General features: G+C 36.7%; 2 protein-coding genes across 3 annotated transcripts; both read right to left on the bottom strand.

Moving 5' to 3' along the window:
• Window positions 1–3,823: 3,823 nt before the first annotated feature.
• On the bottom strand, window positions 3,824–33,735 carry LOC145980679 (general odorant-binding protein 56h-like). Of its 2 annotated transcripts, XM_083113736.1 has the most exons (8): window positions 33,495–33,735; window positions 20,628–20,694; window positions 18,285–18,337; window positions 16,960–16,995; window positions 12,796–12,916; window positions 10,875–10,933; window positions 5,486–5,502; window positions 3,824–3,945 (listed from the first exon to the last, which is right to left on the bottom strand). In XM_083113736.1, the coding sequence occupies exons 1-7, from the start codon at window positions 33,576–33,578 to the stop codon at window positions 5,488–5,490; spliced, it is 435 nt and encodes a 144-aa protein (XP_082969862.1). In that variant the 5' UTR covers window positions 33,579–33,735; the 3' UTR covers window positions 3,824–3,945; window positions 5,486–5,487. The 2 variants fall into 2 exon arrangements, with proteins under 2 accessions (XP_082969862.1, XP_082969863.1); XM_083113737.1 differs by lacking the exon at window positions 5,486–5,502.
• Window positions 33,736–35,176: 1,441 nt separating this feature from the next.
• Window positions 35,177–54,630, bottom strand: LOC145981101 (uncharacterized). The gene is made up of 8 exons (XM_083114239.1): window positions 54,491–54,630; window positions 44,942–45,011; window positions 44,484–44,536; window positions 42,546–42,581; window positions 41,412–41,532; window positions 39,422–39,480; window positions 38,435–38,457; window positions 35,177–35,296 (listed from the first exon to the last, which is right to left on the bottom strand). The coding sequence occupies exons 1-7, from the start codon at window positions 54,569–54,571 to the stop codon at window positions 38,437–38,439; spliced, it is 441 nt and encodes a 146-aa protein (XP_082970365.1). The 5' UTR covers window positions 54,572–54,630; the 3' UTR covers window positions 35,177–35,296; window positions 38,435–38,436.
• Between the last annotated feature and the right edge of the window lie 17,459 nt (window positions 54,631–72,089).

The following is a 72,089-nucleotide window of genomic DNA, read 5'->3' on the forward strand; positions in this document are numbered from 1 at the left end:
GTCTGAAGAAGACCTTGCTAGAAGGTTGAAACGTTAAGTTAAGTTTATGTTTTAAAAGAAAGTAAATTTCTGCCTTGGTCAGCATATTGAGTTTTTTTATCATGGAACAAGGATCAATGGTGTTACACGTGTGGCGTTTTAAAATGTCCAGAAAAGTTGAAAGTTTCGTGTGACCGTGAAGCTCTTCCTCATTTCAGTCGCATTGTTCGTGATGTCTTAAATGAGAGGTTCCAAATGACTGGCCTCCTCGAAGCCCAGACCTAACACCACTAGACTTTTTCATCCAGGAACATCCAGCACCTTAAAGAGAGGGTCGCTGCAGCAATTGCAACTGTAACTCTGGACACGATTCAGAAGACTTGGCAGGAGATTGAATACCGTCTAAACATCACCAGAGCTACAAATGGCGCCCATGTCGAAGTGTACTAAGGTAAGTCTAAAACTTTGAACTTTTTTGAACAATTTAAGACTACACGTGTATATCCATTAAATACTTATTTTATGATAACAGCTTAAAATCCCATCAATCATTCCACTGTCTATTTACACGCATTCGAAGAGGAAATACGTCAACCAGACACAATGACGTCACTCAGGATATTAGCGTTCTGCCTTTCTACAGCGTTCTATGTAATGACTATGTAATTATAATATTGTTACTTCTTTTTTTTATTCAGTATATTTCAAAAAGCTATTTTTACAGTCACTGGAGGGCCAAGAAATGGTCAGCACATCCAATACGATAATTGTTTTCGTGATTTTCTTAACCGTCTACCTAATGGTTCATCCCTTATTTTGGTGGTGTATTACTGTACGAAGGCGACCATATGACAAACCAGTCTAGATGGGTGGATAAAGTTGCTGATGCCAGAATCTTCCTCTTTTGTTGTTGTCACCACTCGTTTGTCTATCATAAAAGCAATCATCAGAGTTTTGTTGCATTTCCGAAATCATCCAAACAGCTTCAGCACCTAATTCCTTCCCAGCTCAATTTTCACCGAATGCTGTTCCTATTAAATTCCTTTCCACCCCTCTCGCAAAGTTAAAATGACGCTTTTCGCTCTGTAGTCCACGCTTGTATACGGAAGTGCTCTTTCACAAATATAGCGGGTTGACAAAGCCTATACTCTATCCCGGGAATCTCTGGAGCAAGGTTGCACATTGCGGTAGAGAAGGGGAGAAAACGATTGGACGGAGAGAAGCAGTACACGCCAAGGTCCGTAAACCGCTAGTTTCCCCCGCTCTTGAAGGCCTGGTCATAACTCGCCTTTTTTCCAGCCCCCATGTTTACAGCCCCGGTAGGGTCTCTGTGACGTCATCAGAATTAGACTTCGAGTGTAAGAGCATCGCAACACAACTTACACAGAATACATGAATGTGATGGTGCATATAAAAAATATAAGTAAGCAAAATCACAAATTTACCCACGGTTACTGCTGGAAAGAATTGGAAAAAGAGCAGCACTGGATCCATTGTTTTTGCTTCATGGTATTTGTCCTTTTAATTTTTGGATCCTGCGGTTCAAATATAGAATTCGAAAAAAATAATTTTCTTCCTTGACAAAACACGAAGTACTTTCTGTTGGTTTGTATTTACGATTTTTTTTTCTAACAGACGAATGATGAGACTAATCAACATTTTGGTTCTCGATCTGACAGACACACTCAGAACATTTTTCCTAGCAATCTTGCCTTCACACTAAGGATGGCCAAAAAATATCCGGGTTCCGAAAAATTTAAAATCTCGATTCTGAAATTTTACTATCTGAATTTCGGGGATAGAGATTTATTTATAACCACTTTCCACTTTTCAGGTCAAATTTATTAACAAAGCTCTCAATGTGCTGTACTTTAAGTATCATCTTCCTCATTTCACGATCATATACTCCGTGTAGTAAAAGTAAAGTGCCCCCATGTGCTTTACACAACACCAAGAAGGCGTACAGGGGGTGTGGAGTTAGAACTCCACACTATCTTGATCATGGCCGAAGGTGGGAGTGATGTGATCAGCACCACGCCCCTGGCCGCTTTTATCCCCAGAGTTCCCTCAAGGTACCACTTTATACGATGCTGACTGGGCGCTGGAGCCGCTTGAACATGTGCAAAAAATTCCGCTTCTCCCCGACCGGGGATCGAACCCAAGTCTCCCGCATGGTAGTCAGATCTTATACTCCTTAAAAAAAAAGTCCGCATTTGGCAATACCAACTACACAAGTCTTGCAAGAACACTGTTATCGTCACTAACATATCGTTCTTCAGGCTCTTCTTTGCTGTAATTCCTACTAATTCGGATTTTAAATCACATTCGTAACACACTGGTATAAAAAGAAAAATAGCAACCTGAAATTTGTCTTTTAGTATAATTTGCTCGGAACTTCTCATCGGATGGAAATATAAGGTAAACAATATGGGTATTTTTAGTTTTCTTGGTATATTCATGCGCTTGCAGCACAGTGAGACATTATTTATTGTCACCCAGACACTACAATATGAATCGCATAAAAAAATTACTGGAAATTACAGAGAAACAAGTTTCTATTTGCGCAGATACATGTTTTCGTTCGCTCGCTCAAGAGATCCCCGGGACAGAGTATAGTGTACATCGGAAGAGTCTCTTGCTCAAACCCCACTATGATAGGTCTATTTTCCTTATTGTTTATTTCTGTTTTTTATCTCTTTACGTCGCCTTTCTACCGCTTACCTTATACGCGACGATCAGCATGAATTAGATTGCAGGACAAAACTTTGCACCGTATTCGAATCTAGAACCTCTATATTACCTGCCCTTTGTAGCATAGGTTGTTGTTGCTGTTGTTAACCTTTTTTATCGCTTATATTTACCTTTAAGTAGAGATGAGGGGGTGAAGAAAAGAAAGGTGCAAGGAATCTAGGACAATTGCGATGCCCGACAATTGCGATGCCGGACAATTGCGATGATTTTGACAGTGAAGGTTATTTTACAAATTAATGGTAGGACAAATGCGACGATAAGGATGACTAACCCACAGGCGCACCTAACCTAACCTAACCTACAACTGGTTGTAATGCAAGTACGTTTACAAGCTACCTTGTCGGTCTCAAGTCTGGAGAAAGTGTGAGAGGAATCAGTGTTCTATTCGAAAATATCAATATTTCACATAATTATCTTGTAAGTTTCTCATACTGCCCGGGTAAGCTAGGGTTAACCTCGATATAAAGCCACTTGGGTTTTGTGTACACGATTGAAAACTGACACCTAATTACTAGATTCATTGTAAACAGGAGAATCATATATTTACAAGGAAATAGATTGTCAATTTTTAGGAGACAAATGCAAAATATTATATTAAAATTACTAAAGACAGATATTTGTGTAACATAAAAATGAATAGGTGTAATACATTTTCTCACTTAAATACATTTCCCAAGCTGCCCCGTTTAAGAGTTGGTTTTACTGAATTTTATCGTTTATCAAGTAAACCTTTTTTGCCTCTTCAAAAACAGTTCACCGGTTCTGTTTTATCACGCAAAAATGCATATGCCGCCAAAGAAACGATGAAATGAGCTAAATTTTTCACTGCTATGAATCTCTGACTTCGAAACATAATTGTTATTCTTATTAGCTAACAATAAAAAGTTCATGAAATGTTTTAAGTATGTATTGAAAAGGCTCTTGGAACATACTGTCAGGTTTACAATAGTCAAAAGGAGTCAATATCCTTTTCTTGGAGAGAGAGATGTTTGAATATTTTGGGGAGGAAATCAAGCCTTCCCAAACCTTAATTAAGCTTGTATTTCAATATACCTTATTAGGTTAGGATTAGATAAGATAAATCACAGTGTAATTATGCTTGAAAATTTTTTATTCAGATTGATCCCATTGTAAGCAATAACAGCTAACACTAGACATGTATTTGGAAAAGGCGAAACGTCATATTTTCAGGCTCTTCCGGATTTGTTATGTGATCTGTAAAATAGAAAGTTGTATTGGGTTATAGCCTACATATTTTCATCAAATCACCTATAATTTATATCGTTAAACGCAGCTACTAACTTAAGAGACTTTGTTAACTTATTCTTAGTTTCATCGTACCACCTACATATCAATTATAACACCATTAACACCTTGTTTCCATGATTATGAAAAACTAAATATGCTGACCAAGGCAGTAATTTATTTTATTAAAAACATAAACTAAACGTAACGTTTCAACCTTCTAGCAAGGTCATCTTCAGACTCTGTATCAAGTACAAAAGTCAAGATACAGAGTCTGAAGAAGACCTTGCTAGAAGGTTGAAACGTTACGTTTAGTTTATGTTTTTAATAAAATAAATTACTGCCTTGGTCAGCATACTTAGTTTTTCATAACTACATATCAAGTCAAACGTAGCTAACATTAGAAGAGATTTCACAGATTTTTTGACTGTTAATCACTAATTGAAAAATATAGTGTATTAAAATATGTCTTATATCTTATACTATACATATTGTTGTAATCCCGTCTTACCTGGGATCTGAGGTCACAGGGATGCTTCAATAATACATTTTAGGTAGAGCTTAATTGTACTTGTCAGTTGAACTTGCTCCGATTAAGAGGGAAGAGATATGGAAGGTTGAATTTTAAAGGTTATTTACGCTTGTTCATACCTGGTAGGCGAGTGATGTTCTTGTCCAGATGCTTCTTGCAGACCGAATTCTGACTGATGCCAAGGTTCGATACCGTGACCCTTGGCTCACTGATTCGAGCGATCCCGCGCGACTCGCTGCATGCTTATTAAGCCGTAACTTCGTGCACCGTCGTCTAATTCTGTAAGTTGTAATGTGTCGTAGAGTAATCCAAGTGTAATCAGAGAATAATGAGAGTTTGATGAGACAAATGAGACAATTGAGAGCCAAATGAGCCAAATGAGCGCGAGCTCGGGGAGTGAGCTCCATTTTATAATCTTAGGCTTCGAAAGGTTATTACACCTTTCGAACACGCTGGATCTTGTTTAGATCCACGCATTTGCCTTTCAGTCATTGCTTCACGGAACTTACAAAGTTTGCGCATTCTTGGGATCGCCCGCTGGTCGGACAATTCCAGGAAATAAACAAGCGTAAATATTCTCTTGACAAGGTTTTCTCGTATTCGTAATCTCCATATCTCTACAACATAGTGGGTAGCTTACTCGGCTACTTCATAAGAGATAATGTGAAGCAATTATTTTTTACGACAGGTAACAAGAATATAGACAACATCCATATCAAAATAGACGATGCTATTGACTTTAAATGGCGACTTTCGTTGCCGAGTCTTACTTCCCATTGCAGTTTTTGAGAATTTGTGAGAATTTATGTGTGTTGGGTGTTTGCGTGCATGTCAGTTTCTTGCCACTGTAAGGATCCACTCACAATTCCATGCATTCTTAAAATTAAAGCTGACCGTATTAGCACAACACTGAACTTAGATTCTATTTGTTAGAAAATCTAATCGCATGAAAACTGATGTTAAGAAAAGTGATATTACCTTTATTCTGGTTGCGTCTGTGGAAAGAATAAATAGAATAGAAATATTATAACCATACATATTTTTTGTTAACAGACAAAAAATGACAAGCAATTTAAGTCTCACATAAGGTGCTAACTGATAAAATAAAAGGAAGCTTTCACATCACCCGTTAGTGGGCAATCGCCCGTACGAGGGCAAATTTCGTCACTATTTTTCAGGTGCATACACGTATACCTCTCATGAAGTTAACTTAAATATAGGATGTCACATGAAAATGTATACACACGTTAACAGGAATATGAGAATCAAGTGTCCATGGCATTTTGAAGCATTGACATTAGAATAGTTACATTCCAAGAAAAATCGATGCTCCGGAACGGCAGAGTGCAGGTTTTTGATTGGTACTTGGGAAAATATGCCGCACAGAAGGATTGGATGAAGATATTTCAGAATACCTTCCGCATTCACCAGACCTCGCGCCACTAGACTTTTCGCATGGTGATGCATAAAAGATAAAGTTGACTACAAAATCGGCAAGAGTCGACGATGAAGGCAGCCATTAAACGGGAATGTGTCTAAATACCGAACGAAATGATTCTTGACGTTTGCGATTCCATTGTTTCGGGTTTCTAGCAGTGCCTGGACCACAACGGTCATCGGTTTGAAAATTTTGACGTTTGACAAAGAAAATTATTCATGTCGGTAGATTATTTAAAATTTTGAAAATGAACTGTACCTTAATAAGCACTGACGTTATAAATTCTTATATTTGTTCTTTTTATATCTCTGAAACCATCTATACTAAAGAACTACATTTTATGAACTTTGCCGTCTTCCTATTTGACCTGTTAAATAATCCAGTCAATAAAAATATACTTACATAGAAAAATCTGTTTTTGACATACTTAAATCGTAATCTGCTTTTGCGTAATTTCTCAGCAATATAGACAATCATAGTTCTTGATACATTTAGCACCTGATATAGTATAAATCAAAATCTAGTTAGTGTTGGCCTGTGAGCATCTGGTACATGTAAGCAAATATTGGGTGTGTAAAGGATGGCCTTCTTGTGAAACAGTAAAAAGTCAAACTTATTTCCTCGTAACATTAGCTGTAAGTGCTTCTTGCAGGCTAATAAGGCTGTGGCGTGTGGGCCTATGCCTCCTACAATCCTCTGTAAGGTTCGTGAAGCTTTGAGCTTCAATCAGTGGATTTTAGTCCTCATAGACATATAGTGATTGTAGTAAAAATAAGGCTCGTATAACTCCTGGTATTAAGTCAATCACTCAAGAAAGCCAGTGATACTTGAAAAGTGCCCTGAATAAAAGGCTATAAGGGTAAATATTTCTTCTATAGGCCGTCCAGCGAAAAGAATAGACTGTTGCTTCAAATGGGCTTTTACTTTCCCTGCCTCCCTCCCCTTTTGAAATTTTGTTTTCACTACTGAACGCAAAGATGAACACATTTGCTTTTCTTTCGAATGTAAAACGCTATTCTGGAGCTGGTTAAGTTTTCAGACCAGCAAAACTTCCTTCCAGCAGCGCGTGTTTTTAACGGCGAGCCCAGCGTTGTCGGCTGCTTTCCATCCCACCCCTTCAGCCAGTACCGCGGTAGACAAAATTTCTCGGAAGGGGAGGGTGACTGACCGTTGGTTTTGACGAGGATTGACTGTGGCGTGTCAGTGCGTTGGGTTCTGTTGTGTTGTGCTGTAAAAAACCGTTGGTTTTAATAGTGAAATATGAGCGAAAGTAGTGTAAAGAAGTGAAGTCGTGGTGAGGTTCTCAAAAGTAAAGAAAGGAGCGAAAGCAACGGGAGTTTCACGGGCTACTGTGTTTAAGTCGGGGTGAGGTTTCTCAAGGTCCTCTTGATACACCAGATCAGTAACGCACCAGGAAAAGAACGCCACTTACAAGTAGAAATGTAAAATATAATGATTTTGTCACGAGTGCTGTGCGACGTCAAGTTCACAAATTCCTTTTTTTTTTTTTTCAGAAACAAACCCCCAACACTTAAATCGGTTCTTGCTGCTGTTAATTCAGACTCCACATTACCGAACTTTAAAATATCAACGTTGCATGTCTTTCTCAAAGAACTTGGCTTCTCGTATGAGAAAAGGGGCAACAAATCCATGTTAATGGAAAGAGAAGATTTAACTTCTCTTCGTCATAAATACTTAAGAGAAATTAGGAAGTTTAGACGAGTTTAATAACAGCTAACCGTGAACTTATTTCTTCAATGTGTACGTACCCGCAATTCAAGTGCCACGCACATTTGTTTGGTGTTGTACTTTCACTGCCACCTGCGGCAAGCGGCAACGCTGTTCTCATATACCCAACAGTCTATTCTTTTTGCCGGACGACCTTTAGCATGGTAAAAAAAAAATTGGCAACTAAACCTAAGGGTCATATAGTCGAGTGTGAGATTCGTTTAGTCATGTGATTTGTTAAATGATCATACAGAAAGAAAAAAAAAACAATGTTGGTAAGCGTCCAGTTATGGACCCCTCGTTAAAGGGATTTCAGTCTTTATAGACACACAATAATTTTCGTTACAGTAAAAGCTTGGCCTCGTATAAGGGCAAATAGTCTAAATGTTAAACATTTCGTGAACTTTACCCAGTAAGTCTTAGCTAAAAATACAATAACAGCGTTAACGACATAACATTAAGCAAGCAGTGATATTCTAGTGGCACATAATAAAACTGAAATGTAGTTTTAAATACTCTGACATAAGGTTGTGGGTTATATGAGAAAAAAAATGTCAAGCCTTATCTCCTGCATAAATAGGCTCCAGAAATCACTAAGCCTCAATAAAATGGAAACATGGAGTAAAAAGACTTGGAGCCTGGTGCTGATCACATCATTTGAAAAACATGCAAAAATAAAAATATATGGAGCCCTACCTCATACATTTAGGAAACTTTACCAACTCTAACAGTAAAAAAATACCGTTGAAACTCTAAAATAAACAAACTTTTTCACGTAGTATGCATAACCTGACTTAAATAAATATAGAAATACAAACCCAAGAATAGCATAGTGGAAATATGAAATAACTTTTTAGTCAAAACTACTTTCTCTTGAGTGTTTAGAAATGATATAGAAAACCAAACTCTAAGTTAAAAATTAGTGAATATGGGATACAAAACGCAATAAATAAAAAAAAAACACTTGTAAAATATAAAGTAAAACTTGAGATAACACCCTTTGTGCGTCCAAAAAATTATATAACATCTTACCTGAATGGGTTAAATTGTGTTATTTGAATAAAAATTACGATAAACTTGTCAAATAACAAAACAAAACTTGACAAGACACACGTTTAAATCATGTTATTTTGCTAAAAATAAGCCTAAACTTGTCAAATAAACAGACAAAACTAGACAAGACACACTTTGTGTGTCGAAAATGTAATAAAAAAACTCTCTCTTGAATAGACTAAATCGGCTTACGTAGGCAAAAAAAAAAATAATCCGGTAAAACTTGGAAAAAGTAATTTTTGTTTCCAAAATATTACAAAAAGTCATGCTAGAATCGTTTAAATTGTGTTATTTGAGTAACAATACATAAAAACTTGTAAAATAAAATAAAGGTTTGGTAAAAAGTAACTCAATATTGTATTAAAAATCACACAGTAACAGAAATTCACCAGTTAAACAAACATCCTGTTGGATATAAACCAATGATCAAAGGGCTCGAGGTTCAACACCCCGTGGTAAAAATAAATAGTGAAAACTTTAAGTACATAAACTTGTAAAATAATAAGTTCAAAGTTGTAAAAAATTCTTTGCGAGTCTAAAATATAATAAAAATTGTTGCCTGAATAGATGAAATTGTGTTATTTTGGTAAAAATAAGCTTAAACTTGTAAAATAATAAGTTAAAAAGTTGAAAAATGTCTTGGCGAGTCTAAAATATAACAAAAAAAAGTTGCCTGGATAGATGAAATTGTGTTATTTTGGTAAAAATAAGCATAAACGTGTAAAATAATAAGTTAAAAGTTGAAAAAATGTCTGTGAGTTTAAAATATGTAGAATTAAAAATGTTACCTAAATAGATGTAATTGTGCTGTTTGAGTAAAAATACATAAAAGTGGTAAAATATTTCACAAAGTCAAAGTTTGTTAAATAATAAACTCAATATTATGTTAAAACCACGCATTAACATACATTTAGTAACTAACTTAATAATCAAAGGGTCCGAGGTTCGACACCCCGTGATAAAAGCAAATAGTAGTGAAAATTTTAGACCAGTCCCAGATAGCTTTCCCTTCTTCCTCGTTTAGATAAAACGCTTAAGTTTCGTTCTCCTTGTTCAGGGTAAAATTCTCGCTCCAATCTAATTGGGTATCCAAAAATCCTTTTTTCTTGTGATCTGGGTAACCTTGGGCTACTTTGACAGAAACATGTTCTAACATGCAAGCATTCTACCCTAACCCCCATGCTTCAGCATCCAATGCCCTGGGGGAAACCCTGAGCGGAATATTAATTGACGTCGGAAACCGGTTCTATAAGCGAGGAGCAGTTTCAAAGATTTTACCTTGACCGCACATCCTTTATTGTCTTCTTCATTCCTCCCCTTGTCCTGTGCTACAGTGTTGCATACCTTTCCCCTGTTCTTGCGTTCTAGTTGACCTTGGAGAAAACCGCTTCACAAAATCTACCGACGCGTTTCCTAATTGGTCAATCGGGTTTCTTTGTTCTGACGTTCTGACGTCATTTGACCTTAACCGCACATTCCGAAATTCCTTTCTCGTCTCCCTGTGTTCAGTTCACCGTCTCCTGTCTAGCGTCTCGGATCAACTTCTATCATACCATATAACATTATTCCTTAGTACACTATAATTATTACCGTTACATATCGTGGGTTCCAGTACCCGGATCATCCAAAATCATAAATAGACCTTTACCATTTCCCATTACCACCATCCATGGCGTTTCATAAACCGTGAAATCTTATTTTCAATATTATAAACATTAATTATTATCGTTTTATACGTTACGTACTTTACAGTAATAAACATAAAATCATATGCATAACATTTAGTAACACTAATTACCTTCTATATACACATTTTTCATAAAATGAAAAATTAAAAATTCATGAAAGGTATAAATATGCAAATGCATAAATATAAATTTTTCTAATGATATGTAAATTTATTCTAAATACATGCAAGTTAATTCTAAATACACGCAAATCAATTGTGAATATTAAACACCAACAGTCCTTGGCGGGGATGACATCTACTAAGCCCGTGCACTAAGCTATAAAAGTTGTAGTCGTAATAGTACTAGAAGAGATGAACAAGAAGAAGGAACTTTCGGAACGAACTTCCCATACAGATATAAATTAAATTAAAAATCTATTTAAAAATCAAGATAAGAGCTTTCTTGAAATAGTACTTACGAATCCACTCTTGCTACCAATGCATTGCATTAAATCATGAGATCCTTGGCAATCAACAGCTGAAAGTATTTTTTAAAAAATCGAAAATTATAAATTTAGTTGATGTAAGTTAACATATAGTATTTATTTTTATATAGAGAAGTATTATTATGTATTGCTAGTGGATCACACTTATTGAAACAAGTGAAGGACGAAACAACGACTCAAACAGTTTCTTCTGAACGTGGTTTCATATCTTGTAGTCACAGTCATGTCGCTAGCCAGCGTTAGTGTACTAGTTTTGAAAGATGGCTGCTGGTGTTATAAAAAAGCCTTTCTCCGTGTTGGAATTTCACGTTCTTTATGTGCAATGTAAACTTCGTGCATCGCATAAGCAGTTCGAACAAAATATTTTGGCTCTGTGCAAGGGAAAAATCGGGATAGGTTTTTGATTGATTGATTGATTTGGTATTTTAGGTCTACTTTGTGCACAGTAAGGCTAATCGGGACTGGACCTACAGTTTAAAGTGGGATATGAACCACTATGTGACTTCACCGAGTATCGAACCCAAGATTACAAGGCGACGACGCTACCTCTACGCCATCGGGGATGAAAAAATCGGGATAGGAAGTGAAATGTGCGTCGTTCCACTCGCAGTGCAGATATTGAACGTTTCTGTTAGAGGAAAATATATTGGAGTCCTTATTTAGTCCAGTTAAGACCAGTAGTTCACATGCAATACACCTTGTAATGCAAAGAACACTATGCAACACACTGTAAATATGCTTAGCATTAAAAAAAGAAAGAAGTCTTAATATCTGATCAATCATCAATCTTTTTAAAATATGCTAATTAACAATCAATGTCACATAACAATCATATTTATTTGTAAAGATAATAACTTGAAATCAACTTATACAATTCAAATCAAATAAGTTTGCTATAAGTAGTTTATTTAGTACAATAATTAAAGTAATAACAAGACTCAGGAAGATGGCGTGCATTCAAGCACTGCAAGCAATACTTACAAATAAGGAATAAAACTAGCGAAGTGCTTTGACAACAGCGCACGCGCTAACCCTACCCGAATCGTAGTTACAGCCAGCATATTCCAGGGTTTAACGCACATCACTGTTGCGTCGAGTAGCGTCAGCGCGTGTGGTGTTGCCACAGTAAAAGCACATCGCTATTCCGTTGAATATTCATCTGTACGAAATCGATTTCGGAATGTGAATTTACAGTGCAAAGAGCTTCAAAACAAGGTTAAAATCTTATTTGTAACACTACTCAGTGTTTCACAAAAGTGATGATACTTTTTTGTAACCCATTAAAACAATCTGAAAATTCACAATTCTATTTAGAACATTCCTGCTTTCACCGTATTTAATTTTCGTCACGATCGGTCCATAAGAGAGCGGTCGTTTGAACAACATAGTGACCGAGACTCACGGCGATAAAACATTGAACGCATAACCGAAAAGATTCGATTGCCATTGGTTAAGGTAGAATAGAGAAAGCTAAATTTTGATCTAACTTGTTATGTATTACCATTGGGTAATTTTTAATTGGAATCCAAACTCGAGTATCCATAATTTTTAATCCGATAGTAAGCACCAGTTTTAGCTGGCTGAAAAATAAAATCCTGTGAACGTTACAAGCCCTGAACATGTGCTGTGGCGATAAAGAAAACATAGTATTCACATAGGAACAACGTATTCTAACATTATGTGCGCTGCGTCGCCAAAGGTCCCGGGTTCGAATCCCGCTCGGGCATGGTTGTTTGTGAATGTCCATTCATCAATTTCATCATTTCATCACTCATCCCCATCTTCGCAAATTAGCCAAGAGGCACAAAACGCGACGTAAAATAAAATAAATCAAATAAAAATAATCAAATCTAACATTATGTCTTTGGGGGAAAGGAAACGCCGCTTAACTCACGTTTGTAGAGTTCCTTGCATACATTAACAGCAGTTTCAAACTCAGCTTTCTTTCCCATCTTTTCGGCAAGACTGCAACCCATCTTCTTCAACATCTCATCATCCAATTCTCCGTTTTTAAACTGAAAAGAAATATCCAAGAGATGTAAAATAATTTCTCTTGTAGTGGGTTATTACAAGCATAAAAACAGAGTTTTTCATTGTGACGTTTCTGGAGAATACACGCTCCCTCCAGCAGACATTTTTTTTTTGATTAAAGATATAGTTATAACAATGATTATTTTTTTAAACAAAACAAGAATCAGTTATACAATGGATGTTGTCAATATTACATTGTTGTAATATAGCAACCTAACTGTGAAAACAAGCAGTCTGTTTTATTTTTATTTCCAATAAAAAATTTGATCACATTATTTTTTATTTAAAAATTATGAATCCGAAATATCATCAGCAAATTCAAAATCATCGTTACTTTCACAGAGTTTCTTTATGTTTTCTGTTACATTAAATTTTTACTCCACTTGTGATTGATTGATTGATTGATTTAGTTTATTTTACTTCGCGTTTTGTGCCTCTTGGCTAATTTGCGAAGATGGGGATGAGTAATGAAATGATGAAATTGATGAATAGACATTCACAAACAAACATGCCCGAGCGGGATTCGAACCCCGGGACATTTGGCGTCGCAGCGCACATTTTATGTGAGAATCCCTTGTGGAATGGAATCAAAAGAAAGTTATTTTCAACACATTTCTAATCTTTTTCCGTATTTCTCTTTTCCTTTAGTTTTCTTGTGATTTGTTTTTTGATTTGGTTTATTCTGTTAGTGTGAAAGACATTTTCTTTTGCTATAATAATAAGATTTTTCTCCTTCATTTTTTATATCTTTTTACAAGAGAAAAAAGAAATAGGGACAAAGATGAGAAATCTGTTGAAAATAAATCTGTTTGCATTGCATTCCACTAGGGATTCTCACAAAATTGCAAAACGTTTTAGAAGATCTAATTTCAAAATCGTTTCTAGATCACCAAGAAGTTTGGAATGTACCTTTAATGAATACAAAATTAGGAAATCTCTACCAGATATGGAAACCACAGGAATATATAATATAAGTTGTTCATGTTCAAAGGATTATGTAGAACAAACAGCAAGGAAAATGGCAATAAGATGGCACGAACACCATTTGGACATTATAAATTTAAATCCAAGAACAGCTTTGTCAGCTCACATCATTGAAGAGAAGCATTCAATTAGAAAGAGAAGGGTTTTAAAAAGAGTGACGGTAAACATGGATTTGAATGTCTGGGAAGCTTCGATCATTGCAGAACACTGGAATAAATTAAATAATGAAAATGGTAACATAGACCCACTATGGAGTTTTCCTTTTCACAAGTGGAGTAAGCCACTATCTTTAAAATTTAATGTAACGGAAAACATCAAGAAACTCTGTGAAAGAAACGATAATTTTGAATTGCCTGATGATATTTGGGATTCATAATTTTTAAATAAAAAATAATGTGATCAAAAGTTTTATAGGAAATCAAAATAAAACAGACTGCTTGTTTTCACAGTTAGGTTGCTATATTACAACAATGTAACATTGTATAACTAATCCTTGTTTTGTGTAAAAAAAAGTAAACATTGTTATAACTATTTTAATCAAACTAAAAATAAATGTCCGATGAAGGGAGCGTGTGTTCTGCTGAAACGTCAAAACGAGAAACTGTTTTTATGCTTGTAATAACCGTAGACCACAAGAGAAATAATTCTACAATGCAAGAAATGCATACATACAAGAAAAATGATGTGAAATAAGTTGTAACAATTCACTGATTGATTTCCACACCTACATATTACCAGTGGCGGTAGGCGGCAACTATGATGATGATCAAGAAATCGAAAAACAAAACAAAACAAAAAAAAAAACCTCCACAATGTCGCCCCTCCCGCCCCCTCCTTGAGGTAGCGCCACTGGCCAAGATGTTTATTTTCGTTTGGTAACGTGGAAAACAGTGTGTGTGTTCAAGTAATAACGTACTAATCCGATTCATCTTCACTCACTAACCTATCTTTATACACTACTTTATACTTTATGTACTCCCTAAAAATATAACAATTACAAGAGGAAAGGAAAAACAACTCCTATCACCTTCTCCTCCCCCATGCACACGTATTCTAACTGGATATCGAAAATATCTTTGTTATGAAAAGAAATTGTCGAAATGCCAAAGGAAACTCGCATCATCATAGGATTTTTTACTTTTATATTTTAAAGAAAGTCTGGATGGCCCTCTTGGTGCATCTATCTATTATCAAGAATGTTCATTTAACTTTTGAAAAATACTAGTTTCGTTTCTCCAAACGTAGGCAGAAATTACTTCCCGTCTTACAAACCAGTCGTATTTAGCAACTTTTCTCTGAAGGTGGCAACTGTGTCAACACTGCGAAAGTTCCCTCGCCTTGCCAGGTGAAGACGAGCACTGTTTTTTATTGGCTATCCCCGCCCCCTGTCACTTTGTTCTCGGCTCATGGTGGAAATGTTCCTCGCTCAGACTTCTTCAACCCTCTGCACGTGTGTCAACTTGGTTAGGCCAGCTCTTGGGCGGCACGGACTCTTGCCTCTCGAGGGTACGAACGAAACAGCTGGCGATGGAGTGAGGAGGTTGGGGCGGTCGTCACGTCAGCTTAACCGATTGCAAGATTTGGAATCTCCTTGTCTTTAAACTATCAATGTATTAATTTAACAATACTTGGTATGCGTTTCTTCTGAGGGTAGTGCCATGGCACAGCGGCTCTACCCCTTGAGCCGCCGCTGCATATTACTACAGCCTCGTATTCAAAGGAGTTTTGGGTTCGATTCTACGTGGAGTCATATTGCACAGTGGATCAGAGTCTACTTTAAACTGTAAAAAACAGTTCTGATTAATCTGATTCCACAAAACATATTAGATTGGAGGCACATGTCACAGTGGATCGAATTCTACTTTAAACTGTAGGCCCAGTCCAAATTAGCCTTTCTGTGCATAAAGTGAACTTAAAATAACAATTCAAATTCTAAGATTTGGATCTCCACTAAAATCCACAGGCAATGGAAACCGTAAGAAACAACAGCAGGAAAGTGAACACTAAGAAACAATAAATAAACACTGAAAGAGAAAAATAGTAACATTTTATAGTAATAATACATTTTATTTATTAAGCGGGCGAGTTTCCGCTTAGGGCTGTTCTATCACTTAACCCTTGTCAATGCAATGTTACTTACATAAATGATAAACTGTATATGAAGCAGTAAGCTACATGTAAAACTCATATAAAGAGAAGAAAGAAATGCTTGAAGAAGATAATAAATAGACACTAAAAAAGAATAAACAGGATAAACAGAGGGGTTCATTTGTAAGTATTCCGAGGATAGTAAAATTTAAGTACTTGTATTATTAATAATAACTAATAGTAAACTGATTAACAATTACAATTACAATCTTTAAACAGGTTCGATTTAATATTTCTAAACATCAACGTGAACGAACAATATTGACAATTACAATATTATTATTATTTTCCATTATGTACATTTAGATTTTAGTTTTAATTTTTTTTCTAATTATGCATCAAAGTTGTGCATTTGAATTATTTCTTTAAAATTTATACAAGTTATTGCCATTATATTTTAACGTAACGAATTCTGATATAGTTATTCTAACGATATGAATAAAATAAAATAATTATACATGAAGAACATATATACACAAAGGAGTTTTGGGTTCGATGTCTGTGGATAATTTCTAAACTATAACTTATATTTCAAAAATATTTCAAACATTAGTGATTTGATCAAATGATATGCGATTATTCAATTAATGCAAAACCCTCCCCGTACGTACGCCCATGACTGCATCTGTGAATGCCATTTCTGTAGCTAAAACATCTATCTAAATATGAATTTTCAACTGATTATTCCGTAACCAATATTTACTACTTTTCAATACTTGGCTTTCGCTCCAAGTTGGAAATGTGTGGGAGTATTACCACAAAATGCTTGGAATTGTGTGTATTGTAGGTGATTTTGTTGTCTTTTAAATTCTTAAATTAACTCAAATTTTAATACTATAAAAGTTAACCAACATCATATAAAGACGATCAGATATAGAATGAAAAAGATACATACGATTTCATTAGCTTCCATCATACATTTGCCGAAACACTGCAAGACAGAGCAAACGACATTAGTCACCAACATAACCATATTTATTATTATTTATGATCTTATTATCATTTGGACATATGTCAACTACAAAGACTACAGGGTGTACCAAAAGTCGCATTATCCCCCTTTAAATTGTAGACAAACCTGCAAAATGTTATTTTAACAGCATGCGTGTGATGAGAGGTTGGTATACCATTAAATCAGACCAATGACCACCATTTACTCCAGAGGATCTGTGTGCACACCGCCATTTTCATGGCACAGTATTATTCGCCTTCAGGTGCGATGTGAAATCCACCGTAATATGGCTGGCGGGAGGGAAGCGAACGCACTGCGAACAGCTTCTTGAAGTTCCTCAGTTGTCTGATAACGATTATGGGCGACTTTCTGTTTGATGTGCCCCCATAGCGCATTATCACAAGATGTCAGATTTGGACTTTGGGGTGGCCATTTTAGAGGTGCTGGTAAATTTGGCGATCCTCGTCCAATCCATTTGTCTCTGAACACATCATTGAGGTGTTCTCTTAAAATCGCCACCTGAAATCTAGATCTGACATCTTATGTTACTGAGGATTTCACATCGCACCTGGAGGCGAATAATACTGTGCTATGAAAATGGCGGTGTCCACACAGATCCTTTGGAGTAAATGGTGGACATTGGTCTGATTTAATGGTATACCATCCTCTCATCATACGCATGCTGCGAAAATAACATTTTGCAGGTTTGTCTACAATTCAAGGGGTGGGGGGGGGGGGTAATGGGACTTTTGGTACACCCTGTAGGAAACGTGATGTAAAGATTGAAATGAAAACTGAAATACTCAGCTTTCTTTAGCAAACCTTAGCATTTTCTGAATTTGGTATAGACATAGTGTCACTATTTTCTACCTGAATCTTTGTAATGGTTTAAGATGCAATAATTATACACACGTTTTTTTTTCTATTTTTATACAGAACATTTTTATTGTTTTCGCACTTCTTTTGATTCATTGTTTAGAGTCTATGATCTGTCGAAAGTCCTTGTACCTGCAGTAATGTTAAGTTTAGTCTGAATCAATATCACATAGTTTACAATCTTAATCTATCATAATCTCAAGTCAGTTTGTATGGCTTTCTTAACGATGCTTTTGTAAAGAGTTGTGTATCATGTCTGTCTATTGTATCGCGTTTGTCCATTTTATTTTCATGTACATTGACGTAAGTAGGCTTTGTGCGCTATTTTCTTGCATAATAAACATAGTGAATGAGACTAATGTTGGCATAAATGAGTTTTATCAATATTTTACCTTCATCTTTTCGGTAGCCGGCTCCTTGTTTGCCTGGTATTTCTGGATATCGTCTGTAAAAATGTTAAAAAAAAAACAATGTACAGTCACATGCTGTTATGCTATGCACACAGAATTTTTAGAAACATAATTATGTATTTCGAAGAAGCAAGAGTATAGATGTTATTTCGAGCTCATTGAATTCTTTCCAAGTTTTTGTTTTCTGATTTGGAAAGGGTATTAACATTTTTGAAACAGTGTTAATTTCCCTGTATAGTCTACATATTATGTAGACGTAGTTGCGACAGTCCATTCCTTTTAATCCATGACATTTTCTCATTGTAGTCGGGACGTGAAAATGTTTCGTCTTGTTGTTGTTATTGTTTTTGTTGTTGTTAGCAGGTGTTCATGATTCCAATCCCGGCCTGGGCATGGGTATTATTTGTAGTGCCCCTTCATCAATTTCATCATATCATCAATCACGCTCATCTTCGCGATTAGCCAAAAGTGGCATAAAAGCGAAGTAAAATAAAGGAATCCAATCAATCAATCAATTGATAGCAACTTTACTGAGATATTGAGAATATATTGTTTATTTATTACTTCCTATTATTTCATAATATATTAAGTTACGAAAAACTGCTCTTTTTCTCTCAGTTCATGTAAAATTCACTAACAGGTTTTCAAAGCATTCTCTATTTACTTGGGATCTTTTTCAAGTATACGATACTGCATCCCAAACTTTAGAGCAAACGCAGTAACGCCTGATCTTTTAGATCCGTAATTGTAATTGGCTTCTTAATACAGACTAGTTATTTTAAATAGCATCAAAGATAACACTGGGGAACAAAAAAAAATATTTTATTTTGTGGCATAAAGTTTAATAACAGTTTCAACACACAAAACAGCTGTGATTGCCAATTGTATGATTGGTTCAGTTGAATTGACTCCAGTTTAAAAAGTAAACACACCATGGAAAATGTAGGACGTAAAATTACTCCACGCTTTTCTCGGTAATATCAAAATTTGAAATTCCCATTAAGAAACTTATTAATATATTTTTAAATTGTTGCTAGGCAACTTATGAAGCACTGCTAGGCAATATATCTCCTATGTTTGTGGGATAGTCGTGCTAGAGAAAAGCATTGGACGATAAAAGTTTGGCCCCCAAGGAAAAATATTAGTGGGGAATGCTAATATCATTCATGAACCACTGATAGATAGGGACAAAATCATCCTTCCGCCACTGCATATTAAACTTGGGTTGATAAAACAGTTTGTCAAGGCCTTAGATACAAGTGTTGATTGTTTCAAATATATATGCCACACTTTTCCAGGATTAAGTATAGAAAAAATGAAGGCAGGAATCTTTGACGGACCACAAATTCGTACACTTATAAATGATGCCAATTTTACAACTTACATGTCTTACATCGAATCTGAGGCCTGGCTGAGCTTTGTGTCCGTCGTCAAAAACTTTTGGGGGAATCACAGAGCAAAAAACTAACGCGATATAGTTGGAAATATGTTGAAAAATTTTTAGAAATTGGGAGCTAATATGAGTGTGAAGATACATTTTCTACATAGCTACATTGACAGATTCCCTGAGAACCTTGGTGATTTTAGTGAAGAACAGGTAGAAAGGTTCCATCAGGATATAAGGATAATGGAAGAAAGGTACCAGGGACGGTGGGATCGCCACATGATGGCCGACTACTGTTGGAGCTTACAGAGGGATTGTCCTAAAAAGCAATACAGCAGGAAATCGTATAGAAAACGTTTCACATAGTTTGTTACTTCATTGTGTACATATTTTCTTAATTATTATGATCATAGGCCTATATAAATTTATTTTTATAATAATGATTGTAATCACAAAAAGAAATATTAAATTGTCGTTGGAAATTCATTTATATGTATGTCTTATGTTTCCACCATTTTGATTTAGTTGCATTTATTTCATAAATTAGAGCCAATTCAGGAAATATATTATTATATCATTATTCAGCAGCATGAAATCGCCCTAAATTAGTTCTCAAACACTGTGCCGCAATTTCACTGTTCCCCAGTGTAATCAATTACATGTGTCAAATTAGCCCATCTTAGAGGCCATAGGCCCGATGTATCTGCTTATTGAATATATTTAATTTTCAAAGTAAAATACGTGTATGATGATTTTGTTACATTGCTACAACTTAGCATAATTAGATCTCTTACTTGCTCTTAAGAATTTCTTAAAAATTACTCATGAATTTTTCAAAACATCTTAATTACTTTTTCCTCCCTCGTAACTTGTAATTATGAGTAGACTTATTTGTGTTAATTTCTTTATAGTTTATACTAATCTTTTTGGAATCTCCTTACCCATTGTCACTTCTCCATATGTTGAGTTTTGACATTTGGGTAACCCTTTCTTCATAAACTCCATCATCTGAAAGAAGAGAAGAAGTATCCCATGATTTTTAGGTAATTTCACATGTAGTGCCGCGAATTTAATGTGTTTTAGAGATAATTGCGAATGTATGGTTGCCACTGACTTGATTGTCTGTACACTTCGTACGCTTGTCTCCTTGAACACTCCAAGGGTTCTTTGTTTAAAACTGAACACTGCGAAACATGTAACTTACATACAATACAATAGTCTTTGGTAATAAGAGCTACAGTAACGTCTAGTGAGGTGAACCTTTCAATTCTTTTATTCGTTACTAAGTAAGACTAGGACACCTCACATACACACAACATACGATGTGTACAAACAAGTCAGTGGGGGATCATAACCATGCATTCGCAATTATCTCGCTATCCCGTGTTTACAGAGACTTTTTTGCTTCTACTATCGCATGCTTTTCACCGTTTCAGTTTGCGCTATCACTTCTGCTACATCCTGTATATCAAGTACAGGGCACAAGATTTATCGTGATGCAATTACTGCCAAAGAATGATATGTCGTCTGTAGTTAACAAATACATGTTTCTTTTCCTCACGCTACTCCCCGATTGCAAGAGAGAGTCTAAGCGAGTGGCTAATTGAAAACACGCAGTATTCCGAGGCCAGTTCCACCTCTGCAAACAGAAAACGGCTTCCTCCTTCCTGTTTTCCATTCTACGCTTTGCTGCTACACGAAATTTCCCTTGGTGCAGGGAAATCTAAGTCCAGTTTTAGGTAAAAAGTGAGATTGTATGAAAAATATGGAAATTGCCTGAAATCTGAAGTTGTCAGACTTCTGTTTTTGTTTTCTGTAGTTGCATGCCTGCATTGGGGTTTTGTTTTTATTACAGTAACCCCCCGAGTTACGTAAGTAATGCGTTCCGTAAACCTTTAAGTAAGTTCAATTTTACGTAAGTCGAATTCGTAAATTGCTTAAGTATAACTTCGTAAGAAACGGCAATATTTATTATCGTATATATATATATATATATATATATATATTATTTACACACTATTATTTTATAAATGAAAAATCATGCAGCAGTATTTACTCGGATATAAGCTAATAAAAGTATGAATAATATATAAAATAATATAAAAACAAACTGACATCCATTGCAGTATGCAGTATGCGGATGTCAAACACGCAAAAGACGTAACTGCGGATTTACGTAAGTCTGTACATGTAATTAATATACATGGGGTGATTACATTCATATTCATATAATAAGTAAGAATTGTTGCTGTAAACCTAGTCAAATTTTCAGAATGCGTCACTGGTTCAAATTTCCCTGACAAACAAAACGGCGAGCTCTGATTGGCAGACAGCAAAGGACCAGCGCTCCTCTCAGCGGGTGGGAGTACTCACGTGATAGCTGCCAAGGTTTTCCAGCAGACGACAGACCACCGAGTGACGAGAGCGGTACCAGGCTAAAACTATTGAGAAATGTATTTGCTACTAAACAACCGACATTGAGAATCAAAGGAAACAAAGAAATTAAATACAGATTATCGTAATAGGTTCCCCTGGTATGAGAAAAGTAGCAAGCCAAAAGCAATAACCTCCTTCGTCGGCCGTTACTCTCTCAAGCATTCAAAGAATGCTAAGTCAGTATCAAATCTATCTTCCTGGTTGATTGAAAGTAAGTTGCTGATCAACGGGTATTGGGGAGCAATAACCAGGTGGTGGAAGAAAGAATAAGTTAGAGTGTAACGGGCGACTTGGGGTCTTTTGCTTTGGTACGAGGAAGGAGAAAGATCGGGGAGCTTGAGCGAGTCTGCATAGAGCACTTCTAGGAGTTTTCTGCGAGGATTTCTTCATCATCGAATAGACAGGTAATATCCTTCTCTAACCATGCTGATCTAAACTGGAAGATATAAACCCAAATTCTTAGTGTTGTACCATTTCAAGTGTGAAAGTAACCTCTCGCCTATTACCATCAAGTTATCTGCCAAAGGGCGAGTGCTCACCAGGGAGGATGAATGATTAAGCTAGCTACATCACCCAAGCATAATGGTTAGGATTCTGGTAAGATCCCAACGAGCAACAGTTCGTTACGTTATAAAGAAGAACCAATCAGGAATGTCAAGAACGCCACAATGAATTCATTCTCACCATTTTTTGTTGTTTTTGGTATGGTTGTTCTCGTAGCATTTTATACTTTATATACATAGGCGTGTGCAGACTGTGGTGTTAAGGGATGTAACCCTTGTCTTGAATCGAAATAACCATACAACTCTCGCTGACGTAACCCGTGCCGCGATAGCCCTCGAAGGCACTTGGCCTATCTCCCGACTGCCAGTCTCCCTCCCACAATTCTACCTAGAGGTGTGGAGGTCTTCAACCGGTAATGGGGTGACGTGGGGTCAGCACGTCGAACACTCAGCCGTTATATAAGATATCCGAGACCGGGTTACGCTACTCACTCGTAGCTCCCCTAATTCCTCACGATGGTGGGTTGCCACCGGTCCTATACACACTCTGGCTGACACCTTTTATTAATACAATCGCAAGTGGCACTAGTCAGAATCAACGGTAAACTTTTCCCTGTCGTAGTTTTTTTCTTTCCAAACGTTGCATCTCTCTTACCAAATCTCCCCATTCCAACCCTTACTGACTCCCTAACTTCGTCTTGGGCCTACCTGTCAACGTTGGGCGAAACAAGCCATGAGTTGGCCAACATACTAGTATTATAAATATGGTTTAGCCATTGGAACTCCATCAAAATTCAATTTCAATGAGGAGCATCAGATACATGTTTAAATTACAAAATATTACCCCGAATGTTTGTGTTAGTAACGTGGTGGTGTTTTTTTTTAAAACTCCTGTACCAACTGAACGAACACTTATGTTACTGTAGGATATTTTCTTAAGGCTGTATGAGTTCATTCTAATGTTTGACGAACAGTGTTTACGCTATCCAATATTTGTAAATTCACGGATATGTGTATTTGATTTGCAATCGCGTGTGCGTAGTGAAAGTTTTAATTTAAGAATAGCCGTGATTTTTTTTTTACGTACCTTTGCTTGGTATGTAAGTATGAGATCTTTTTCTACATTAGGGATATGCACAACACACACATACAATTACGCCTAAAATTACAGTAATGGGATTTTCGGTGGATCCGAACACACTACTCGTATATATACGCCCTTGTTTCGTGTTTGTGAATACAATAAAACTGTGAGATGAAGTGAGGTTTTTCGTTCACTGACTGAACCTCCCTCTAATCAGAGAGTCTGGGCACGCCCATGCTGAGATGAGCTTAAAGCAACAATAGCGGAAAAAGAGAAAACCGCGAATTATGTTCGCTGTGAAACCCACAATCTAATTTTGAACGATGATGCATGTAAAATCACTGATATGAGACAGCTTTACGAATCCGTAGAAAAATTATACAATTTTTAGGTCGAATTGGAAAGTAATTGGCAACTTTCAAGTTTCAGGTACGTTTTAAAAATGTTGCCCAACCCCATGGCCTTCCAGATTTCAACAATCATATCATTAGGTTATGTCGATGTTATGAAGCAATTTTTAAGAATAATAATAACACCAAAATACAAAAGGAAACAAAGCATGCGATCAAAGATGCCAAAAAAGGCTAGAAAAGTTTGAATTTATTATTCAGATAATGCTGCGAACAAAAATAGTTGCAAAATACATTTGGTGTCTCAAGTCGTGGTATCAGAAAATGTAAAGTTGAAAAAGCTTCGAACTTCATTTCAATGTCGTTATCCTAATACAGACAATATTTTCAGATAGCATTGTCGTCGGCTGAATCGGTAGCTAAAACATGAAGAGTTGAACTAAAATTTAAAACAACAAAAGATGCAGCACGAAAAATTAGTAAATCGCGAGATTTATTTTAGAACAACAGTATTTAATGCTTGTTTGAACATAGTCATTGATTGGATTGATCTTGCTTGCCCAGGGGCCTCCCCGATGGTGCGATGGTAGCGTCGTCGCCTTGTAATCAAGGAGTCCCGGGTTCGATACCCGGTGGAGGCACATAAACCGTAGGCCCAGTCCCGATTAGTCTTTCTGTGCATAAAATGGACTTCAAACAACAATCCAATTTCAATTCAATTTCCTACCTTGTCCAGGAAAGAGACAGATGGAAGGCTTGTATTGCTGCAGCCATAAACCTTAGGGTTTAAGAAGGCCAGAGAGTTAGCTAGTTCGCTGAACATAATCCTTACTCAACTTAAAAAGAGTTCAGCATAGTTTTTTTACAGTTCTTGTTCCGAAGCTTCTACATCTTCAAACGAGGAACTTCATACTACAGTAATTCGTAACAGTATATAAAATCATTGAAAATATCAAGTACAAACAACTCCACATCCCAGACATTTATCCATCACTTTTTCAGACAGGAAATATCTAGAAATATCTGAGGAACGCTTTATCAGACATTGCCGAGCTTCCTTGATCACCATCGTTGTAAACAGGTGCAAACAATTGCAATCAAGGAAGAGACTACAGGTAACTGATTCGGCATTATTAGTAAATTCGATCGGAATAAATGTCTGGGAGAACGGGGCGAGAGAACAGGGAGTTACGAACATTGCAGAGAAAGAAGCAAAAGTGTGATTCGAGGAAGAACGTGTTGAAGCTATTCGCGAGTCAGACTCTTTTGTACAGTCACGACCATAACACTCTTGGCAGCACTTCAGCTACTAGACAAGAGACAGGTATACGTTTTCACATTAGCCATGCTGATCCAGTCTGTAGGGGTTTAAAACTCAAGCGTTGTGTTTTGTCATTTACATGTGTGTTTAGTACCTCTCGCACCTTACCATCAAGCTTACCACAAATAGCGAGTTGCTCCATAATCAAGGATGAATGATGAGTGAGCTACGCCAACCCAGTTCGATCTCACATACCGAAGGGTGTGCTACGAATTGCCCTGTAATTTCTGGAAAATCACTTAAGTCAAAAAATGCAATTTTACAGTAAACTGTTTTTCTATGTTCATTTTTTAATAGCCTACATGACAGTTATGATGTACATGGATCATTACCATCATCACCGTTTAGAATCGTTACACATGCCCAATATAAAATTGTACCTGTAATATTGTATTTAGTGTGACTTAAATGAAAGCAAGATAAAATTGCAGTTTGTGGTTAATGTGCCCTGTTCTGAACACCCTAGATTTAAGCTCTGAATTTCCTGATCAAGTTCAGGAATGCACTGAAATATGAAATCACATCAATGCCTTCCTGATCATAGGAGTGCGAAGACCCTCTCATTAGGTGGGTGGCAAATGCTTTGATGAAAGTTCAATCGGAGAAAGAAAAACCTAATTTCATATCACTGTTTTATTGTATTGATGAGTGTGAAACAGGGGTGTATATAGTGTGTGTGTGGACCTACAATAATCACTGAATTAGAGGAATTCAAACATTAGTGGCACCAGTGTTTTTGCCCCTCCTTGATTTCCGCTTTCTGTGGTTCAAAGACTATTTCACATATATACATGCTTTCTTAGAGCAGATTCAAAACAACTACATATAATTTATTCATTTCCAACAGTGACGGCGATTGCGGGAGCTTTGAGGGAGGGGACACCCCCCACTTTTCCACTTTTTGTCTCCGAACTATGGCTTCCTAATGCAAAGTCTTGTCTACAAAGAAAAAGTAAACTGTCCTTGACACCCCCTCCCCACTTTTGTCACCCAATCGCCGCTGCTGATTTCCAATGTATGGATATTTTTTTCTGCAAACACATAGAGGTAACACAACTAACGAATAAATTGTGTGGTGGTGTTAATAACAAGAAATTTACTACTGAACGAAGTTGAATATTTCAATTTCATAGCAAATATTGCACCTTCTTCCCCCTCCGTAGTAGCTTGGAACTTTCATCGGCTTGAAAATACTTATTTTTTAAAAAAAAGCATAATACTGTTTAATAACGGTGATAAGATTCCTCTGCACTAAATTTTTAAGTGAGAGTATTAGGAGTGGCAACTGCCCCCTCTTGCCCCCCCTTCCCCCGTGCGCAAGCCGATGTTCTTGATAAGTGCTTTGGCAAATTTCTTCTGGTTGATAATTCTACACTAGTTTCTAGTGTTCCCTATCTATGTTCTGTTTGTTTCTTACACTTCCCGTAACTGTTTCCACAGCAGAACAATCTATGTTCTGTTTGTTCCTTAGGCCTTCTTTAGACGAAAGCATATTCCTTAGCATTTTTCTTAACATTTATGCCATGACCAAAATACTACCGTGTAAAGTAAGAAATGTTGTTGCATTCCAGATGCCATGACATATTTCATCGCATTTTTCAAGTAGTGTTTCCCACGAGACGGGACAGACTTTTTAAAATTCGGGACGGGTCGTGACTGACCACCTGTCGAGACGGGACGAGACGGCTCCTGAAGAGTCTCGTCTCGTCCCAAAGTCTAGAAAAATATAAACAAAATAACTACTCAATTGCAAATATTTATCGGAATCAAGCATTTTCTTTGGAAACCCAAAAATCTTCTATTACATTAATAGAGATCTGTAAGATTCCCCCTCGAAAAATCCTAATTCGTCACACGTTGTCCGTAACGAATTTGCCCAGACTTTAGCTTTGTGTCCCTGTATCTTCCTACTGAAATTTCCCTCAGAATACCTTAAATCTGGCAACTATCTGCTACCCCAAGAGCTCTCTTCCATTCATCCTTGCGCAAAACGATCCGGAGGTAGTCACTGCCATTATTTTCTACGGCCCTGTTCCAGCCATACTGGCGACAATCGTCATAAAATTTCTCGCCCAAACAGACCTTTCTTTCATTTGCGACCCTCTTCTCAAAATCCACAGCAACCTCGAGTGCTGGTTGCAAACTTCAAAGATTTTGCACTAAAAACCTAGGTAAAGGTAAAGTTCCAAGTGCATATAACACAGTGCCATTAAGGCACATTTACGGGATATGCGGGAAAGGTCATTTTGAAGGCCAAGTGATCAGCATCACACTCCGGCCGCTTTTGCCCTCCAGGATTGCCCCCTGCACCCATTGATACGAGGCTGTTGAACCCCGGAGCTGCTTTATGCGGGGACAATGCGGAATAATTCCGACCTTTATTCACCCACTCCGGGATTCGGACCCGGGTCTCCCGCCTGACAATCAGGCGCCCTAACAACTACATCACCGTGGCTCTAAGAAGCTAGTGCAATTAGATACTCTGCTTTGACGTAACGAACATAAAATTGCCTGAAGTCATAGGAGTAATAAGCGACATGAGACAGCAACAAGTGTCGCTTGGAAATGAACCCACAGTAATAAATGCAACCTTCCGAACAGAAGCGACTAGACCGGCAAGCGGCACGTGTTGCTTTGTCGCTTGCGTGTCGTTCGGACTGGGCCGTTTTTAATAGCTTGCATTGCGTCGCCTCTGTCTGTTGGAAGTGAATTCACAGTGAAAGCTTGCTTATAGACTAAGGGAGATTTCACATCGAAGCGACACGCGACCCGTAACACGTGTCGCATCAGGATTCCACCAATCGAACGCAGGTTTGTGCGGCCTGCCATGCTCCTACGCAATGAAACGTTGCTGTTCATTGGCTCGTTCCAAAGCAACATGTGTCGCGTGTCGCTTGTCGCTCCGGTCTGAAATCTCCCTAAAGGAGCGTGTCGCTTGTTGCTTTGGTGTGAAAACCCTGTGTCGCTTCAACCTGAAAGCTATCTTGTGGAAATTTCACACCGAAGCGACAAGTGACACGTATAATTCACACCCAAGCGACAAGCAACTCAATCCTCTTCAGTCTGAAGGAAAACATTCACCCCGCATCCGTGAACAACGAACCGAGGCTACAAGAGACACGTGCAGCTTTTCGTGTGTCTTCTGTTCGAAAGGTTGCATTGACTACTGAAAGTTCGCTTCCAAGCGACTCGTGTCGCTTGTCGCCTGTAACTTTGGTGTGAAGAAATCATCCTCACAGCAAACTCTTTGAACCGAAGCTTCACGTCTCGCTTGTCGCTTTCTTGTTGTTCTGCTTAGGCCGTTATCTGGATGCCGTATATACAGTATAGTCGCGAGGGTTGTTATCCGCGCATGCGCGATGAATGCTTGCTTATAAACTAAAGTGTCCCTGTCGTTCTTTGCTTCAGTGTGATACTTCCATGTCGCTTGTCACATTGAACAAGTCACAAGAGAGAAGCGACAAGCAACATGTTTCGCTTGGATACGAACCCTCAGTAAACGCAACCTTCCGAACCGAAGCACTACGTGTCTCTTGTAGAATCGACTCGATCTGTTAGTACTGCCCGTGCGGTGAATACTTTTATCATAGACGGAACGGAAGGGGATCCTGTCGCTTGTCACTTCAGTGTAAACCCCCGTGTGGGTTGTCGCCTGTCACGTGTTCCTTCTGTCTGAAAGCTCCCTGCGTGAGTTTTAAGTATTATTTATTATTTACTGAAATTTTCAGTACAGCAGAAACCATTTTAAACCAGAAAAGAAACAACAGTAAAACAATAGACTAAGATTAAAAACACAAAATAAATGAGAACATAAAATAAACAAAAATAAAACAAGCCAAAACAGTACCAAGGTAAATAGATCAGTTTCACAAAAGCATTACTTATGTACAATTTTTTCTATGTTGCTGATAAAAAATGAATATGAAGTGAAGATATCTATTTGGTTTGAGATTATATTGAACTGATTCAGTGGCCTATGGAATAGTGATCGTTGTATGAGTGAGAGCCTGGGAGTTGTAGTATGGAAAGTTTCCTTGCTCCGTGTTTTATGTCTAGGCACTCTGAGTGAGAGTTCGTGGAGTGGGATGCTGCATCTTAGGCTTCCATTTATGATCTTGTATAGCAATTTCATATCTGCAACGTATCTACGAGTTTCTGGAGTATTAATGTGCAGATTTACAAGCAGATCTCTCTCTTAGGCAGGTGTCTCAGGGCAGACACTCTATATCGAACGATGGAGAGGAAAAAGCTGAGAACACTGTCGATCTTGGAGGTATGAGAATGGGCAGCCATGTTCCAGATTGGTGAACAGTATTATAGAAGGGGGGGCACAAATGTCTTGAAGTAGATGGAGAGTGCTTTCGGGTTATTGATTTCGGCGAATCTGTAAAGTGGGCCTAGCATACCCATTGCCTTTTTTGTGATGGTTGATATGTGATTATCGAAAGTTAGTTTTGAATCTATGAGGATACATAGAGTAGATCTCCGTGTTGTGCTTCTTTTGCTAGAGGGAGGGAGGTGAGTGTATAATTACCTTGAAGAATATTTTATTTCAATGAAATTGTTATGTATGAGCATTTAGAAGGGTTTGTGGACAGTTTCCATCGCTTACATTATTCAGAGAATCTGTTAATGTCATTTTGGAGAAGTTGCATGTCTGATGGCTGTTTTATTTCCCTCATAATCTTGCAATCATCGACAAACATTAGACTTGTGCTTGAGATGGGGGAATTAAAGAGGTCTGTGAGATCATCCAGATATAATACAAATAACAGAGGGCCAAGAACACTTCCTTGCGGCACACCAGATATAACAGGAAGCCAGTTAGGGCCTCCCCCATGGCGCAGTGGTAGCGTCATTGCCTTGTAATCGCGGGGTCCCGGGTTTGATACCCGGTGGAGGCACAGGTGGTTCGGATCCCACTTTAAAAAACTGTAGGTCCAGTCCCGATTAGCCTTACTGTGCATAAAGTGGACTTAAAACAACAACTCAAACCAAGAAAGCCAGTTAGAATGAGTTCTAGGAAGTATAACGCGTTGTTGTCTATTTCTTAGATAGTCTTTCACTAATTTTAACGTGTTTCCAGTGATGTTAAATCTGTTATATAATTTATGCAGTAAATAATGGTGATCCACTGAATCAAAAGCTTTGGACAGATCAAAGTAAACAACATCTAACTGATTACGATTAGTAATTGCGTTTATGGCACAGGATTGCATAGAAGACAGATTGGTAAGGCATAAAGAATTTGGAAGAAAGCCGTGTTGTGCTGGGTTAATGTAAGGGAATGTGAATTTCAGAAGTCTTTTTCACAGACAATAGCAAGTGTGGAAAGGAGAGAAATTAGCCTATAACATGTAGTATCGTTAGCATTTTCAGATTTAAAAATAGGAATTATATTTGCTTTCTTCCATTGAGTGGGAAAGCAGCCTTCAGAGAAGCACCTATTGTGTAACATTGCAAGAGGAGTAGCTAGTGAGTGAGCTGTTTTTTGAAGGAAAATATGCTTGTGCTCGGTGAGAAGAAAAGGATGTAAGGAAGTGCGAGACTTCACCTGGTTCTGTAAAGACGGTAGAAAGAGAGTGAGAGAAGATAGATTTGAGAGGCGGATGATCTAAAACATCATTGGAAATAAAATTATTTTGAAATGTTAGATTGAATAGTTCAGCTCTATCATTACCAACAGCTGAAATGTCATTGTGTGTTACTTCTAACGGGATGCGCTTGGCTTGTCCCCGTGAATTTATTAATGTCCAGAATCTCTTTGAATCAGTAAGGAGTTCGCTTGTGACTGTGTTGACATATTCGGTGTATTTCTGTTTCATAAGGTATTTACTAAGCTTTCGAAGTGCTTTGAAAGTGTTGTGTGTACGATGGATAAAGAGTGGATGGGAGCTAGAAAAGCAAGGCAGATTCTATATATTATCTAGCTATTGGTAATCAACAAACTTTATTTGATATACTCATATTCTTATGATTAAGGAATCATATTTATTCTCACTATAGCTACAGTGAGCAAAGTGATTACAGGTTTAACCAATTTTCGAGAATAATATTTGTGATGTCTCCCAGTTGTAACTTTTGTTGGCATAATATCCTGCATTACTTTCACGAGACGAGACGAGACGAGACAGAACCCCTTCGAGACGAGACACGAGACTGGGAAACGAATATTTTCGAGACGAGAGACGAGACGAGACAGCATTTTAACGAGACGAGACGAGACAGACCAAAGTCTCGTCTCGTCTCGTCTCGTGGGCAACACTGTTCTCAAGGATAGAACCGGCTTTATTTCCGTAGCATTTTTCGTAGCGTAACCAATCAGAAGCGACCTCATGGTCACCAGTGGAAATGTAATGGCGGTCGCGTGAGATGTAAACAACATATCACTTCACACTTTCAAACGACGATAACTATTCAACCGAGAGGAATATCGCTTCGTATTAAATGGTTTTAGGTAGAGAAGAATGGCGCTGATTAAATACATACTTTACAACGTTTACTGTACACGTATGGAAGAATATTTTAGCTTTTTCAATTGTAAAGAACCTGCACACAGCATTGACGGTGTAACTCGACGTGTCGTTTGTGCTGTATGTATTGTAATTGAAACAGCTAACCGAAATGTTCCAAAAAATGCTTTCGCGTAAAGTACTATCTATTACAAGATTTTTGGAAGCATTTACGTAGCATTTATGCCAGCAAGAATGTTAAAGAAAATGCTTTCGTCTAAAGCCGACTTTACTCTTCCCGTAACTGTTTCCACAGCAGAACAACCTATGTTCTGTTTATTTCTTACTCTTCCCCCTAACTGTTTCCACAGCAGAACAAACTTTCTCAATATTGGAACGTATACAGAACCTGGAGTAGTATGAGTGAACCCAAACTTGTAAGACACTATTCTCAGTGTTGTTGAAAGGGCAAGATCTATTGTTCTCTCAGCCCAGAAAACTCGACTGGCTTTCTGTAAAGATGGTGTAGTTGTTTTTGCTTCTTTTGCACACACAATTATCAAATGTATATAAATTTTGATCGATGATCCAGGTACAGGTTTGAATAGTATAATTATGTAAGTCTATTCCCAACCAGTCGTTGAAAGTAAGGGGGCGCAAGGCACCACACACAGAGGGCGCCAGGGCTTAAAAAGACAAACTCAGAATAAGCGACGGAGAAATTTACGCTTGAGGTGAGAGGGGAATGGAAAACTATACAGAATGTTTGTTACTCGACCCTTGTTACCATTTAAAGATGGTAACAAGACATAACTGAAATATTATTAAGTATGTTAAACTTTTTTTTTAAATCAGAAATGCAAACCACGAATCTTTAAAAAATCGAAGGCATACTCGAAAAAAATAGTTACCATAGCTTATCGCAGAGTTATTATTATTATAATAATATTATTAAAATAATAATAATAATAATAATGATAATAATAATAATAATGAACCTTGGCTCTACAGCCCTCGAAGGACCTTGGCCTATCTTCCGACTGCCAGTCTCCCTCCCACAATCCTACCTAGAGGTGTTGAGGTCTTCAACAGGTAATGGGGTGACCTGGAGTCAGCACGTCGAACCCTCAGCCGTTGGAGGAGATTTCCAAGACCGGGTTAAGCTACTCACTCGTAGCTCCCCTAATTCCTCACGTTGATGTAACGCAGAGTTGAATAAGTTAAATTTTGGTTAAGTCTTTTTTAGGTAGGTCTACTGATTAATTTTAAATTAGAGTTCAAACTCGAGTATCAATAATTATTAATCCAACAGTAGGTATAATTGCATCGCTCCCGTAAAAATTAATAGTTTGCCTGTTAATTTACGAAAATTGTACCCGACCGTTTTTTATTTAAATTTGAATATGCGTTCATGCTAAATATAGATTATGATTATACAATGTATCCACCGTTATATACGGTCGTTTTTTTAGACCGTACCGAAAATTGACGGTTATTTTTCCAAGCAATTTTTGTACGGTGAAGGGACAAATCATTTCTGTGGATTCAGTAAGGCCTATCATTATTACTACAAGAGGAGGACGGAGGTGTGAATTTCGTAGAACTTTTTGTAGTATCAAAAGGCACACAATTCGACAAGGAAAAATTAATTTCAATACTTACAGCATCTTTTTCCTCACCGTCGCAATGGACTGTTGCAAACAGCAGTGTGGTCAGAGAAACTGCAAAGATGATGTAAGATTTCATGTTGCTTCTTCAGTTGGTAACCCGTGACTGATGATAACGTCACAAGAGCTTAGTTTTTTAATACCATCGACTATATACGTTCAATGGGATGAAAATCAAGCCACGAGCTTATTATACGTGTGCTCAGATGAAATGTCTGCCCACAACGGATGTGCGTGCAAGAGGCTTACAAGGCCATGAGAACTGAATAGATGAATTCCATGAACATTGATGTTCACTCCAAGTAAAAAAGGGGCGGAAACATCAGTTTCGCTTATTACTTTTGACATTTACCTCGTTACTGCTTCCGTGGTTCAGTGATTAGGAATACCCACGCTATTGGTGTAACGAACGATTTCGAAGACCTTAAGTGGGTCCCCCACTCTTAAATTTCTACAACATTGTCCACTTCGCTAATTCAGGGTTCTATAAATATCACCATGCGATAAGGAATCAAGCCACACAAGATAGAATATTAATTACGTAGAAGGAAACTGAATCATAAATCACCATATTGATGCTAAACTATGTCTATTTGCTGTAGATTCGTGTCTTTTACGGTTTTCTGGTGTGATGTTTACTTGACAACTTAAAAATAATTATTTTGTATCGATTTTTGTAAAGGAGAGTATTTACACGACCTAATATGCTTAGTTACGTCACAGGCATGTTTATTCCTTCAATAAGTCACACTTTATTTTCATACCATTCTCTCTTTTCTGTTCTATCTTCTTTTTTCCTTTATTTTTATTCCCATCCTTTTCCTTTCTCCCTCTTTTCTTCTCTCTTCTTCCCTTCTTCAATCTTTTTATCTTTTTCTTCTCTCTTCTTCCCTTCGTCATTCATCTTATCTTTTTTCTTCTCTCTTCCTCCTTCTTTCACTCATTTTTTCCTTCTTTCATTTAGCCTTTCCATTCTTTATATTTCTCTTCTTCTATCTTCATCCTTTGTTTCTGTCTCCTCCTTTTTCCACTTCTCTGTTTCTCTTTCTCTTCTTCTTATTCTTCTTTTGTTCCTGTCTCCTCATTTTTCCACTTCTATCTTTCTCTTTCTCTTCTTATCTTCTTCCCTTGTTTCTGTCTCCTCCTTTTCCCCACGTCTTTCTTTCTCTTCATCTATCTTCTCCCTTTGTTTCTGTCTTCTCCCTTTTCCACTTCATTCTTTCTCTTTCTCTTCTTCTTGCTTCCTTTATTTATTTTTATTTCTTCCGTCCTCCTTTTTGTCTTTCTCTTCTTCTCTCTTCATCTTTGTTTATTTATTTTTCTTCCTTCCTTTCTAGTTTTCTGAATATCTCTTTCTCTCCTTCTTTCTTATTTCTTTATTACTATTATCTTTCTTTCTCTACGATCTATGACAGGGACAGTACCAAAGCGATTGTCTCAGAACTAATACCAAACTGAAAACATCCAGTTTTGTAAACATAATGAACGTGCGCATTCGAAATGAAAATAAACAATAATTTAGAAACTTTTTCTAGCATCTCATAATTCTTGGTTTTAACCTTTAACATATTTTGCTAATTGCAAATGTTGCATAACCACCCCACCACAGAGGTCATTTTCTATAAAATTCTGTATATTATATTAGGTTAGAATTAGGCAAGAAAAACCTCAGTTCGATTATGCTTCAAACAATTTTATTCAGATTGATCCATTTGTAAACAACAACTAACACTTCATAATTAATTTTGAACAGGTAAAGCGTCATAAATGTAGACTTTTCCGGATTTGTTATGTGATCTGTAAAATAGAAACTTTTGTTAACTTTGCCTATTTTCACAAAATCAACTAATTAACATTAGTACGAATTTGACACACGTAGGTTAACTTTTTCATTATATGTATATACTAGATCCAACGCACTAACATTATCCTAGCAATAATTTCACAAATTTTCTGACAGTTACGAAGTGAAGGAAAAAAATATTGTACATGAAGATCAACCATTATGTGATGGTAGGGTAACTTACTCGCCCACGTCATACGAGATATTATGAAGCCATTACTTTGTACAACATATAGTATATACATAGTTAACATCCATATCAAAATGGAAGCTCCTTTTACTTAAAATAGTGACTTTTGCTTTCGATTGTTACTTTATGATTACAGGTATGGCCGGTCCTCTCATTTTCCCTTCATATCTCTTTCGTTCCCTGAAGCCAATTGGCAGCGCCACTGCAGTCACGTAAGGCTGATGAGGTCCAAGAAGCCATCGAGGCAACGTCAGTTGTTTTCGCGTTTTGCAAACGTGCTATCATTTTTGACTATGGATTATTTACAGAGCAAGCCGAAGATTTGTGTGTGCATGTAGATATTAAGTGTGAGTGTCAACCAGAAGAATAACAACATTTGATACTAGCAGAAAGAGGGCCAATTCTTTGCAGGGGCCATAAAATAGTCTCCCTACACTCTGTCCCATATATTTCTGGAGCAGGCGAACGAAAACAAGTCTCTGCGCAAGTAGTGACGCGATACGACTCCACCAATGAACACGTGAGAGGAACAGGATTGCGTGGAGGGGTGGAAGCGACTGAAGTTACCAGCTTTCCAGCAGCGTGTACTCCTTCCCTCTGCCCACTCGATCGCTCCCTTCTTTCTTCTCTGCCGCTATGCGCTGCCTTGCTCCAGAGATAACTGAGACAGAGTATAGGTCGCTGAAATCTCCCCTACAGTTTAATGAAATCAATAATGCGGATTAAAAATATACTATTTTATCTCTCTGTGTATATACAAGGTGTCTCACCTAACTCTGCGACTCCAAAAATTTTCGAAATGAAACAAAATGTGGAAAATCGAGTTGGCCAGGAATGTACCCATGTCAGGGGCTTACAGAATGGGAGGGTATGGATAATCCAGAAAATTAAAAAAACAACTTTCAACTCAAATTACATTTTTTAATGAAACATGTATGTGTTTCTAGCGAACTGAAAACTAGAGGTACAAATCGTGAGAACAGAATTGGTTTCGCTCTCTGAAACAAAATTACAAGTGGCCTATAACTCAAATAAACGTCATGTTTATAACGTACATCCAGCACAGAAAACGCACTCATAAAATCATGAGTAACGTCTTATCTGATGAACACTTCAGCAGATGTTCAAAGTGACCACCAGTTGCATTAATACACTTGTGGAGACGGTGAACAAGCGAGCGTTGCACAGATTGTAGTGTTTCTCCAAATATTGCCACGAACGCCGCAGTAATACGCTGTTTCATATTCTCTAGTGTCTCTGGGACTGCCTGATAGACTCTATCTTTCACTGCGCCCCAGAGAAAGTAGTGTAAAGGGCTTCAAGTCGGGGGACCGAGCTGGCCATCCCACAGAACCAGCCGTCCTATCCACCAATTTGGAAACTTTGCATCCACAACTTCACTGGAAACACGTGCAAAGTGTGCGGCGCACCCATCACGCTGGAACCAAAATGCCACGTGCTTAATGAGAAGGGATAGCGTGTCTTGAAGAAATGATGCGTATCGCTGTCCGTTTAATGTTCCCTGATAAAAATAGGGAGCTACAATGCGGTTGTCAATGATACCGCACTAAACATTAACACTCCACTGTCGTTGATGAGTAACCTCGCGAAGCCAGTGGCGATTTTGCACGGACCAGTAGTGCATGTTCCTCAAATTCACATTACCGTGATTTGTAAACGAAGCTTCATCCGTATACAAAATATTACTTAGGAATGCATTATTATCTTGCAACTGTTGAAGTGCAAAACGACAGAATGCAATGCGGGCTTGAAAGTCATTCCCGTACAGTTCCTGGTGGAGTGACATATGATACGGATGAAACTTATGCCTTTGCAAAATTGTCCACACACTACTGCGGCTTATTCCAGAACCGCGTTCAATCTGTTGTACACTCACCTGCGGATTGTGAGCTACAGCAGCCAGAACAGCGATTTCGTTTCCGTTGTTAGTTGATGTGTTTGTACGTTGACGCTTTCTGGGAGCCCAGCTTCCTATTCCAACGAGACTTGTGCAGTTGTTGGCAATGGTACATACGAGGTGAAGGGCACCGTTGATCTGGGTAGCGTCACAGATAAATATATATATATCTGTAGTAGCGTTCAGCGTACAATGTCACAGCTGTGGTTGCATTTCTGTGACATTCGCCGTAAATTAAAATGTCTACTTTTCTTTCATTACTGAAGACCGGCATATCTACGTACTAGACGAAATAAGAGAACACAGTGGTAACAACAAAACAGGGTTCCAAATATCAATACGGCAAGTAATAGCTGAGAATAGAAACCGTCAAATGCGTTAGAGTACGTACGATTTCCTTGTTTGACACTTACAGCAATACAACACACCTGGTCGGGAGACACCACTAAACTGAGACGTGACCCGTGATGTATTGTTTTCTTTAACCCCCGCAGGGAGGAATGGCGTGACAAACGGTGTCCACGCTGCCAACCTTTAAATGTTTCATTATCTCTGCAGATATTTGGTATAGGAAGGTGAGACCAAATATGTTATCCATAATTTTACCTCTACTTTTCATTTCGCCAGAAAAATAATGCACGTTCCATTAAAAAAATTAACTTCGTTGGATAGAATAATTTCTGAATTTTCTGTATTGTGAATATCCCTTCATTTTCTGAGCCCCTGACGTGGGTATATTTCCATGCAAGTAGATTTTCCATATTCTGTTTCGTGTCGCAAATATTTCAGGTCGCAAAGTTAGATGAGACACCCTGTATACATATACATAATATTGAAGTTTGTGCATATCTTTCCACAGTATGATCAGCTCACAATAACATGCAATCTTAAAACTAAAACTGACCGCATTAACAGAACACTGAACTTAGATTTCTATTTGTTAAAAAATGCAATCACATGATTTGGTATGAAAATTGATATTACCTTTATTCTTGTTTTGGTTTTTCCTGTAAAAAAGAAAAAACAGAATGAAAATATTATAACTATATATATTTTTCGTTAACAGACAAAAATGGACATATGTAGGTGCATTTTGAGTTAAGACGCTAACTGAAGAAATAAAAGTTAGCTCTCACATCGCGCGTTAGCGAATAAGTATAATCTGTCCTACCAGGGCATATTTCATCACGAGATTTTCATACGATCAATCACGCACATCCATTTTTACCTCTCATGAAACATTGAGATACATAGATGCTTGCACATGTTTGGAATACAAATACAAGAATTACTCCAAATACGAAGAATCCGTAAGTAGGTGTGAATCCACAACCTTCTTCACAGACACACATTCGGGTTAAATATTACTCGGTCAAAACATCTCCTGTGTATTACAACCGAAAGACTTTTTCGTGCCAGTGAAGTTCAGAAGAGGTTGCTGCTCATAGAACGTTGCGCTCTGTCAAGATCAGAAAACATATGCACTCAATTCGGCAAACAACGGTTAAATGCTCTGGATGTACTCACATTAGCGACGAAGGTACAAGGATAAACATGTATTAAAATGTGATGCTTTCAACTTTCTTCAAACATGTAAAGAAATATTTAACTCCAGGAAGTGATAAATGTGTTTTTACATTTTATGATAGAAAACTATAGTCGAGCTTCAAGTACTGGATTATCCTACATAGCAAAGTTGTGATGATTGTAACAATATTCAATAGTTAAATGATTTAAATCCTGTTAAATGACATAATAAATCATTTAGATATTTACGCCTTTGTTTTATTGTTTTATGTGAGATGGTGATTACGTTGGCAGTATACAAATATACATATCTTAATTTAACACTTCAACACCGTGTGTTATAAGCTGTAAAGTAATAGTAGTAATAAAGTAGAAGGAGGAGGAGGAACTTACGGCACTAATAAACTATTTGAAAAGAGAGAAAAATTCTTGAAAAGTACTTACCATTCCACTCTTGGTACTAACACATTCCAGCAACTCAAGAGCTGGACCGCAATCAACAGCTAAAGTTATTTTTAGAAATAAAAAATTGGATTTATAATTGATGTAAATTAACATTTTTTTGTTACAAAGACATAGCTACTATTATGTGTGACTAGTGGGCATTGGCAAATTTAGCTTGAGAACTTTAGGACATATGCCCCTCCCCTAAGTATTAAAAAAAATATCGGCAGCATTATAGTACAACGAACAAAAATATTCAATAAATCCTTTCCCAGACCCAGGTAGTAAAATAATAAGACAATGTTTAGCACAACACTTAACATCGGAAAAGAAATTTGAGGCTTGTTTGTTACAAGACAACAGCATTAGATATTACCCAGGTTTGTGACAGTTTCGCCTGACGAATGAATATATTTTTTGTACTCATTGTTAATACAAATTGACAAAAAATACTTCTATTTAAAAGAAGATCCACTCCCTAATAGTTTATCTGACCACAAATGTTTCTAATATGTTGTGAACTTCGTACATCGCGTAAGCAGTTCGAAGAACTTCGTTTGAGCCTGTGCAATGCAAAATCGCAACTGGAAGCTGATGTTGGTACAGATTGAGAACTTTCATATCATGTCGATGTGCTTCGTGCCACCTGTGGTGCATATATTGAACATTTATAGGAGAGGAATATATATTTGAATTCTTATTTAGAGCAGTTAAGACCAGTAACGCACAGGTAATACATAATGTAACGCAAAGAACATTGTGAAACATCCTTTATATAAGCCTTGAATTTTTTAAAATAAAAAGAGTGTATAATCTAATCTCACATATTCTTTAAAAAGAAAAACTAACAAACATCAATATGTTAAAATGTGCAAGCTAACAATGATCGTCACATAACCCTCATATTTATTTGTGCAATGAATAACTTGCAATCATATTTTACAATTGGAATCAAGGTTGTTTCTATAATTAGTTTAATTAGTACAATTAGCGTAATGCCAAGACTCAGGGGCATTGTGTACATTCAATCACTGCAAGCAATGCTTACAAATAAGAAATTGTATTATACGGAGCGATATTTAACGCATTCAAATGTACAGTATATCAGTGTTGCTAGCGTGTTTTGTGCCACGTATTCAGAAACATCAACATATTCAAAGTGCAACACCAGAGTAAGTAATAAGACTTTAACTTGCATATCCAATTTAATTATGCGAGGGCTATTCGGAAAGTGAGTTCCACCAGACTTTTATTCACAGGACTTTTTACTGAGGAAAGCATACGCAGTACGTACTTTCCCACATGAATTCCGTCAACAATGAGCACTTAACGTACCCCTGCACTTGCTGCACTTATTTGGAAAGTCTTTTAGTATAAAGCTTAGTGTCCTGTGAACGAGGAAGGTGATACGTTCACACAGAAAAAACTGATTTGTTTGAAGTAAAAACCACGTTTGGTTAAACTTTTAGGTAACCATACATAAAAAACAATTGATATTCTTTACAAATATTGATCATTTTTACCAAATTATTTGGTAACAACTGCACACGATTACAAAAAGAATTAGGTTCAACTGTACAATCGTTTCTCGCCTATTAAAACAAACATTTGGTCACCAGAAAGTATTTTTGTTATTCTTATTCAAGATAAACATTTTCTCTGTGCATAATTGGCTACTGTAACGTAGTCCAGACAGCTCCATTTTAAACTTCTGAGAAGTGGAACTCATTGAATGCAAAATCAGTGCTGTAAGGAGTGTGGTTCTACGTTTCCAACTGAACCACTCAAGAAGGGCTGCTGTTGTTGCCGCTGTGAGAAATGAGCTCACTTGGCCTCTTCTTCAACTGGAGCTTTCTATTTTGTCACTTGTTACTAACATTCCCTAGAAGATATATTAAGCTCAAAAGATCTCGCGAACTCTACATGGTATGCTTATGTGCTGTAACAGTAAAGAAAACGAAATATTAAGCTTCAACACCATTTAACTTACGTTTGAATAGTTCCTTGCATTCTTTAATGGCAGCTTTAAACTGTTCCCTTTTGCCTTGCTTTTCAGCAACACCGCCACCAAGATTATCGAATGCTTCTTCATCACATTCTCCATCTTTAAACTGAAAGAAAAGATCAAACAGATATGAAATAAGCTGTGCCAATTCACTGATTGATTTTTACACGTACATATTGCCACACCTTGGTATTCAAAGGGATGTGGATTCAATTTTATATGAAGCAATACTGCACACTGATTGACATTATACTTTAAACTGTAAATGCAGTTCCGATTAACCAAACTCCACAAAACGTATTTTCATATTCTAAGATTTGCAACTCTATTTACATTCATAGTCAATGAAAACATTTAGCAACAACAGGAAGAAAGTGGGCACTAAAAATAACAAATAAGCATTAAAAGAGAAAAATGGTAAATTTGACATAAAAGAGGAGGTGGGTGCGTAGTGAGGGATAGGCTAAGGGTCTGAAGCCTTAGGGCACCAACACTATTTTTACAAAAAATACAAGATAAAAATTTACAGTTATCTTTTTCAAACAGAGTTGAATAATTTCAAATTGCAACTTTTTCTACAAACACAGACACAGAGGAGAAGAACTAGTGGGAGAGGCAGACAAAGATAGAGAGACACAGAAATAGAGAAAGAATAGTAGAAAGAAATACGAAAAAATGAATTAAGTGAATAGAAAGATAGAAAACTTAAAACAGAGGAAATATTTCTTACACCCATGAAAAATTCTCTGGGTACGCTACTTTGCCTGTGTATGCTAATTTCTGTAATTACACGTGTAGTTTCAACCGTGACCTATTACTTTTCAATACCTGGCTATCACTCTATGTTGAAAATGTTGGAGAGTCTTATGGTAAAATCCTTGGAGTTGTTTATTAGAGGTGGTTTTGTTGTCTTTTAAATACAAATAAATATACATTAAAAGTAAACACTTAAACGCACATGTTCCTTAAATTAAGAATATAAGAGACCAAAAGATCATAATTTACATTTACTACGGTAAAGTTATCTGTTAACTATAAAATGTATACTATAAAAGTTAAACAACATGAAACTCAGTGCTTGAAGGGCCAGATCTAGAATAATAAAAAGAAAATACATACGACTCCAGCAACTTCCATCATACACTTGCTGAAACACTGTAAGAGAGAACAAACAACATTTGATGTTACATAACAATATTGTATATTATTATTTATGATGTTATTTATATTTTATCATACGTAAGCTACAAGCTCTAAGAAACGTGATGTGAAGATTGAAATGAAAACTGAAGTTCTAAGCTTTTATACTAGGAAATATTTCCATGTCCTGAATTAGGTATGGAAGTAGTACTTGGGTCGTTCGCAAATAAATTGGATTGGCAACACTGCATTGTTGTAAAAAACATGTCAAGCAAACTTTGTTTTGCTTAACGGTCGGACATAGTTCTATATTCCACCACAAGATGGATCTGCTAGCGCCACTACCAGAGAATTGCTGACTCATAACGTGAACGGAAGTTAGTGAATACGTGGACAAGCTACGAAATGGAAGGTGATTCTCGTGGTCAGAGGTGGTCTACGTGGTTCCTGTTTAAAGAGGGTGTTTCGGCATCCGAAATTTATCGCCGATTTGTGGCCGTTTGTGGTGGGTCAGCGCCTTCACGGAGTACAGTGTTTCAGTGGGTTCAAAATTTCAAAAGGGGAAACGAAAGTGTGGACAAAGGTGTCAGCAGTGGTCGCCCAAGGTCAACGCGTACCCCAGCAGCAATCCAAAGTGTTTCCAACTTGAATATGGGAGATCGACGTGTAACAATTGAACAAGTGCAACGTGAAACTGGTTTTGGGCGAGCGACTCTGCATGCAATCATTCATGAGGATCTGCAAATGAGGAAAATTTGTGCTCAGTGGGTGCCTCGCGATCTGACGGATCAGCAGAAACAACAGCGAGTGGACATGTGCAGAGAATTGTTGCGTCGTTACAACCAAGACAGAGATTTTTTTTTCGAAAGACTGATGACTGGCGACGAATCTTGGTTCCTCTTCGAAACTCCAGAGGACAAAAGGCAATCCATGGAATGGAAATACACTGTAAGTCCACGCTCCAAAAAGCCTCGACCGACTCTCACTCCCAAGATGCAAATGGGTACAGTTTTCTGGGGTGAAGATGGAATTTTGCTGGTAGACTGGCTTTCCACTACCCAAACTGTAAACAGCGACAGCTACTGTGAAACTCTACGAAAGCTGCGACGCAGAATTCTGCAGAGGCGGCAAGGAAAATGGGCTCTCGGGGTGATTCTTCAGCATGACAATGGGAAGCCGCATACGAGCCACGAAACACAGGTGGCATTGGCAACAATGGGATTTACGATGCTCCCACATCCTGCGTATTCACCGGATTTAGCCCCCTCGGATTATGCAATGTTCGACAAAATGAAGGACGCATTGCGTGGTCGACACTTTAAATCTAATGAAGAACTCCAGACCGCTGTCCGTGAGTGGTGCAACTCTACTCCAAGAGAGTGGTTCTCTGCAGCCATCAGGAAACTTCCCGATAAATGGGAGCGGTGCATTCAGTTAGGGGGAGATTACTGGTAATGTACATCTTTGTATTGCAGGTAAAATACAACAAATGTGGATTATGTAAAGCTTGTCCAATTCATTTCTGAACGCCCTTAATACATTTTTAACACGTGTTCGCTTTAATTGTTAAAATGAAAGAATTATGCACATATAATTGACTCAATTTTTATGCAAATCGTTTTGGTATTTATTTTGCATTTGTTATGAATCAATGATGTTGACGATATGTTTGAAGCCCTTGTACAAACTTGCTTGCAGAGAGTTTACAATCTTAATGTATCAAACTCTTAAGTCATTTTATGTTGTTTTTTAAGGATGTTTTTTTAAAAAATTGTATATTATGTCTGTTTATTGTGCTGTGTTTTTCTATTTCATTTTCATGTAGAAAGTGATTTAAGTAGGCTTTCATAGCTGTTTTCTTGCTCAATGAATATAATGAATAAAACTAACGTGTAATGTATTATATAAATATCTTACCTTCATCTTTTCAGACGCGGGCTCCTTCTTTTCATGGTAATTCTTGATATCATCTGTAAAGAAAATGTGTAAAAAAACTTACAATGTACTGTCACAAGCAATTACGTTATGCATCGACGTTTAAGGAAAGAACTTATTTATACCGAAGATACAAAGGCAATACTCAACATAGGAGTAGTGGTGTCATTTCGTGCTTATCGAATTCTTTGGAGTTTTTTGTTTTCTGATTGGAAAATTATGTTAACATTTTTGAAAGGATGTTAATTTCCGAGCATATTCTACATATTTAGACATGTAACACTAAGTCATGTTTATTTATTTGGGACAGTCTTTCATTTTAATTCCTGTCCGACCTTCTTAAATTAGTTAAGAGGTGAAGATATTATTTCTTTTAATTAGCAAACGCTTTCTACTTTTGATTATATATCTTATCTTTTTGGAATCTCAGATCGTCTTACCAAAACTCACTTCTCCAAGCTCATTTTGGTCTTTACATTTGGGATATCCTTCCTTGAAAAACTTCTTCATCTGAAAGAAGAGAAGAGAAAAATATAATTCTCGTCTTCGCAATACCAAGGGCTTTGATTATTTACGTAATTGACAAATGGCGAATTTCATGTTAGATATTTTTACATCAACTGCGGTATTTACTGTAAAAGCAAGGATTTAGAATTCAATTCAATCTAGTGTCTGTCTATTGAAAGGAGAAGTCGCTATCCTTGCCTTCAACTGACGTTTTTGCTGAAAGTGACGTGTTGATGATTGAAAACTTCTACCTCTGTCGCTGGAAGTCTAGTCGATGATGGTGGTCCTTAGAAGGGCTGAATGGCTGATGAGGTACCATAGGCGTGGCTTCTGGTGACTGTTCTGCCAGGCGCCCGGGTGCAGATGTTTTGGACTTCATGGTTCGGATGGTGCTGCAGTTTCGCCAAGAATCCTTGAGATAACATACGCTATAGTCTCAGTTAATCTTCTTGTATTTGCTGATAGGTAAAGTACCGGTATGTCCGCTGATAATTTTGGCTGCCTTGTTCTGCTGGACCTGAACCTTCTTCATATTTGACTGTGCGGTGACAACAGGGCCGGCCTAATCATTGGAGTCAGGTCTCCCTGCTTCTTGTTGCCTTAACTCTGCAGGTTCTTCACGTGTTGTCTGAAGGTATGACCGTGCTCTAAGGTCAGACCCAAGTACAGGGTAATTCAAAATGAATGGTACGTACAAAAAGAAACCATACGTGTGACTGCTGTAAAGAATGTAATTCATAATTATCGATAGAACATGAAAGGTCAAATCATCAAGTGACTTGGTACACAAACTACACTACACTTTTCTACGGACATTCATCGACGAGAATTTATCTGTTGTACATAGTAAAAACGGTTATCGATGAATATATGGGACATATATACCGCACACTTCAATATGTATGTTACTGTTGCTTCTAGCTATAGTACGTGAATACCCCTTACTTTTTCGATATTCCATTATTTTATTCAGTTTTTCGTGTCTCCTGAAAACTTTTATAATTTGGAGCTGTCTGGTTCTTGAACCGGGTTCTCCAATTGCACGGGTGCGGTCGTCCCATAATTTAGTAATTTACTATCCTCAAGTTGCTTGGAAGATATCGTTGGTCTCCAGACGAATCCTTGTAACCCTGGCTCCTGTGTTATATACGAGGGAGTTCTTCTATTTTGAGTTAGTTGTTGATATATATGCTTTACAGTTAAAATATTAAGATAAAGAAATATGAATAAGAAATTTGATACAGCTTAAAGATGTAATATAGAAGAAAAATACAGATAATAAACATAATGGAAAATAAAATATAATAGGCTATATGAGAGATAAAATGATATCAAGTAATATAACATATAATTTGATAGTTAAGGAGATTCGAGTTGGTTTGAGTTGATGTTTTAAGTCCACTTTATGCACAGTAAGGCCAATCGGGACTGGACCTACAGTTTAAAGTGGGATCGAACCACTTGTGCCTCCACTGGGTATCGAACCCGGGACCCCTCGATTACAAGGCAATGACGCTACCACTGCGCCATGGGGGAGGCTTAAGGAGATTCGAGTTCGTAGACTTGCGTGGTCCGTAGACCAATTGCAAGGGTAACAAAAAAATAGATCTATGTTGAGGTTGGGATTTCACATGTTCCGCAACCTTCTTTTCCTTGTTTCTGGTCCGAGGATTAATGATGCTCACGGTGGTTGACTGCACGCACTTTCACTTTCAAACACTTGGGGGAAGTCCTGCCGTACACTTAGTCTAATTGAGTCCTTTGTGTCCCATCAAGTTAGTTCACTTTTGACTGCACGTATTTCACTCTCAGCCACTTAGGGGAAGAGCTGTCATCCACTAATCTGCCGAGTCCTTTATGTCCCACCATAGAGGACAATATTTTATTTCTCCGTATCCGAATATGGACCACTTTCGTATTCCCAGATTACGCTGTTGGACGTAAAAAAAAATCCATGCGTCTTTGATACAGCGATTAAGAAAGGTATCTCTTACACTAAGTTCACTAAATACTTCATGTCCCACCATCCCATGGGACTATATCCTTTAAGAATGGGCTAACAGAAATATTCAGCTATGATTCTAACGAGGAAACATTCCCTACATCCGAAATGAAGTATCCTTGTTTTCTAGAGATAGACTGAGTTCATTAAGTCCTTCAAGTCCCGTCCCACGGAATGGTGTTACTCAGGGAATGAGTTCACTTAAATATTTGACACTGATAACTTCGTGATTCTCAAAGTAATAAGGTTCTATTGGAGATGCAGTTCTCCACGTCCGAATATGGACTACTTTCGTTTCATTTCATACAGAGATGGACAAATAATTCTTCAGGTCCCTCTGGGGGAAGTCTTAACATATACTAAGTTCAGTGAATCCTACACGTCCCACCAACTGATGAGGCTGTGTTCTCTAAGCGTAAGCTAACTCATATGTTTAACACTAGTACACTGAGTTCACTAGATCCCTTGATTGTTGCCACCCAGTAGTGCTCGGTTCTTCAGGTAAATAGCAATATTAAGCGTTACTAAAGTAGAGGAGCATAGGGCATTCACCGGACGACCTTGTCCAAGGTCATTTGATACCATAGCCTGTTTGGGCTAAACTTAAGCTATATTTTCATATCTTCTGATGGATTTAGCTAATTCATAGGTGTAGCAAATTGTCTAATCATGCTACGAATTTTAAAACCCTCGTATTATGATGATTAACATTTTTGAATATCTAGCTTGGGAATATTCTATTCTCAGGGTCTCTAGTTGATTCGTTCACCGGACAAATCCGTTTGATACCATACCTACCATGCTTCTACAACAGCAATCATAGAAATTAATATATAAAATAGCCATTAACATGGACCATATTGAAAGTTATGAATTACAATCTTTTCCTCCCAATCGTCGTACATTTGCTAATCTCAATGAACCCAATCGTGAAATTGAATTGACGTGTATGTGGGTGACAGTTTTGTACATCCTCACAGGGCTGACTTCTATATTAAATTTCAAGTAGTAAAAAATGAAAATAATGAAGCATTTCCCCCAAGTGCAAACATAAAAGTAGTAGATAATTTTGTACCACACTTGTTCTCTCAAGTAGAAATTAGAAAACATGGTACTCTGATAAAGTAGACTATCCTGGTATTACTTCCACTGCCATAGGAACACTTAAATTTTCCAAAGTAGATGCAACATATTACCAGGCAGGGGGATTTGAATCAGTAACCAAAATTCTGACAAAAACCACACAGTGCTGTTCCCCATGCGTCCGCTGCCAGGTTTCTTCTCAGACTACAAGGACATCATATGGAAAGGCGGTGTGAGAATTACTTTTCGTAGGGCATCCAATGATAATAATGCTCTTACGCGTTATAGTACTTTGAATTCTGATGGTACAACACTTCCCAACACCCTACCTGAAGCAGCCAAGTGTATTATCAAGACCATGGATTGGAGCTAAGAATACCAGTATTAGAATACGAAACTAATTATGCTCTCAAATACAAAGCAAATATTCTGAATAATCCACAAGTTCCTTTTGGATTTTACACTTACCAGTGTGTCCAAAAACCAGCGTCTGGAGGACATTACGAATTTGATGCTAATAATCAATTCAGTTGTATACAGTATGATATGCCAGATTTTGTAATTGTACTGTTCCAGACTGGGAGAGAAAACTCCCAAGAAAAGGATCCAGCAAATTTGATAATTGCAAGATTAAAAATATTTATCTTAAAAATGGACGTAATGAGATTTTCCCTCATGAAAATTATAATCTGGACATAGCACAAGATGACTAACTCAAATTATATGAGGCTTACACTCCTTACAAAAGAGTAACTGAAGGAAACATAGATGTATACTATATTCCCAGTGAATTCAAAGCACACAGGCCAATATTTGTCATCAACACGTCAAAAATAAAAGAAGTGGTAGTTAATGATAGAACAAATATGAAAATTGTATGTGAATTCCATGAGCCTCTGCCTGACAACGCTTTATGTAGTGTTGTTCTTATTGCAGAGAAGACTTTTGTTTATGATGTGAAGAATGAGTGAGTCACAGAACAATTTTCATTTCTATTACTAGACCACAATATTACTGTCTGATCTGAATTTTTAACTCAGTTCTAACAATACTACAGGATACATTAAAAATAATATTTAATTTTCTTAATACTAAATAGTCAAAGTACATAAAAAATGTATAAGCAAAGCAAAGTGTCTCAAAAATAACTATTAACCAAGTAGTCAGTAGTTTTCATATCTAAAAAACTACTTTGGCACCATTCTCAAACAAGACTAACCACCTTGCAATAGAGTTGTTTCAAGCATAAGTTAAATACACTCACAAATAATCAACAGTGGGGGTCACGTGACACTGGGAGTAGAATATTCCCAAGCTAGATATTCAAGAATGTTAATCATCATAATACGAGGGTTTTAGAATTCGTAGCATGATTAGACAATTTGCTACACCTATGAATTAGCTAAATCCATCAGAAGATATGAAAATATGGCTTAATTTTAGCCCAAATAGGCTATGGTATCAAATGACCTTGGACAAGGTCGTCCGGTGAATGCCCTACTCCTCTACTTACTGAGCTTCCAGAAGTTGGTTAGTTGTAGTTCTCCAGATCTATTGGTCTTGCAGAAGTTATATAAAATTTTCTTCTGTTGATTGAAGAAGGTTCATAGAACCTGGGGAGGCCGAAGACCTTCTTGACAACACCTTTAATCTAAACTCTATCAAAGGCACACTCTACTTCGAGAAACACTCCCATTGAGGCTCTCCTCCTGCTCTGGTATAACGTGTGTTGGCTGCGGAAACCAAACTCATGATCTGGAAGCAGTTGGTTCCCGTCACTTGTTCTTACAGTCTCCTGGGGAGCACTCTCTCCAGGACCTTGCTAATGTGGGAGAGCAGGCTAATTGAAGACCCCGGTGCAAGAACCAGACAGTTCCAAATTATAAAAGTTTTCAGGAGACACGAAAAACTGAATAAAAGAATGAAATGTCGAAGAAGTAAGGGGTATTCACGTGCAATAGCTAGAAGCAACAGTAACATACATATTGAAGTGTGCGGTCTCGATAGCAACTGCTGCACGCCGCCGAGTGGCCTAACACTGAACTATCGCCCCTGCAAGAACCAGACTGATCCAGGAGCTGTCTGCGATGATGCGCCGGCAGAAACACTCCAGGCAACTCCTTTTCCATTCCTATTACGCAACAAATCTGTGGAGCTGTCTGATTCTTGCACCAGCAGATAGAGCATTTTTTCATGATAGATTACAGCAAAAGAACAAGTTTGACGAAAAAGTGGAGCTATCTGGTTCGTGCACCGGGATCTTCAATTGACCTATGGCTCTTCTTATGACGTGGATTCTTCCCCTGCGTTCGGACGGAGCAGAGCTTCGGCCTTCCACTGCTTGAGAAAGTATATTATCAATAAGATTATAAAGCTAATTAAATCAAGAATGTCACGAACTCTACAATGAATTCATCCATTTCCGTTTCCTTTTGTTGTTTTTACTAAGGAATTTTACGTAGCAGTTTATATTTTACATATTTGAGCTAATGTGCAGCTCTTCCATTCCAAGCAGCATCAACCGCTGTTTCTTTTCTTTCTTCTATAGGCGCCATCTATTATTCCTTTAGTAACTATTGAAAAAATTATTGAAGGTAGTATTCGAATAGTTATCGACAATTCTAAATGTTTAATGTGTAGTTATTTTAATGAAAATAGATACCAAGTGTTCTCGCCGTGTGTCCCCATGCAACCATACACAATTCATCTAGGGAGGTTATTTCAGTCGTTCACCGCCAGCGTGTCGGCCGTTCGGCGGACTCTTCATGCAACAGGTCCCGGCAAATTGCGTTCAGGAAGTCCGTAACAGAAACCGCTTGTTTTCTAATGTTTCCACTTTTCACAATTACAGTTACAATTACAATTGAAATAAGCACGTACCTTGTCGCAAGGATGCTGGAAAAGGTGTCCTCCCAAATACAAATATTTCTGGCACCTTATTTCTGACAGAAGATCTTAGATTAGACATCTCTACTTTATCCTCAGTTGACAGAAAGGGAAGACAGCATCCCGGCGCATAAAGCAAACCGAAAGCGTAAAATGATATTTAAAAGTAATAATAATGATGATCACTAACCTCCTGTGTTATAAGAGATGTTGAAAATGACTTCCTTCAACAGCAATACAACACGTTTCTTAGGTTCAAGAGATCCTGTCTATCGTAATTCCCTGACCACTTTTCTGCAAGAATTCGTTTTCACGTAATTATCGTACATAAAAACTCTATGTTCAAGACTATATTTGTTTAACGACATAAGTAATGAATGAATAACAATTAACACACAATAAAGCACTGGCCACGAGTAAGCACATTACAATAACACAATATAAGCAACACGCGTACTGATAAATGAACAGAAGTGAACATGAAAGTACACTGACGTCTGGTAGCCGACAGTGTTGCTAACCATTTTTCGGCAATGTCCCTACAGACGTAGTCAAAATGTCCCTACAACTGACCAAATGTCCCTACGCCAAGTAAAGTGACTAAAAAAAAAAACACCTCATGAGCATGCAAACAGAAGATAAAATATACACATTTACTTACCAAATCTTTCTGCTCGGTGCTTCCACAATTAATGAAGGAGCGAATTTACAATACAGGACCTCTCCCCGATTTTTTGTAATATTTCGCATACTCACTAATTGAGGCCTCCTAATCACGAATTTGAAGTTAAAATTTGGGGGGTCACGTGTAGAAATTGCAAAATAAGTGACATTGAGTGGTCCGCGATCGGCACGATTGCTTATTATTTACCGGAAGATTTTGTGTTTCCAATACTTAAAAAACGAAATATACATTCCTGATATTACTACGACCCCAAATTTTAACTATGTTTGCCTATCCTAACCTAACCTAACCGTACCTGAATGGTTCGTGGGGCTATCCGTCAATGGTTTGTTGGGCTACCCGTGCATGTTTTTTTCGAGCCCAAATTTTAACTATGTTTCCCTAACCTAACTTAACCTAAACTTACCGAGAATGGTCAGTGGGGCTATTCCTGAATGGTTTTGCGGTAATTGTGATTACGAACCGATAAAAAATATTATTTTCGTAGCACTTTAACGGCAAACGTTCATCATCGAAGACTCTATTTTCGTATCCTGCAATTTTATGATTGATGTACTGTTGCCAAATTTACCTGTAATCAAATCAGTTCTTCTACATCGTGATTGTCGCTGTCACATGTAAGCACGTTCTTTGGGCAATATACTGAAATCCATAAGTTTATTAATTAGCCCACAGCCATCCTCCTGCACACTCCACCTAACAATCTGTACAACATTAACAACTTGTTTACTGTTCTCTTCCGCCATTCTTACACGATCCAGGCTCTCCAAGTATGAAATCAACAGTGTGGCAACGCTGTAGACAGCGTAACTAATTTTAATTTGTTCATATCAACAAATATGGCTACCATACTTGTATACGGAGAATCATTGCGAGAATTGAAAAGCTTATTTTACAACTTCTACACGTTAATGAACATTTTTTCCCCCTCACCCCAACATGTTAACTTGAGATAAATAATCACGAATAATTATTTCGTGAGTATAAGACGTAGCATAGAAATTACAGAAGGGTCCGGTATTGTAAATTCTTGCCTTAATGAATAATAGGGGTGTGCTGGACAGAATTTTTTGGGTCGGGACGGGATAGGGACGGTAATTTTTTTAAATCCCGACATTCGGGACTGAAAAATTTGCAATTTCCCGACCAAGTCGGAAAATTTTCGGGACGGGAAATGTTCGAAATTTCCCGAAGCACTGGAAATCTCGAATTTTACAAGTCATTTTCACTTTAAGTGATTGTTTTTGCATTTCTAGAATAAAAACTTACAATTTTCGATAAGTTCCAGAAACTTACAAGGCAGAAAACGTCGAGAATTAACGACTTTTTAAAGTAAAGGATCCCGCACACCCCTAATGAATAACGTTGAGTCGTTTACTGTTGATTATGTTATTTGAAGTCATACATGTTGCTGCTGTGAAGAGATAGATGTTGGTTGGTGATATATGCTGTATTTCCTGCAGTCTTTAACAATTTTGGTCCCATTTTATTTCCCTTTATTGTTTTTGTATCACTTAACATTGAAAATGTTCTTTCCGTTTCCGCGCGAAAATATTCTTTCAGTTTCCGCGTTAGAATGCGGCAATGTTAGCACTATTTTCGCGAGAGTGGAAATGTTTCAAAAAGGAACTTGCCTTGATAGTTTTTGGTAACCGATAACATGTTCCAAAATTCTGATGGAGATTTGTTAGTTAGTTCTTTTTTCTCCTCCTCGCTAAAGTATCCAGATAAACTAATTCATAAAATCTCATTTACCAAGATTGGAAAAAGTACCTACGTTTTCCCTCATTTGGCAAATCTGTCCCTACGTTCCTACGCGGGCGAAATTTAGTGAAAAGTCCCTATGCGTAGGGACATGTCCCTACGGTTGGCATCACTGCCGACACGTTCAGTATGAAGCGCCCTCTTGCGGCTGACAACTCACCCAACCCCCGATAAGCTGCCGGCGCTGTCGCGACAACTGAGGATAAAGTAGCGATGACTAATCTAAGATTAGATGTCAGAAATAAGGTGCCAGAAATATTTGTAATTGCGAGGACACCTTTTCCAGCATCCTTGCGACAAGGTACGAGCTTATTTCAATTGTAATTGTAACTGTAATTGTGAAAAGTGGAAACATTAGAAAACAAGCGGTTTCTGTTACGGACTTCCTGTAATGCAATCTGCCGGGACCTGTTGCATGAAGAGTCCGCCGAACGGCCGACACGCTGGCGGTGAACGACTGAAATAACCTCCCTGTACAAGTTTACCCGCTTGGACATTCCACACTGCTACATCAACCTGCTAGACTATTTCCTCCACAACTGCCATTTCTAAACACAGTACAAAGATGCTGTCTCTACACCCAGACCAGCTATACCCTGTCCCAACTATCTCTGGGACAGGCGAACGCAAACATGTCTCTGCGCAAGTAGTGACGCGGGACTACTCTACCAATGAACTCGTGAGAGCGAACGGGATTCTGTGGAATGGGGGAAAGCGACTGCAATTACAAACACTCCCAGCAGCGTGTACTGCTTCGCCCTGCCCACTCGACCCCCTCCCCCCCACACACACTCTAGCGCTTTTCGGCCTTGCTACAGAGATACCAGCGACAGAATATACAGCCCGAGTGCTCCAAGGTTCAGCGGTGTACCAATGCTTGTTACACTAAAGATTTTCCAATCGTGTTTGGTTGTTTTTCTGCCACCTCTGCAGACAAATCAAGTCTATGGTTTCAGTAAGGCCTATTATTACTACAAGAGAAAGATTGCGGTGTGAAGTTCATGGAACTTTAACTAGTGAACAAAAACAGACACTTCAAACCGAGACAATGAAATAACTTACAGGACTATCTTCCTCGCCGGAATGGACTGCTGCAAACAGCAGTGTGGTCAAAAAGAGTGCAAAGTTGACGTAAGAGTTCATGTTGCTTCAAAAGGTAGTAATCTGTGACTGATGGTAACAGCTCGAGAGGATAGCTATTTAATACCACCCGTTATATACCTACCCAGAGAGGAAAATCAACCTAAGAGTTATTACACGTGTAATCAGATAAAATGCTGACTCACAAAGGACCTGCGTGCAAAAGTGTACAAGGTCATGAGATGAATGTATAGATGAATTCCACGAATATTAATGTATAGTTCAATGTTGCTTACTCCTAGCAAACGAAAAATGACCAGAAATCAGCAGCTTCCATAGGGAATTTTCATATTTACCGTCATTTCGTCAATTCTTGATACTTTAAGCAGGATAACTGTGAAAAAAGTCAACATATACAAGATACAACGTTAAGTTAGAAGAAAACTTAATGATAATTCACCACATCGATGATAAACTTAACTTGGATGCATATATTTTTTGCAGATGCGCCTACTTTACAGTTTACTGGTGCGTCGCTGTTCACTTGACAACTCACAAATAATTATTTTGTATCGATTATTACAAAAGAGTGTATTTTGACCAGTTTCTTACCTTAGTTACGCCATCAGCTCAGTCAGCGAATTCATGGGTTTTAAGTTCGTAACTCACCTTTGGTATGAGGGGTTTACTGTGTGTTTCTTTATTAATTCACAATTTATCTACATCCCAGCGATTAACCTATTATCTCTCCTTCTATCATATTTTTTCTTTTTTTCTTATCTCCCATTCTTCTTTTATTTCCATCCTATTCTTCTATTTTCTTCCTTCCATTATTTATTTTTCTTCTTTCCTGTCATGTCTTACTCACTTTGTCTCTTCTGCCTTCTTTTATTTCTTTTCTTTTTCCTTCCTTTGCCTATCCTTCTCTCCTTCTTTCTCGTTTTGTCTTTTCCTTTCATCCTGTCTTTGTTCTATTATTTTTCTCTCTCTCCTTCTCTCTTCACCCTTCCATTATTTTTTCATCTCTCTTTTTCTAGTTCTCTTTCTTTCTCTTTATCTCCTTCTCTGTTCTTCCTTCCTTTCTTCCCTTACTTTCTTACCTCATTTCTCCATTTATTTCATTCTCTTTTTTTCTTATCTCTTCTTCCTTCTGTCCTTTATAGATTTTTCTTTCTCCTTTCATTTATTTTTCTTCGCTTCTTCTTTCCTCGTTATTTCCTTTCCTTTCTTCGTTCCTTTTTTCTTCTCTCTCTCTCTCTCTCTCTCTCTCTCTCAGATATCCAACTACGACTGCAGCATACCTATGATTTCAGAACGAATATTAACTTGTGCTTTACACAACCAACGTTGAGTTCCAATGTGAATGGGCCTCCCAGATAGCGTAGTGGTAACGCTGCTGCCTTGTAATCAAGGGGTACTTGTATGTCCATTTCCCATTGTTCTATCTCAGCATAAGAAGAAAACTTAGACTTTTACAAAGTTTGCCTGCCTGAGAATAAGTGATCTTGAAACAGAAGTTCCAATGTAGTCATTAATGTTTGAGAATGGCAACACTGTTAAATGAAACAAATCACCAAGAGCAGTGACATGCATGCGACATTCTTACAGTGTCGCCATATTGGACATAAAAGAAGATAGATCTCCATAGTATCATCAGCGGAATCAACATTATTGTCACATTATTTGACAGATTTCAAAATAGACATAAAAAATTGCTGCCAAGGATGTTCATATCCATATGTTACACAACATATTTCTCACACATTTAAAAGAAAACCCTTCAAAGTCACGGTCATGGTACACATGTCACCCCTTGCATAATTACATAATATGGGCATGACAAACATTTCATATATATATTTCCTTTATGGTAAATTATGTGTAGAAACAAATTGAAGTGGTCAGGAATTAACATCAGAATTGAAGATTTGTTTTTATTCATAGATCAAGCGCCCAGTGCAATCACTCACGAGGATTTATTGATCTAACATCGTCACAGGGTTGTTAAAGGTCCAGGAATTTTAAATAAATTCAATTCCGGTCCAGGAGAGAAAATCAGCAAGCATAAATGGGTTCTGGACCGTAAAGATCCTTTTTATCTGTAAATTATGTCAATTCGGTCCAGGAACCTTTTTCAGTCTCAATTAAATACAGTCCAGGAACCTTTTTTTAATGAAACGATAGGCAACGGGGACAGAATTTAAAACTTGCGAGAAAAAAGGTTCCGGTCCTGCAGCGGAACTCAATAGGACTTATTTTTGTATTTGTTTCTTATTCTGAATTACTGATAATGGACACGGACTGACTGACTTGCCTTGTGCATGAAGTAATGGCTGATACGCGAATCATATCTTATTTGGAAGAAATTTTAGAGGGAAAACATCAGATACCAAACCTTCTTCGATTACTATTCCCACAATCTGCGCGGAAATAGTGGATTATTATTATTGCATAAGAAGCATAGAAACAAGTACCTTAACTTTTTTATAAACACTTTTAATTCAAATAGAGAAAGTTAAATATTGAACATTTGTTTTATTACCAGTTCTAACTTCACATAAAAAGGTAATCAAGTAAAAACTCTTCCATATCTAGTTCGAAATGTATCCATATTTATTTTTAATTGTATTTAATTGTAATTCATGTAGTTTTAGGGTATGTTTGTAAAATATTTTACACATAATTATGTTACTGTATGTGTACAAATATCTTATGTTTTATATTTCCATTTGTATGTAATATATTCATGTAAAGCTGCTGTTTTAAGGTAACCATGCTTTTCACAGCAGTATAAACTTCTAAATAAATAAATAATGTACTTTTTTCAGCTTAGCACAAAAAAATGTATGAGATTTTGACACAAGTAATTATCATGCTAGTGTGAAACATTAATTTCACTAAAAGGAAGATGACCAATCAGTGGCGACGATTAGGGGGGCGAGACGGGGCAGTTGGCCCCACTTTTTTGCCACTTTTCCCTCACACTATGCTAAACCTTATCTACAAAGGGAAATAATCTGTTCTGTCCTTGCCCCCTCCCAGTTTTGGCACCATACCCCTCCCCCCGGTTTTGGAACCCAATTGCCACCACTGTGACCAATACAATCATAGAAACATGCACGTGCCGATGGAGAAATGCATAGGTCAGAACCCAGCCCCTTTTACCCTTGAGCTTCCGTTTTGTAAACAAAATAAAATAACAAAAAAATGGACGACTATAATATTTTCGCCAAACTCCTCTGTTTATCAATAGAGTCAAACTTACTTTTAACTGTTTGATCATTTTGGTTCGGATGCCAATTTAAAGTGCAGGCCCTGTCCCGATTAACCTTTCCGTGCATAAAGTGGACTCAAAACAATAATGAAATCAAACAGTTCAATTATATTATTTCAACTATAGATTGCCTGACCCCCAACCCCCCTCAAGCAGAACTATTTCTGTCGACGATCTTAGTAAAGAGTTCATTAAAAAAATACTATGGTTTGCTCAAAGGTTTTAAAAAAAGTTAATAGATATGTGTATACATTTGCAGTCCTCCTCCGTGACCGTGTGGTCTAAGGCGCTGTGCTTTGGACACCAACTGCGGGACGGCATGTTTTCGAGTCCGCCTGTGTTCAATTTCTGGGTTCTCGGTCTGTGTATAGGACTGGTGGCATCCCACCTTCGTGAGGATATTGGGGATCTACGAGTGGGTAGAGTAACCAGGTCTCAGATATCTCCTACAACGGTTGGGAGTTAGACGTGCTGACCCACGTCACCCCATTACCGGTTGGAGATTGTAGGTAGGGTTGTGGGAGGGAGACTGGCAGTCGGGAAATCAGCCTAGGCCCTTCAATGACTCTCGAGCCATGGGTTGTAATTTAATATTATGTATACATTTTGATACGCACCCACTTATTGTATCATTTTAAGTGTTTGATATGTTTAAAATGTTAATTGTCTATTATGACGTAATTTGTTTTGTTCAATTGGGTAGTCTTTTATGGTTATGGACTAACCTTAAAACATTCGATTGTGAGTTGTTAGGAGAGAGATTATTATGGAGGTTGGTGGAATAATGGAAGTGATTTTGAAAATGTGAATGTGGTAATTTGTGTAGTGAAGAAAAATTATGAATTTAATACAATTTTGTTTCTAATAAGGAGTTTAATTGCGAGTGCAAGTTGGTAAGGTTTACGTAAGCATATCCTTATCCGATTTCCCACAACCTGAGGGCTTCATAGTAGGCTGATAAGTCTCAGGCTCGCCGTTGAGGAATAAAAGTAAGTAGATCCATTGAGACTAAACCGGGGAACGTAGCAATTTGCAACGTGGATGATTTTGGATGATGTGGCTATTCAGGTTTGCTTTCAATTTTACGTCTATTTTCATTGGCGTTTATTACAATTTATTGAAAATGAATGTTGACTTTTGAGGATAAAGCCTTCAGTTCAAGCATGTTACACGTTCTACGAGGTTTAGCTTACCTGCAAATAACGTCGTTATTCTTTAAAGTAACGGTAAACTCTGCAGACCAAACCAGAAACATTCTATAAAAAATAACTGTCCTAGCAAGGTAACTTAATATATATAAGGTAGCGCCATCCGAAAATTGCCGATCATGCACGAGCGCGTGACGTCATGTGGGAGGATCGGTTATGCTCGGTGCCACTTCGGTTATGTTCGTTCGGGGCTTGGCCGAAGCAAACAGCCGCTATCATTTCTATGCGAGTTTCAGAGAGGAAAAGTATTTCATTACTTTGAGGGGTAAATATTAATTATCATACTTCGGGATGGTATTGAGGTATTCCTTTAATGATTAGTAACATAATTAAAACATGCTACTTTTAAAAGAGATAAAATTGCGCATGCAAAAGTTTTGTAAAAATTCATGTTTCTGAAACCTGATCGATATATTACAAAGAAGGTTGTCCGTGTTCTCATTAGCATTTCAGATTTCATCATTTCATAAATCGTATTATGATTTTAATAAAAAACGTTGCATGCTAAAGAAGAATTGCATAGTGAAAGAGTTACAAAGAAAGAATTGATTGACAGATTTGGTTTATTTTTGCTTTTCTGTCTTTTTTTAAATATGAAAGGAAAACCCATAAGAGGTAGCCCCCCCTCTTCGATCTCTTTCTTTGTTTCCACAAGCCGGCCTCCTTGGCGTAGTGGTTAGCACATCGCGTTTCAACGCCAGGGGTCCGGGTTCGAATCCTGGCCTGGGCATGGATGTTTGTGAGTGTTCATTCATCAATTACATAATTTCATCACTCAACCCTATCTTCGCAAATTAGCCAGAAGTGGCACAAGAAGGGAAGTAAAGTAAAGCAAATCAATCAATCAATCTTTGTTTCCACATATACTATCACATTTACTAAATTCTCAATTTTCTCATTAAGGACAAATCAATGTCTTACCCGATTGGATTCGAACCCGGGACCCCTGACGTCGTAGTGCGCTGTTCTAACAACTCCCCCACGGAGATCGTCAGAGGCCTCCGAGGTACTACGGGCCTCACAGAACGTCACAAGAGTACTATCGGATTATAAATAATGGACATTAGAGTTTGGATAATGTATAAATAAATTATATAATATATAATCTATAAATAAAAATAACCGTTCTTTATTTATAGAATTTCAAAGAGAGCGATAGTTTGCCAAACTAAAAAAAATCATATTTTGTTCTCACGACGAAAAAAATAGAAGGCATAATAAAAAAAAATTGGTAACTATAGATTGACACAAATTGAATAAGCTGAATTTTGATGTAACTCGTTTCTATGTGGTTCTACTGGTTAACTTTTAATTGAGTCCAAACTTGAATATCCCTAATTTTTAATCCGATAGTAGCCCGGTATAATCAATTTACAACATTTAACACAACGCAGTACAAAAGCCTAATATTTAGTTTTCTGACTGAATCGTTCCTTCTTATTCATTCAGAACGTTGCAATCATTTCCAAGAACATTTCAAATTTTACATAACGTTAGAAAGTATTAACATTATACTGATAGGCTATACTTAAAATCCAATCTTTACCGTTCTCCATAATGTAACTTAATTTTCAAATTATCAAGTGAAAGATGGAATATACAATCTAGATAAAATTTTACTCTGAATTCGAAAGAATCCCCAACCTTCTTCATATATTTATTTACTGTACAATAATTTACGGATCAAAGTTCCACATACAAATTTTTTTTGGAAAGTTTTATGTGGAGGAAGAATGACGAAATAGTTTGTAAGATAGTAGTTTCAGACTTTGAAAACGCAATTCCAGTTTGTAATTTGCAGATATTTTAAATTTCTCTGGTTCAAATTTGGCTGCAAGTTATCGTTGTCATAGTTCTAAAAAGTATTTTTTCGTATTAAGAACTTTACATACAAACGCGTGCAGAAGACGAACCAAAGTGTACAAGTACTAATTTAACTAACTTAACCTACTCTAAATACTTGATGAGTGCTAGGAACATCAAACTTAAATGTCTTAACCTACTAAATTCAAGCCTATAGAAATAGATTTATGATCACACGGTAAATGAAACGCTTTGAGAATATCGATGAAAATATCTTAGTTCTTAGTTTAATTAAACAATAAAGGAGAAAAGTTACATGAACTCACAATAATTGACTGTGCAAGTGTACCTATTATTATTCGTTAAAGGACTTTGTCCGCAGATTTTTCATTTGCATTTCCATGTGTGTCTGAGTTGTATAACCGGAAAATATACCCCAAGGCTGATATGCGACACACATTTGAACATTAATGAAGTAACTTGCATTACACTAATCTTAGATCTTGCTCTTTTTGACAGAAATGTACTACAAAGAAATAATGTAACATCCATTGGTTTATATTGAGTACAAGGGTACAAAATTATTTAGAATGTAATTTCAATGATGGGTGTAATATTCACTCATGCAATATTTACCATCGTGCATACGACTCTATGTAACTCGAATTGAAAATGTACTAAGTGAATTTAATTTCCAATAGCGTGGAAGTTAGTACGCGAACTTCGAAATGCACATTTTCGACAACGTTTTTCACAATAATGTGAACATGCAAATCACAATCAACATCGGTTTGTGTTAAATAAATGAATTTGTTAGTAATTATAAATCCGACTTACATAAAATGTACATAACAAATCAGTTAGGCTCACTACGTACTTCGCACTAGATGAACACATTTTCAAGATATTGATGACTTTTCTTGTGGTACTGTCGGTTAGGTTACGTTTTAGATTTTGAACTTCTTTATTTAGTTAAAGCAGGTTGATAGAGGTTGTTTGTAATCTTTAATTTATTTGCTTCTGAATGCAGACGTGTGTTTCTCCTTTGTAAACGATCGAATATATTTTCCAACTACGAAACATTGCTTGCAGTTTGTGTATATACCTTCGTCTATATATTTTTCTCTTTTCTGGCAGTATAGTCTTTAGCTTGTTTAGGGCACGTCTTCCTCGATTTTTTGGTACTAAAGTAGGTAAATTTCTTAAATTTGGTGTAATTTTAGCGATCGCACTGCAGTTGGCTTCAGCACGTTATTTGGTGGAAAATACAGAAATTCTGCTTTTAGATCTCGCACATAGTCTTCTTCACAATAATTGGCACTGCACACTTGCATTTTTTACATTTCGTCTACAAGCATGAATCCACTGTTTACTTACGCAATTATCAACTAAAAATCTATGATGTTTTATGTCAGTTCCTTTAGTTTTCTGGTTATAGTTTTCATAGCTTGCTACAGCACAATTAGACATGATTGCAGTCTACAAGTACAAAAATACAATAAAAATAAATCGAACGCTAAAAAATCAATAACCTGCTTGTTCCGATTTTTGCGACGTGTTTGGTGTTAGTAGCTAAATGTACCCCGCACCAAACTTACTGCACATAGCAACGAGCACCGTCAAACCCGATCCTCCCAGATGACGTAATGCATACGTACTTCACATAGCAACGAGCACCCCCTGCTGTCCTAGTCCCTTTTTTTGTCAAATACTACAACTGGCTTACTTTTACGAAGTAAGGTACTATTATCGTATGGGGGAAACACCTACAAATCATATATTTCGGACTTCTTTACATTGCAAACGTGTTGCGGAACATTTCTTAAGGCGAAATAATGCATTTCTAACTAAGATAATGTTTATTTTTTTCTATTTACGAGTACTTACTGTTACTTGTTGTTTCGAATCTGTAACACATTATGGCCGTGATAGCATACTCGTTTAGGGGGCGTTCTGAGAGTGTTTTGTCGATTTATGCAGTGGTGCAACCTCGTTCACCGGAAAATATCTACTTTCGTGCCCGTATTTGAAATTATGCTAATACGTCGCATTTACGTGTAGAACTTGTAAAATAACCTTGCGATTTACCACGTTCATTGTCCATACACAGCAATTCGGAACCATCTTTCTCTCGCAATTCGTTAATGCTCTTCCTTTACGCACAACACTCTTGCAACCTTGAATATTGACGTCAGACGAGGAATGCCTACGTGGTTAGGTTAGGCCTGTTAGGTTAGGTTCCATTAGCATAAATACAAAGAAAAATTAATATTTTCGCTAAGAGATGCGTTACCTTTGTATTGCCTAACATGAAAAAGGTTTCCTGTGACGTCAGAACACAATGTTGCTAGAGTGTTGTGCGATAAGTGTTAATGCTCTTCCTTTACGCACAACAATCTTGCAACCTTGAATATTGACGTCAGACGAGGAATGCCTACGTGGTTAGGTTAGGCCTGTTAGGTTAGGTTCCATTAGCATAAATACAAAGAAAAATTAATATTTTCGCTAAGAGACGCGTTACCTTGTATTGCCTAACATGAAAAAGGTCTCTCCTGTGACGTCAGAACACAATGTTGCTACAGTGTTGTGCGATAAGTGACACCCATTCGGGGAAAATGGCTTGTTCCGTGGAGCTGCTGTTCTTATGGTAGGGTTACGTTACGTTAAGAAAACATAGTTTATTTCGTTTTTTTATCGATTTCCATACTTGACCGCCAATTATTACATGCAGATTCGTGATTAGGAGGTCTCAATTAGTGAGTAGGCGAAATTTCATAGCAATTGGAGAGTGTTCCGGTATTGTAAACGCGTTCCAAAAAAAATTAAAAAAACCTGGTTCTAGTGAAAACAGGAGGCTGAAACACTGGCTACGGGGTTGAATCATCTTAACACACGGAACATTGCACTCTCATGCAGAAAGCAAATGGCGGGAGCAGAAACAGCGTGTCGGACAGAGATTTTTGCAGAAAACAACACGCATTCACATTAAAATGGATCAAATCTATATTCGGGAACTTCCACAACGCTAAAGAAAATGATTTCCGTAAGTACTTTCTCCTGTAAATTTGAAGGAAATTTGAAGGAATCCGTTTCCCTCATACGATAATGTTACCCGAAGTAACTTTACAAAGTCTGAAAGCAAAAAGCACATGATCTTTCATCTGTCTGTACGCTGGAGAGGATATGTTGCTTTTAAAAAAATCAACTCAGTTTTCAATAATTCATTTTCATTTCTTTCACACGTTGGAAAATAGTTGACTACATTAACATTTATACGTTAAAATATTCGTCCAGGGAGAATCGAACTTTTATTAGCTCAAAATACAATAGTATTACGCTTTTAGCAAAGTTGATCTGTTATATTACGCGCATATGCATCATGTATGTATACTCTCCTACTTTGTGTTCTAACTATTGATAATGAAATACTTAGGGAAAATAATGGAAATTAACAAGCGCTTCTCAGGTTTCCGGCTTGCCTATAGATGATTTTGTTGATTTACTGCGTTGTGTAATCTATGAACTTCCCTTTCTAAACATAAAAACAAATTGATGATATTGATTAAAAATTATCATTTTCACAGGATTCAAACTCACGAACGAACACCCCTCTGGTCTACTGGCAGACGACTTATGAATCTGTAGTATTGATTTATAATCGTATTTTTTAAAAGAAATATATTTGATTAGTATCAAAATATTCCTATTACATAGGATATTCATTTACATTGAATAATTAGTCATGCAATTCGATATATTTTGATAGGGGTTCTATTACTATTTGATTTTGTATATAAGTGGGTTGTATATGAAAAGGAATTTTATGGTTCTTGGTTATATATTTAGTATATATAAATTAGCTTGTAGATTATTAGTACAGTGTTGGGATTTATTAAATATATGAAATATTGATTTTTATTATAGGAGATGTTAATAATCGTTCCTTTTGTATAAGGGAGAATTAAATTTTAATTAATATAATAATTAATATTAATTTATATTATAATATTAATGTTTAGTTATTACTTGTGCTTTTGGTTAATATATTGATTATAACTTTATAATGAATTATTATATTTATTGGTTTGGAGATTGCTAGTTTTTGTAATTTTGTTATAATTTTTTTGGAATTTTATTAAAGATTTAATTTAGTTTTTACTTGTTTACCTAATTGTATATTTTATTTAATTTGATTTGGAAATTATTATATATTAGTATATTTAATTAATTAATTAGAGGAATTAGGCAAAAAAAAATTCTCGCCTGTTTATCAAAAACATCTTTTCATGGTTTTATATGAAGTATAACCTGCCCAATGAGCCTTGTTTAATGGCCGCGGTATTTTTATCGTGCGAAGGTAGCTTAATCATTAATCTTTTAATTGGGGGCTAGAATCAATGGTTGGACGAGGAATAAACTGTCTTTGATTAATTAATATATAATTTTACTTTAAAGTGAAAAGGCTTTAGTTTTTTTTAAGGGGACGATAGACCCTATCGATCTTTATTTTGTTATAATAATATTTTGGTTAGTATTATAATTATATATGTTATTAGATAATATTTTGTTGGGGTGATGGGAAGATAATAATTAACTCTTTTTATTTAATATTCAATCATTTTTGTTATTTGGATCCATTTTTAGTGATTGAAAGAATAAGTTACTTAAGGGATAACAGCGTAATCTTTCTTGAGAGATCATATCGACAGGAGGGATTGCGACCTCGATGTTGGATTAAGATATCATTTGGGTGTAGCATTTCAAATTTGATGGTCTGTTCGACCATTAATTTCTTACATGATCTGAGTTCAAACCGGCGTGAGCCAGGTTGGTTTCTATCTCTTAATGTTTAAAACATTTTAGTACGAAAGGACCAAATATTTATATTATATATATAATATTGATTAATATATAATATAATATATATAATAACAATTATGCACGAGAGACCAGTGCGAAATAAACCCCCCTCCTGGAAGAGAACACTTTCATTAAATTACACTTGGTTGCATGCTATACACTTAGGAGCATAAACTGGTTCAATTTCAACACAACATCGGAAGATAAACTATGTATTTTTATTCATTTTGAACAACAATGAGCATAATATCCATCGACAAAACGTGGAAATTACCGTAAGTTACCACCGATCAGATGACAAGTTATTTTACATTGTTTGAACTTTATATCTTTTCATGTAGACAAATATTGGCATAGCCGTTCTTAAAATCAGCTGATTGAGCAACCTGCGTCTGACCTAATGTATAGTACATGTATTTAACCAGACGACAGATTAACACATATAAATTCAATCAAAGAACTATCAACTTCCGATAGTTTTAATATTGCTCTACAAATTCTAAGTTCGTTTGCTCTTGATATTGGTAAACTTGAAATGAGATTTTTAACTGCAATCTCTCAGACACACCAGTTTGTACCAGTTGACGGACGTTTACTTACGTCACAGAACCCCACAACAAACTTATTACACGAGCTGGAACAATCCAGACAAAAGAAATATAGCACTAAGAAATAGAATTTAAGATTATGTACAATGATAGTTATTTACAACATCTGTTTTCGCTCCGATGAATATGCTCGCCAAGATGGCTACTCCAAGCATACGCTTCCCGCCCAAATTAACGATGCCTTGAATTCCCGCATTATGGTCATAATGAACCGCACACGAGAGCTAGCTATATTTACGAAGTAGAGGTTATCCGTTGATCCAAGGATTGACTTGCAATAATCCAATAGCACTTAGGATAAGTAAAGTTTGCTACTTACATCCTCTCCTGATACCTCGATCCAAACTTCAGAGAACCGACGAAGAAAAACTCAAATATCTGTCCCACCTTGTTTTTGTGCACAACTATTTTTCGAGTAGAAGGTGTCCCAGACCTTTATTTAACGTTAGCACCATATGGATTTCCTGGATAACTTAAGGATGCTTGGATATTCTTTGATATCCCGTGCATGTACCAAAGTCTACATGTCTTCTTCCATACTTTTCTCGCGAATCCATTTTCGAGTCGTTCCTCCAGGACCTGTTCATGCCGAAAAGAACCTTGATTCCTACTACGAGTCCAGTCCGTCGTTCTGACTTGCCTTCATCTCACTGGTTAGGTCAGTATTTTCACATTTACCACATGTTTGAACTTTTCATATTACCTGTTACCAGATATGACACATAAATTATAAGAATAATTCAATTTACTGTTTTGATTCGGCTTGAAAACCGAGATCGGCTTATGGAAGTGAACGGTTCAGACGAACTGATTCTCTTGCCGTCCTTCATACAGCTTCCATCAGGTGTATGGAATTTACACTTGTCAGTCCATCATTATGAAAGACAAGCGTTGCAACAGTTTTGACGAAATTGTCTTTAACATATATAAATCAAAGAAATAAGAAAAATATAATCACTCAAATTAGATCATTATGACTAGAGACCGGATGTTAGGCAAAATGCCTATTGTTTCCTGTTAGAGATATGATAAAAACGAATGTTGCGAAGGCCAGGGGGGAGGGATTAGCTTCATTTAAAGGCATTATAATTTTGCCAATTTTGCCTATTTCATACGATATTGCCTATATTGTTTCATAAATGCCAGATTTTGCCTATTTTAGGCATTTTCTTTAAAATTAGGAGAAAATTGCAGAGGAAATTCGTGTTTCATTTCCCGAAGTTGACTCTTTAATTTCCAATGCTAAGAAAATATTCCTCAAAGCACCATCCCGGGTTCTTTTGTTTAAAGAAACAGCCCCTGAACTTGCTTTGCCTCCACAGCCAATACTAACTAGATGGGGTACTTGGATATCTGCTGCAGTATATTACGCGACCAACTATCAGAAGGTAATTAATTCCCTATCTGAAGATGATGCAACATCAATGCGCGTAACACAGCGTCTTTTGAACAATTCTGTTGTGCGAAACGACTTAGGATTCATCACCACCCATTATTCAAATTTGCCAGACACAATAACATTACTGGAAGAGAGAAGTGAAACACTCATAAAATCTATGGACCGTTTTCATTCTGCAGTTGACCAAATTTGTGCTGTACCAGGTGCTAAAGGTCAGGCTGTTCGTGAGAAATGTCAGCGAGTTACTGCAGTTAATAAGAACTTGGACAAATTAAGGGCAATTCAACAAGTTATGAAAGGTGAAAATGTACAAACTGAGTTAGATCCACATGTTCTCGCGTGCTTTATGTAGGCTATGCTCCGGTAACATCTGTGGAGGTTGAAAGATCTTTTTTAATTCTAAAAAATGTGTTGTCCGATCGCAGACATAACTTGTCGGTTGATCACCTGAAGAAATACCTTGTTGTGATGTGCAACCACAATTAGTGCTTCTTATTCAGAGACTGCCAAACCGTACAGTACAAACTTGAAATGCATTTAAACAGTTTCTTAGTTCGAACTGCTGTGTGGAATATATAGTGTAAATTTTTAACTGAAATAACCCTGTGTGCAGTGATAAAGTGTATATTTAAATAATTTGTGTACTGGTTGGAAGTAGCCAATAATTTCTTTTGTCAGACTATTGTGTGTAGCCATTATACATGGAACATTTTAGGCTGACGTGACTCCTGTTTGCAGTGATTTATTAAGTACAATATTGGACTGCGTTCCTAATCATGAGCTCCTGGTTTATTTTAAGCAACTATAAAGAATGTACAGGTATGTTTCTATATTTTTTAACCACCTATTTCTTTTTGTATGGCTATCTTCATTATTTTGAGTAAAATTTCATTGCCTTTTTTATTGCCTATTTGTATTTTAATGCCTATTTTACTGCCTATCTTGAAAATTATAAGTGCTTATTTGCCTGCCTATTTTATATGTTTTTAGTGCCTAAACATCCGGTCTCTAATTATGACGATATAAGTCATACTAGAATCTTATTTATGAGTGTTTATTTAGAATTTTATTGTTGGGGGGTATAACTTTTCTTATTCGTTTTACTTAAGGGTTGTTTTTTTAGGGTTTATTTATATTTGGGTTCGAGAGACCTTACCACGATTTCGTTATGATAAGCTTATATATTTGGTTTGGAGGAGATTTCTTCCAATTTCTTTGAATTATTTTTTTGTTGGTTTTAGGGGATTAATTATATCAATTTATATTTAATTGCATAATAGTTAGGATGTAGAGACTTCTAGAATATTTACATTCTATTTTATGTTTTCAACACATACACTTAAAGTTTCAGCCAAGAAGTCATTTTTTTAAAATTTTATCTCATAATAGTAGTGTTGTTGGGGATATAATGAAGTAAGTATAAAATATATGACTGTTAATACTTGCCCAGTAATGATGTATGGAGTTTCTACTGGTTGGGCCCCAATTCAAGTTAATAGAATAAAGGTTGCAACTATTACTCAGAATAATACTTGATTTAAAGGGTAGAATTGTAAACCACGGAAATTTCTTTTATGATGTATTGGTATGATTAACAGAATTATGATGGATAATACTAGTGCTATTACTCCTAATTTATTTGGGATTCATCGTAGAATGGCATATGCCAATAGAAAATATCATTCTGGTTGGATATGTACTGGTGTTACTAGTGGGTTTGCTGGAGTGAAGTTTTCTGGGTCTCCTAGGGTCTTAGGAAATGTTAATGAGACTTGTATTAGTATTAAAATTATAATTACAAACCCTAATATATCTTTTATGGAGAAGTATGGATGGAATGGGATTTTGTCCATATTGCTGTTAATAGAGAGTAGGTTATTAGACCCGGTTTGATGTTAAAAAAACGTAAGTGAATTATGGATATTGCTCTTAAAATAAATGGTAGTAAAAAATGAAAGCCGAAGAATCGGGTTAATGTGGCGCTATCTACTGCGAACCCACCTCAAATTCATTGAACTAATGTAGTTCCTAAATATGGGACGGCTGAGAGTAAATCAGTAATTACAGTTGCACCCCAGAATGATATTTGACCTCGCGGTATTACATATCCAACAAATGCTGTTGCTATTGTTTTTAATATAATTATAACTCCAAATGATCATGTATGAATATATAAATAGGACCCATAATATATTCCTCGTCCAACATGCATAAACGAGTATATACAAATAAAGAATAGGGAGGCTCCATTGGCATGAATAGTTCGTAATATTCACCCATAGTTTACATCTCGACAGATGTGTATTAGTCTGGAAAAGGCTAAATCTGTTCTTGAAATATAATGCACTGCTAAAAAAGGACCTGTTAAAATTTGAATTTAAAGACATGCCTATAAGTGAACCAAAATTTCATCAGTAGGAAATATTTAGTGGGGCTGGTAAGTCTACTAATGCATTGTTTGCTAATTTAAATATGGGGTGATAAGTTCTTGCTGGCTTTGTCATTTGTAATTATTTAGTTATTTTTAGGGGTCCATGCAAGAGGCTAGTAATTTTTACAGTTGCAATTAATGTAATAAAGAGATAGATTACTGTTATAGTAGTTATTATTATAATGGATTCATTATATAATTTTATTCCTAGCAGTGGGGTTGTACTTTTCAGGTTGTATATGTATCTATATTTTGTAGTGTTGAGGGGGCTAATAATGGGTCTATTATTATAAATGTAAATAAACATAATATTAGGATTACATTTATTATTATTACTTTTGTTCTTAGTTTGAATATTTCGTTTGGTGTAAGTCTTGTTGTATAAATAAATAGAACTAATATTCCTCCTAGAAATATTAGGAATAGTACATAGGAGAGTCATGTGGATTTTAAAAATGTTGATATTGTTACACTTGCAGTAATAGTTTGTATAATCAGTATAATTCCTATAGATAGTGGATGTTTTATTTGTAATATTATTAGTGCTATTAGTAATATAATAGTGATTAGTGTTGATTGAATTTTAATATCAAGGGTAGTTTAATTAGAATATTAGCTTTGGGAGCTTTTGGTGGTATATTTATACCCTCCTTGACGTTTTTAGAATTATTAATTCATTTATGATTTACAAGACCATTGTTTTTATTAAACTATAAAAACTTATGTTAAGAGTGTTATTTATATTAATTATTTTGTTTATTAGATGTTTGCTTTATTTCTCAACGGAGGCATTTATTAGGAACTCTATTAAGACTTCAATTTATTGTGTTGTCTTTACATTTATATATAACTTATTGTTTTATTAGTAATCAAGAAGAATCCTATTTTTGCTTATTATTTCTTTCATTTTGTGTATGTGAGGGAGCTCTTGGTTTATCTATTATAGTGTCAGTTACGCGTACTAACGGTAATGATTATTTTAATTCTTTTGTATTATTGAAGTGTTAAAATACATTTTTTATTTTATGTTTTTAATCCTTTTAAGATTCAAAAGTTCTTTATGAATGGTGGTTCAAGTTTCTATTATTTTTGGTTGTTTTTTGTTTTTGCTAATAGTGTGAGTTGGTATTGGGGTATGGGGGGTTAGTTATTTTACTGGGTTGGACGTAATATCTTACTCTTTAGTTTTACTTAGTATTAGAATTATTTTTTTAATAATAGTGGCTAGAAATAATATTATCTCTATTTACTTTTATCCTTGTAGATTTATGTTTTTATTAATTGTTTTGTTGTTATTATTGATATAAACTTTTATGAGAATACATTTTCTGTTATATTTGTTTTTTTATACATTACTTGCTTCCTTGCCTCTTTTGGTTGGTATTTTTATATTAAACTATATGGTAGGAGGATTATATATATATATATATATAAATTATATTAGTGTTGATGTGAATTATTTTATTTGATATGTTAGAATGGTGTTTGCTGTTTTAGTAAAAATACCTATAGGGTAGCCCGGGGCTATATCGATCACGGGGCTATATGGATCGACGAAAGAATATTCGATCGTAGGGCATTGTTAATGCTCGGGTTTGCAAACTTCATGGCATCAGTGGAGAAGGAGAACCTACGCGGTTGAGATGCGCACGACATTGCTGCTGTTTGTAAATTAATGTGCCTGTAAAAAAATGGTTTTGGAAACAAGGTATGTACTCTGAATGTGCATTTTCTCATAGTTAAACAGATAAGCTTCAGAACGTAAGCTGTACCAGCCACATTATTATTAGTAAGTTTGTAACTATATATGTAACAATGGGGCAGGTATATTAGTTGTTAGTCATACAAGTTCGTGGCTCCAAAGTTGTATAGCGCAGTGTAGCCAACCAATGAAACAAGTATCGGCTTTTGGGGCTTTTACGATCATAACGATCCTCTTCCACTTCACCATTCTCTGAAATAATCCCATCTCTCACCAAACAGCCAGAAAAGACAAAA

This window comes from Lepisma saccharinum, chromosome 28 (genome assembly GCF_977018435.1).
Source record: "Lepisma saccharinum chromosome 28, izLepSacc3.1, whole genome shotgun sequence".
Classification (NCBI taxonomy): Eukaryota; Metazoa; Arthropoda; class Insecta; order Zygentoma; family Lepismatidae; genus Lepisma; species Lepisma saccharinum.

What these genes read in the sequence shown, in the direction of transcription:
- LOC145981101 (XM_083114239.1), bottom strand. Translation starts at nt 54,571, where the DNA reads ATGAACTCTTACGTCAACTTTGCACTCTTTTTGACCACACTGCTGTTT. An exon ending in CCGGCGAGGAAGATAGTCCT is followed by an intron (nt 45,012 to 54,490) that starts GTAAGTTATTTC and finishes CTCTTCTTTCAG; the next exon opens with ATGAAGAAGTTTTTCAAGGA. An exon ending in TTAGTACCAAGAGTGGAATG is followed by an intron (nt 38,458 to 39,421) that starts GTAAGTACTTTT and finishes TCTTTTTTACAG; the next exon opens with GAAAAACCAAAACAAGAATA.
- LOC145980679 (XM_083113736.1), bottom strand. Translation starts at nt 33,578, where the DNA reads ATGAAATCTTACATCATCTTTGCAGTTTCTCTGACCACACTGCTGTTT. An exon ending in ATATGGAGAAGTGACAATGG is followed by an intron (nt 18,338 to 20,627) that starts GTAAGGAGATTC and finishes ACATTTTTACAG; the next exon opens with ACGATATCCAGAAATACCAG. An exon ending in ATGCAAGGAACTCTACAAAC is followed by an intron (nt 10,934 to 12,795) that starts GTGAGTTAAGCG and finishes AAATACTTTCAG; the next exon opens with CTGTTGATTGCCAAGGATCT.